The 72,089-nt window shown below is 38.5% G+C and overlaps 1 protein-coding gene across 1 annotated transcript; it reads left to right on the plus strand.

Annotated features, from left to right (window-relative positions):
* The first annotated feature begins 24,674 nt into the window (after window positions 1-24,674).
* Window positions 24,675-26,323, plus strand: LOC121980006. Its single transcript, XM_042531978.1, has 7 exons — window positions 24,675-24,827; window positions 24,895-24,981; window positions 25,079-25,270; window positions 25,358-25,519; window positions 25,586-25,639; window positions 25,713-25,859; window positions 25,958-26,323. The coding sequence occupies exons 1-7, from the start codon at window positions 24,675-24,677 to the stop codon at window positions 26,321-26,323; spliced, it is 1,161 nt and encodes a 386-aa protein (XP_042387912.1).
* The last annotated feature ends 45,766 nt before the right edge of the window (window positions 26,324-72,089 follow it).

The following is a 72,089-nucleotide window of genomic DNA, read 5'->3' on the forward strand; positions in this document are numbered from 1 at the left end:
TTTGGATCGATCGGCTGATCGATCCAGGTTGATCAATCGATCCAGTGATCGAGGCTTTAGATCGATCGGTGATCGATCCAAAGCATTGATCGGCGGTGCCCAATCGATCGGTGATCGATTGAAACCTCAATCGATCGATCGATTGATTCAATAGCTTACAGTTTCCTAGTCAGCACTGTTTCGTGCCTCAACCACATTACAAGTACCAAAATGACTAAGAAACACTCTAATGACAACAACTAACATTCTAACAACATAAAAGAGGTGTTCTAAGCATAATAAAGTGCATGGTTAACTAATTCGTAATGAATAACATACTAAAGTGCAAGATGATAAAAGAAACACTGAAAAGTTCTAATGTTTGAAATAAAGCTTGCTAAGGTTCGCTAAGATCTTCTTCCAGGTTCCATCCACACACATCCTTATCAATGCATTGACCTCCAGCCTCCGCTAGTCCATCTTTCCTTTACCTTTATCTGCAGTATAAGGAAAAATAGAATCTGTAAGCTTAAAGCTTAGTAAGAAACCATCTACCTCACAAAATCATGCATTCGATGCAGTATGCTTTTAAATCATGCTATTTGAAAATATGCACTGAACTTACTAAGACATGGTATACTGAAATCATAAGGCATAACATATAAGCATGGCATAAGCACTGAATCATGGCAAAGCAACCAAAAGAACACTGAACTGAATATAGGCTAAACTAACTGAAACTGAATCTGTAACTGGAAACAAACTCAACTAGCATAACTGATTTTGAGTTTTGAAATTTAATACGTAATAAGTGAAAATACTAAACATCTTGGTTGGGCCCCGCAACTGTCGTAGTTGTGCGCGCATCCCTACTAGACCCGGGGTTGCAAGTCCCGAATTTGCAGGTTGTCTAGGCTATCTGAACCTAGGGACGGTGGGAGTCAACCCAATGGATATCTAATCGATGCGGTGCCACTGAAAATAAAATATATCCATAGCTAACGATATAAATTGCTGTTTCTAGGTTATCCGAACCTAGAGCTAGGTTATCTGAACCTAGAGGCGTGTGGAGCCCACCCATTGGACCGTAGTCCCATAAAACTGAACTAAACTAATGTGCTGGTTTAAATGCCTCTAATGCCTTTAATTGAGCTATTAAACATAACCGAGGTGGTATTTAGCTACACTAACATTTTACCAACACTTGGTGTGCTTCAACTCTCTCCTCTAATAGGAGATCGCCTCTAGGCACCCGACAACGTCTAGAATCTCCAACTAAAGGAGAACGGCGTGTTCGGCCCGTCCAGAGGTGTTCAACTAAATCCTAAATCCTCGAGGAGGGTTTAATATACCCTATGTGTCGGAAAAACCTGCATATAGCTAAAACTAATGCATAGCAAACCAACCGGAGCTATTATACTGCGGTGAGGGGTTTCTTACCTCGACGCTAATTTTCTTACAATTCCTTTCGCTAGAATTCCGGTGGAGATGACCTTCTCGACGATCCGATCACGTCTTCGCGTTCCTCTCGCGGAGAAGAACCTCTTTCGTGTTGGAGTCGTCGCCGGAAGATGACCCGATGGTCCTTGGGCTTGGGCGCCGAGAGAGGAGGAAGAGGAGGTGTGGGCGGCGGTGAAGTTTTGGAAGAGGAATAGGTCACGGTGAAAATAAAACCCAATAACTCTTCACCCTATTAATCTTCCTATTTAAATCAAGTGATTAATTCAGCCAACCCAACTATAAATGTACCTGATTCCCTTTCCTTTCAGCACGGCCCTGCTGGGTTCAACCGGTTACTGACATTATCCCGAAACCATAGGTCTCGGGTTCGATTCCCGCCTAAGCTATTTTGCGGTTCTAATTATTTTTTGTTACTTCCGCTACTCGGAAAATTCCGGAAAAAATATCTAAAAATTCCAGAAAAATCATACTATATTTCTAAAACAGTTTTGAGAATTTTCGGGCTTTACAGAGTGCGGCACGACAGGACAAGGGGCATCAACTCCAGCTACCACTCTCTCGAGTGGCCGAGGATGCGGCATGCATGGAATGACATGATGCGAACAATGCAACAGTCATCATATATCTATAAGCAGAAACGAGTATGCTACATGAAGCCAGCATGCTCAATATCGTACATAAATAAGCAACAGTCAAAGCATACAAACATGGTATCTAGTATCTGCTACCGATCATGGACAACAAAAGAGACTGTATAGATATGGAAACAAATTTCTCAAAGATTGCGTGGAAGTATCAAGCGCAGGAAAAATAAGAGTGGAGTCAAGGTAAAAGCAGTTTCTATCCAAAAATAGCTCATGCACCAAGTTCAAAGAACTAAAGAGACAAAGTAAGAAGTACCCGCCTTTATACGTAGATCGCGTCAAGTAGTCTCACGTCGAGGCGCTCGTCCCAAGTCCTGTGATGACAATATGTATTTAGCTAATTACATATATAGCAAATAGCTAAATAAAATCCCCAATCTATTTAGGAAAATCTTAATCGAAATAATTAACCTAATTATTAATCCAATTAGGTCTAACCCAATCCACCATTTCTTCACTTCAATCTCACTCATGAGGTAATCAATTTAATCATGGTCATCTTCAAAGATCAATATACACCTAATTCATCCACAACAATTCAATGATCCCAATGTTGACCATGCAACTAAATAAATCAATCACTCACCAAATCAAATTAGGATAAAAGCCAACTATTGTACAACTAAATTCAATTGAGTTTATACAAGAATTATTTCCAAACATACCCTAATCTGTTTGCTCCTGAATCAGCCATCTGTCAGAAACCCCTTGTTGTTTGAACGTCATAACCAAAATTACAATGAAGTTACTGTCCCTTCATTTTCAGCATTCCAATTCACACATCCAATCTAATATCGAAATAGAATAATCACTCTAATATTCAAGCACTATTCAGATCTTACCTTAATCTAATCTTTTGCTAATTGGAGATGGAAATCTAGATAAAATCAATCGGCAGTGGCTCATGGTCGGGACCGTGGCAGATGAACAGCAACAACGCTAGGGCACCAGCTTGGAGAAAGTAGGATCGGCGGTGGTGGTATGTGAGATCTCGTGAGAGGGAGATCGGTTGGTGCCCGCATGAGGGAAAGAAGAAAATCGCCGACAACTACGGTGCTCGCGCGCGAGGAAGGGAGGAGACAGGCGGCTGGGGCTTGCCTCTGGTGCTGGCGTGAGGGGGAGAGGCTGGCGGTGGCTTGGGGAGAAGAGACTCGGCGAAGGAGGGGAGGCGGCGGCGCAAGCTGATGGCTCAGGGGAAGAAGAGATTGGGTGCGCGAGGGGTGAGGGGAGAAGAAGTTCGGCGTGCGTAGGGAGCTAGGGCACGAGCAAAATCCTCCTTTATTACTTAGGGATTTGTAATTTAAACCCTAGATCAATTACTCAATCAACTCCCACCTCCGGGTATTCCAAACGGACTTTACTCGAGCCCATATGTGCATCCCCTCTAAATAAGTCGTACGAGCTCCGATTAATTCCAGAAAAATTTCTAAAAATTCCTGAAAATTTCGTTAAGGTTATTCGTCCATTAAACCTTATTATTTAATTACATTTGTTGCCGTATTTTACATCTACAATATAAATTAAATGGACAACTGCATATATATAAATATAAGATGCAGACGTTTGATCAAAGTGATTCTCATTTCAAAATATTATAAAAACAGATGTTCATACAAACGCTAGGCTTATAGTATATATCCCAACACACATAACCTCCGCGATCATGAAGCGGTCCCTAGTTTGTCAAAGTTTATTAGAAGATGAGAGAAATAGAACTTATACTTTATGCAATAATCCTTCAAGGAATCTTTTTTTATCCCAGATGTACCTCCTTTATCACTTATAACTTATATCCTTGATGAAATATGCAAAGAAATGTGTCACTGTAACTGAAGAAACTTCAAGAGAATACTTCCCAACAAACTTACCAAGATGTCATATGGTTGTCCACTATTTGTTTGCTGCATATATATTTTGACCAGTCATTATACTGGTCATATTTTGAGAATACCTTTTACTAAATATATCTCAGCCGATCATTACCCTGGTTGCTTGCTTGAGCATATCTTCTGTTGAGAATGTATCCCTACTGTTCATAGGCTGATCATATTTTAAACATATCTCTTGTTGAGAATATATCTCGACCGGTCATTTAGCTGGTCATCAATTAAGAATATCTTTAGGTTCGACCGGGCTTTGCTCGATCGAATGCATACACACACCTGTGCTCGTTCGACCTTCGTTCGGCATAGGGCAGAACATCCTTAAACTCGCTCGGCCTTTGCATGGTTGAGCGTTTACTAGAAGCTTCATAAGGCTGAGTGCCTTTAAGCTTGGTTGGGCTTTACCCGATCGAGCGCATACATCACACCTATGCTCGTTTGGCCTTCACTTAGTCAAGCAATTACTTGAAGCTTCATAGGGCCAACCTTCCTTAAACTTGTTGGATCGAAAGCGGTAGAGGGGGGGGGGTGAATAGCGATCGTGGCTTTCACTGTTTCGAATTCGTAAAACTATTGAGTTATAAAGCAGCGGAAATAAAAATGCACAAACACACAAAAGACACGAGAGGTTACTTCGTTCGGAGCCTATCTCGACTCCTACTCGAAGGCCCACGGTCGTTGACCGCTTTCGGTGGGTAACAACTATAAGTTCGAAAATACTACATATTAAGTACAATAAACAGAAGTTAAAGTATACCGACAACACTTAAAAATAGCGAATTTGGAGTTCTGGGTCGTAGGGATGTTGCTACAGCACTTCGGGGTCGTTGAGTTTGCAGCTTGTCGTAGGAGAATCGCTTAGGAGCAGTTGTTGTGAGCTGCTGGTTGAGTGCTACTTATAAAGGGTGTTCAAGGCGACTTGAAAGCCATCCAAGGTGCCTCCAGGATGGCCGAGTCGCCCGCATGGATCAAGCCTGAACTGGTCGTGACTTATCCCTTCAAGGCGCCTTCTGTGCTCTCCAAGGCTCCTTCAAAGCCTGGTCCAAGGCGCCTCCGGTCTGGACCAAGGCGCCTCCACTGAGTTGCGCTGGCAGAAGCTGGCTCGCACCTGAGGCACCTCCAAGCCCCATGGAGGTGCCTCGGACACTGTACATCCGAGCTTAGTTTGTGTTTTTTGGTACCTGCAAAAATGCGTCAGTCTAGAGTACCTGCAATACAGAGTTAGTGCACAATAATAATAATGAATTAAAGTTTGACAGTCTCCCGACTGTCCGAGTCTGACTTCAGATTTCCGACCGGAAATCCTAGGTTGACCCGACGCCTACTGTTCCCTCTACAGGGAACACGCCCTCACTTACTCCACTCAATAGATTTACCTGTTGTCAGTGCAATCCTCCAAATTGACTAAACTTTTGCTCGGTGCTCGATGCTTTCGGACTTTCTGCTAGACTTCCGCTTCCCGGTTGGTCCAGTCTTTCACCTGGTCCGCGACACCAGGACTTTTCACCTAGGGTTACCCCCCTAGGACTTTTGCCTGAAGCACTCGACCCACCAAGACTTTCCGCATAGGGTTACCACCCCCTATGACCTAGGTGTTGGAGTGTATACTGAAAGCCTAAGCTTTTGTAAACATTTGTTTTGAATAAAGAATCACATTTGGTCAAATTGTCTACATTTGTTTGTAGTTGTTCATTTAATTTATATTGTAGATAACATAGTATGTGGTGTCACATGCAGAAGATGATGTTATCAGTACCTTATAAATTATAAACAGTAGCTCACGACCAAAATGGAAAGGAACAAACCATTAGAAGGTCGTAGTGTAATTAGGTATTAGTTTATCTTGACTATATAATTACACTAGTACACTCAGAGTATATTGAGTAGGACCATTTGAGGTCGTTTCTTTTATACTGACTTTATAAAGGAACAAAGACCTCGGTTATTATGGAAGTGTGTGCTCTTAATCCTAATATAATAACAAGCATATATATTTGATATTTATTTCTTTAATTTATCAATGGGTGAGATTTAGTTCGATGAATCAATAAATCCGATAAGTTGGGAAATGGTATCACTTATAGTGTGTGTTGTTGATTATAGAAGGAAATTGTGTCCTAGAGATACTAGGTTGATAATGTCCCCAAGAGGAGCTCATAAGGATTGTCATGTTAAACCCTGCAGGTGGACTTAGTCCGACATGATGATAAGGTTGAGTGGTACTACTCTTGGACTTAGATATTAATTAAATGAGTTGTCAGTAACTCACTTAATTAGTGGACATTCGATATCTTAAACACAGGGAGACTAACACGCTCATAATAAGAAGGAGCCCAAAAATGTAATTTGGGATTGGTGCGGTAGTTCAATAATAGTTCTCTAGTGGAATGAATTATTATTGATAAAATTAAGTTGTGTGTTAGGACGGGATGCTTAATTTTATCGGGAGACCAAAACCAATTCCTCCTCTCGGTCCCTATCGTAGCCTCTTATTTATAGAGTACTATACCCACCTATACCCACCTTCTATACCCACCCAAAGGGGGCCGGCCAAGCTAGCTTGGGAACCAAGCTAGGGCCGGCCTAGGTATAAATTGGGGTGGCCGGCCCTAGCTTGAACCCAAGCTAGAGGGGCCGGCCAAATTAAATTAAAAAGGGATTTTAATTTTAATTTTTATTATGTGGAAGAAATAATTTATTAAAGAGAATTAAAATTAAAATATCTCTCTTGTAAAAGATCTACAAAAGATTAAAGAAAGAGATTAGATCTCTTTGCTTATTTGTAGATTGGTGAGCTATTTTATTTTCTCTTTAAAATTATCCACATGTTGATAAAATTAAAATTATAGAAATTTCCTTTTATCAACCATAAAGAGATTTTTAAAGAGAAATTTTATTTTTAAAATTTCCGGAAACAAATTAGGAAGTTTTAATTGTTAATTAAAACTTGTCTAATTTTTTCCTTCATTGATGTGGCCGGCCATAAGATTTCAATTGGGGAAATTTTATTTTATTTTTCTCAATTAAATCATGTCAAGGAAATTGAGGAAATTTTATTGTAATTAAATTTCCTAATTTGCCTAGGCCAAGGAATATAAAAGAAGGGGTAGAGGTGCCTTCATGAGACACAACCTCTATTATTTCTCTCCCTCTTTTGTTCCTTGGTGTGGCCGGCCATCCTTTCCCTCTCTTCCTCTTGTGGTGGCCGAACATCTCTATTCCCTTGGAGCTCTTGTGGTGGCCGGATACTACTAGGAGAAGAAGAAGAAGAAGGAGAGGAAGCTAGCATCTCTTGGAGCTTGGTTAGTGTTTTGATTTTCCTCCTTGGTGAAGCTTCTTTCTTGGTGGCCGAACCTAGCTAGGAGGAGAAGAAGGTGGTTGGTGTTTTCTCATCTCGGAAGATCGTTGCCCACACAACGTCCGAGGTTAGAAGAGGAATACGGTAGAAGATCAAGAGGTTTTTCTACAAGGTATAACTAGTAATTTTTCTTTCCGCATCATACTAGTTATTTATGGAAATAATACCAAATACAAGAGGCTTACGTTCTAGAATTTCGAATATGTTTTTCGATGTTGTGTTCTTTTGTTTTTTCTTTTCCTTGTGATTTGATTGTTCTTTTTGGTTAACCTAAAGTTATTTTAGGAAATTAAATATTAGATTTCTATAAAAGGTTTTGTCTAGTCGGTGGTGGTTGCTCCCATATCCAAGAAGGCCATGTGCCTCGCCACGTCAGTACTGGGAACCAATTATGGAAATTAATATTTAATGGAATTAATAACTTAAGGTGATTTGGGTTGAACGTGTTAAGTTCCGCAGGAGATCCAAGTCAAAACCTAAAAGAACAAATAGATTAAGTTTTGGATCAAACGTGTTAAGTTCCGCAGGCGATCCAAAATTTAATTTAAAAGAACACATGGTAGCTAGGAAAAGGTTCAGATCTTTGTACAAAATTTTTGTACAGTGGAACCTCTAGATTTTCCGAGAAGCAACCAACAATTGGTATCAGAGCTAGGGTTTTGCCTCTGTGTATTTGGTATTAGGTTAATTATGCACATGTCATACATAATTTAGGCAGGTTAATAGTAGGATGTGCTAACTTTGTGGATGCAGGATCCAACTATTATGGCTTTTAGTTAATTATGTGTGTGATTGGACCCTTGGACATGTCAAGGGCATTTATATGTGTGTGCATGATTGTATTAAAATACAGCAGGAGCTGTATTTAGTTTTATCAGGATTTTATTTTTGATCTAGATACATGTACATTTCTTTTATGGAATATAGGATCAAAAATGTAAAATTCTATTTATGTCGCGGATCGAATCTTACAAAGCATGGAACCTTCTAAGGACCAGAGGCGCAGCGGAACTAGGAGCAAGATGGATGCGACAGCTAGATCCGGTGGCGGTGGCCAAATATGGCAGCAGCTTGGGATGACAACACACGGAGGACAACTAGAGATAAAAGCCATAATAGTTGAAAATTAGATTTTCTATTTATTGCTTTTATATTGTGCTGTGTGTGCATGTTAGTTTACAAGTTTAGTAGGCTAGCATAGTTAAAATTCCTCATTTATAAGTAACTAAGTGGGAGAGGGATTTTTAAATAAATCCCATGGTCTCCATTACTGGTTTGTAAGTGATGCAAACAAGCTTGCGCGTTGGCTCTGAGTGCCTTCCTCCATAACGGATGAGCTTGTTTGCGGATCACTAGAACAGACTTCCATTTTTGGATGACTATAGGAAGTTAATTAAGAGCGTGTGATCTTCCCCAACGGAAGGGGCATAATCTTATTAATGGACTTAGTGTCAAGTAATGGTATACACTTAAGACACATCTAATAGTATCCTCCCCATCGGAGTCACTGCTATTATTTGTGTGACCAAATGATACAAATTATTAATTTTATTTGTCAAAAGTTAGGTTGACAAGATAATAAAATTAATGGGTTAAAACCCTTCTTTTACATATGTTGAATTTGTATACGTCCACACTAACGTGGCATACAAAATTCACGGTGTTATGAGATGTTGGTTAATTTAAAATAGTATTATTTGAGGAATCAATATTATTCTAAATTTAGAGTTCTGACCAAAAGTTATTTGTGATTCTTAGGATGACTTTCAACCCACTGTCCATCATACTTCAACAGAATAGACTTACTGGACCTAATTACATAGATTGGAAAAGGAACCTGGACATTGTTCTGACTGCTGAAAGCTATAAATTTGTACTAACTGAACCTTGTCCGGATGCACCCACTGGTGAATCTACCCAAGAGGAGATTGAATATCATAAGAGATGGGTAAAGGCAGATGAGATGGCGCGGTGTTACATTTTGGCTTCAATGTCAAATGTATTGCAACATCAGCATCAAGATTTACCAACAACTTATGATATTATGAACAATCTCAAGGAACTCTTTGGTCATCAGGATAGAGCTTCTAGACAAGAAGCTATGAGAAAGATAATGACAGCCACCATGCAAGAGGGTACTCCTGTAAGGGATCATATCCTAAAGATGATGGCTTATCGAAATGATCCTTGGAGGAGAAATTGATGGGGAAACCCAGATCGATATGATCCTCCAAACGCTACCTAGAAGTTTTAAGCAGTTCCGCCTGAACTATAATATGAATAAGAGGATTTATTCATAAGGGGAACTACTGACAGAACTTCAAGCGACAGAAGGATTATTTCGTCACAATTCTCAAATTCACTATGTTGAAAATGGTTCTACTTCTAAACCGAGAGGAAAGAAGAAGAAGAAACAAGCTGGCTCAGCAAAGAAAGTGAATAAATCTCAGAGTACGGGATTTAAAGCTGGAGTGAAGAAGCCCAAGGGAAAGTGCTTCATCTGCAAGCAGGCAGGACATTGGAAGGCGGACTGTCCTCGTAGGAACCAAAACAAAGGTATATCTCATGCTTTAGTTGTTGAAACATGTTTAGCGGTGTTATCTACCAGGACCTGGTGTGTAGATACGGGAGCCACTGATCATGTCTGCAATTCCCTGCAGGGGTTCCAGGAAACCCGACGACTATCTGAAGGAGAGATTACCGTTTACATGGGCAATGCTACTAAAGTGGCAGCTGTTACAGTGGGAGACGTCTACTTATCTTTTAGTAGAAATAGAAATTTGATTTTAAGAAATTGTCTTTATGTACCCAGTTTTAGAAAGAATTTAATTTCAGTTTCTAAACTGTTTTTAGATGGATATTCAGTTTCCTTTAGTAACGATGTAGTTATTAAAAGAAATAAAGTGATTATCTGTTCTGGTGCATTAGTTGGCAATTTGTATACTTTAAATCCAATTTCTTCCACAAAGCAAAACATGGAAATTTATAACTCATCTTCTAATTCTAATAAGAGAAAAGAACCTTCGGAAATGAACCAAGCATATCTTTGGCATCTAAGGCTTGGTCATATTAACTTAAGTAGGATTCAGAGGCTTATAGCCGATGGACTTTTGAGTTCATTAGAGTTGGAAAATTTTCCAACTTGTGAATCCTGCTTAGAAGGAAAAATGACCAAGAGGCCGTTCAAGGCCAAGGGGTATAGAGTCAAAGAAGTGTTAGAATTGGTTCACTCTGATTTGTGTGGTCCTATGTCTGTCCAAGCAAGAGGAGGTTTTGAATATTTTGTCTCTTTCATAGACGATTATTCAAGATACGGATACATTTACCTAATGCGCAAGTCCGAGTGCTTTGATAAGTTCAAAGAATACAAGGTGATGTGGAGAAGCGATTAGGTAAAAGTATCAAGACACTACAATCGATCGTGGTGGCGAATACCTCTTAGGAGAGTTTAGGAATTACTTATCGAGGTGGGATTCAATCCCAATTTTCTGGAACACCCCAATAGAATGGTGTAGCGAGCGAAGGAATATGACTCTTATGGAGATGGTTAGATCGATGATGAGTTATTGAATTACAAATTCATTTTGGGGATATGCTCTGGAAACAGCAGTATACGTTCTGAACTTAGTACCTTCTAAATCAGTTTCTTCTACTCCCATAGAATTGTGGAATGGGCGAAAACCCAGTCTAAGACATATTCGGATTTGGGGTAGTCCAGCACATGTGCTGAAACCAGATGCTGATAAGTTAGAATCCCGTACAGAAGTTCGCGTGTTTGTAGGATATCCCAAAGGAATGAAAGGTGGTTTATTTTATAGTCCTAAAGACCAGAAGGTCATTGTTAGCACCAATGCCCAGTTTTTAGAAGAAGACTATATAATGGATCACAAGCCCAGTAGCAAAGTTGTTTTAGAAGAACTTAGAGAGGACACGTCTACTTCAGTACCAATAGTACAAGATGAAGTACCACAAGAGACTGCAACACGTGTCACACATGATACACAACCACAAACAATGTCTCGTCGTAGTGGGAGGGTTGTAAGGCAACCTGAGAGATTCATGTTTTTGGGAGAGTCTTCGGACTTGATCCCGGGTAAACATGAACCTGATCCACGAACATATGACGAAGCACTCCAAGATATAGATGCAACATCTTGGCAAAAGGCAATGAATTCTGAAATAGAGTCTATGTACTCTAATAAGGTCTGGGAGCTTGTAGAACCACCTGATGATGTAAAAGCCGTTGGATGCAAGTGGATCTACAAAAGGAAAAGAGGGACGGACGGGAAGGTAGAAACCTTCAAAGCTAGGCTTGTTGCGAAAGGGTACACTCAGAAAGAGGGAATCGATTATGAGGAAACCTTTTCACCGGTAGCCATGCTTAAGTCTATCCTGATACTCTTATCCATTGCTGCTCATATGGATTATGAGATTTGGCAAATGGATGTCAAGACAGCTTTCCTTAATGGAAGTCTTGAAGAGAACATCCATATGAAGCAACCAGAAGGGTTCATTGAAAAAGGCAAAGAGCATCTAGTGTGCAAGCTCAATCGGTCCATTTATGGACTAAAGCAAGCTTCAAGATCTTGGAACATCTGGTTTAATGAAGTAATCCAGTCATATGGATTTATTCAATTCCGGATGAGTCTTGTGTATATAAGAAGTGTAACGGAAACGTGGTGGTATTTCTTGTACTATACGTAGATGATATTTTGTTAATTGGCAACAATGTCAAGGTATTATCAGACGTAAGGGTATGGTTGTCCAAACAATTTGATATGAAGGACTTAGGAGATTGTGCACACATTCTTGGGATCAAAGTTATAAGGGATCGTAAGAAAAGAATGTTGTGTCTGTCCCAAGCTTCATATATAGATACAATCCTTGCTCGTTTTAGCATGCAGGATTCCAAGAAAGGTTTCTTACCTTTTAGACATGGAGTAGATCTATCTAAAGAGATGTCTCCAAAGACGTCGAAAGAGATAGAGGACATGAAAGCAGTTCCTTATGCTTCGGCTGTAGGAAGCCTAATGTATGCAATGCTATGTACAAGACCTGATATCTGTTTTTTCGTGGGCATGGTCAGCAGATATCAGAGTAACCGTGGACGAGGACATTGGAAAACATATATTAAAGTACACGAGAAGGACTAGAGATTATATGCTAGTTTACTAAGCAGACGATTTGCTCCCTGTGGGTTACACGGATTCGATTTCCAATCGGATAGGGATAATAGAAGTCTACATCGGGCTATGTGTTTACTTTAGGAGGTGGAGACATTTCATGGAGGAGTGTTAAGGAAATGCGTTTGGACTCAACCATGGAAGCTGAGTATGTGAAGCCTCTGAGGCGCTAAAGAAGCGATATGGCTTGGGAACTTTCTAATGGACTTAGATGTGATTCCTGGTTTGCCCAAAATCATCACAATTTATTGTGATAATAGCGGTGCAGTTGCAAACTCGAAGGAACCACGAGCTCATAAGGCAAGTAAACATATAGAGCGCAAGTACCACCTGATACGAGATATCGTGAAGCGAGGAGAAGTTGTCATCACCAAGATTGCATCAGCGGATAACCTGGCAGATCCTTTCACTAAGGCCCTTCCGGCGAAAGCTTTCGATCGGCATGTGGAGGGAATGGGAATCAGATGTATGGTAGAAGATATGGCAGCTTAGTCATTAGTATAAGTGGGAGATTGTTGGAGTGTATACTGAAAACCTAAGCTTTTGTAAACATTTGTTTTGAATAAAGAATCACATTTGGTCAAATTGTCTACATTTGTTTGTAGTTGTTCATTTAATTTATATTGTAGATAACATAGTATGTGGTGTCACATGCAGAAGATGATGTTATCAGTACCTTATAAATTATAAACAGTAGTTCACGACCAAAATGGAAAGGAACAAACCATTAGAAGGTCATAGTGTAATTAGGTATTAGTTTATCTTGACTATATAATTACACTAGTATACTCAGAGTGTATTGAGTAGGACCATTTGAGGTCATTTCTTTTATACTGACTTTATAAAGGAACAAAGACCTCGGTTATTATGGAAGTGTGTGCTCTTAATCCTAATATAATAACAAGCATATATATTTGATATTTATTTCTTTAATTTATCAATGGGTGAGATTTAGTTCGATGAATCAATAAATCCGATAAGTTGGGAAATGATATCACTTATAGTGTGTGTTGTTGATTATAAAAGGAAATTGTGTCCTAGAGATACTAGGTTGATAATGTCCCCAAGAGGAGCTCATAAGGATTGTCATGTTAAACCCTGCAGGTGGACTTAGTCCGACATGACGATAAGGTTGAGTGGTACTACTCTTGGACTTAGATATTAATTAAATGAGTTGTCAGTAACTCACTTAATTAGTGGACATTCGATATCTTAAACACAGGGAGACTAACACGCTCATAATAAGAAGGAGCCCAAAAATGTAATTTGGGATTGGTGCGGTAGTTCAATAATAGTTCTCTAGTGGAATGAATTATTATTGATAAAATTAAGTTGTGTGTTCAGGGCGAACACGGGATGCTTAATTTTATCGGGAGACCAAAACCAATTCCTCCTCTCGGTCCCTATCGTAGCCTCTTATTTATAGAGTACTATACCCACCTATACCCACCTTCTATACCCACCCAAAGGGGGCCGGCCAAGCTAGGGCCGGCCTAGGTATAAAATTGGGTGGCCGGCCCTAGCTTGAACCCAAGCTAGTGGGGGCCGGCCAAATTAAATTAAAAAGGGATTTTAATTTTAATTTTTATTATGTGGAAGAAATAATTTATTAAAGAGAATTAAAATTAAAATATCTCTCTTGTAAAAGATCTACAAAAGATTAAAGAAAGAGATTAGATCTCTTTCCTTATTTGTAGATTGGTGAGCTATTTTATTTTCTCTTTAAAATTATCCACATGTTGATAAAATTAAAATTATAGAAATTTCCTTTTATCAACCATGAAGAGATTTTTAAAGAGAAATTTTATTTTTAAAATTTCCGGAAACAAATTAGGAAGTTTTAATTGTTGATTAAAACTTGTCTAATTTTTTCCTTCATTGATGTGGCTGGCCATAAGATTTCAATTGGGGAAATTTTATTTTATTTTTCTCAATTAAATCATGTCAAGGAAATTGAGGAAATTTTATTGTAATTAAATTTCCTAATTTGCCTAGGCCAAGGAATATAAAAGAAGGGGTAGGGGTGCCTTCATGAGACACAACCTCTATTATTTCTCTCCCTCTTTTGTTCCTTGGTGTGGCCGGCCATCCTTTCCCTCTCTTCCTCTTGTGGTGGCCGAACATCTCTATTCCCTTGGAGCTCTTGTGGTGGCCGGATACTACTAGGAGAAGAAGAAGAAGAAGGAGAGGAAGCTAGCATCTCTTGGAGCTTGGTTAGTGTTTTGATTTTCCTCCTTGGTGAAGCTTCTTTCTTGGTGGCCGAACCTAGCTAGGAGGAGAAGAAGGTGGTTGGTGTTTTCTCATCTCGGAAGATCGTTGCCCACACAACGTCCGAGGTTAGAAGAGGAATACGGTAGAAGATCAAGAGGTTTTTCTACAAGGTATAACTAGTAATTTTTCTTTCCGCATTATACTAGTTATTTATGGAAATAATACCAAATACAAGAGGCTTACGTTCTAGAATTTCGAATATGTTTTTCGATGTTGTGTTCTTTTGTTTTTTCTTTTCCTTGTGATTTGATTGTTCTTTTTGGTTAACCTAAAGTTATTTTAGGAAATTAAATATTAGATTTCTATAAAAGGTTTTGTCTAGTCGGTGGTGGTTGCTCCCATATCCAAGAAGGCCGTGTGCCTCGCCACGTCAGTACTGGGAACCAATTATGGAAATTAATATTTAATGGAATTAATAACTTAAGGTGATTTGGGTTGAACGTGTTAAGTTCTGCAGGAGATCCAAGTCAAAACCTAAAAGAACAAATAGATTAAGTTTTGGATCAAACGTGTTAAGTTCCGCAGGCGATCCAAAATTTAATTTAAAAGAACACATGGTAGCTAGGAAAAGGTTCAGATCTTTGTACAAAATTTTTGTACAGTGAAACCTCTAGGTTTTCCGAGTAGCAACCAACACTAGGGTTACCACCCCCTAGGGTTTTCACTTTCCTAACCACAGCTAGGACTTTTCCTGAAACACTTAAACAGACTTGTTAAATCACAACATAACCTTAACTTTGAATCCTTTGCCATTATCAAAACTTAGGTTCGATCGTCGGATGATTCCCGCACCAACAATCTCCCCCTTTTTGATTATGGCAACCCAAATTCAAAGTTAAGTAAAACAAATGCATAAATATATTTAAAAGGTTTAAGTGAGCAAGCTTAAGTATATAAATTCAAATACAAGCATAACTTAAGCTAACACTTAAACTTTGTGAAGCTCCTCCTTAATCAGACTTTCTTTTACTTTTGAATTTCCCTACTCTCCCCCTTTGCCATTTATCAAAAATAAGCCAGTTTAAAACAAGTTTTAACAGATTAGCCTTTGAAAGAAGGGAAAAAAATGCTTGTGTAACACTTAGCTTATAATTAAATTTTACTAAAAAAACTGTTAGCTAAGGGATAAAGAGGACTTAAAAGGAATATTTTTCACCTAAGTTTAAAAGGCTAATATATGGTTGACTCCTTTTGAAACTTAGTTGTTTTTTGAAAGATACTTAGCTAAATTTTGAAAATCTGTTAGAAGAAAAACTTAGCTAGATTTTAAAGAATTTTTTTTTGAGCCAAAAAATTGAAGTCTCTTTTAGCTAGATTTTAGTAACGAATGAATTTGAGAGGTAACTTAGAACAATATTTTAGCAAAAAGTTATAAAGTTAGATTTCAAGGTTGGCTAAGTTTGAGAAAGTTAAAAAGTTGCTATATGAATCACTTAGCTAAGCCTTTTGCAAACATTGAGTTTTGAAAATGTAGCTTCAGTTTAAAAAGGTACTTAGCTTAATTTTTAAAAAACTTAATTTTGAAAAAATAGGAGTAAGAACTTGTTAATTTTAGGACGAAGAGGGAGTAACTATTTAATTTAGGTTATTTATTTAAATTTAGTTGGTCCTTAAGTCCAAGCATGAGTCAGGTTAAATAGATGTTAAGTTATCCAAATTGTTTTGATCAAGTATCAGAGCCCTAAAGCATGCTCAATCTTACAATCTCCATTTTCTTCACCAACTGTCTAATCTTTAGCTACTTGCTTATTGCCTAGAGGGCAATAGCTTTCACTTGGTTAGTCAAGTTAAGTCATTTGGTCCAGTTAGATTTGACTAAGGCTGGATGACTTAAACTGATTACTGTTAATAAGGTATTTAACGTCCAGACTCATAATGATGCACAGATATAAGCATACTGGAGTCCAGGCTGTACCCTATGCATCTCACGTTGTTCTATATTTTTCAAACACAAGCAAGGTATGCCTAGGTGTTTGTGAGATGCTCTGGCTGAAATCTAGGGGAGCATGATTTCTAAAGTAGAGCCTAGGCTAATTCCATATTTTGAAAGTCTAGTAAAGTTGGAATTTTAAAACCAATATTTTCCTAGAATTTAAAAGATAGAATTTTTTTTTTAGGAAACTGATTAAAAATAACTATTCTACCCAACACATTCCTATTTCAATAAACAACTAAAAACTAATAAACATGAGTAAGTAGATGTCAACCAAATACTAATACAGTCTGAGAAGACAAATAGGTGTTTGTCCAAAATACATCAAGTAATAGTCTCAAAAGGCAGGATCATCAAGAGCGGGATCATCAGCTGGAGGGTCGTCAGCTGGAGGTGGTGCAAGAGGCTGCTCGGGTGCCGGCTGAGGCTGTCCTTGGCGCCGTATCTCACCTCGGAGAGACGCGAACCCTGCAGCTATCTCAGATCGGAGAGATCGGAGGAAACGATGGATGTCTTGTACAGCCCGTCGCGTCTGAATGGACTGGATCTCAAGCCGAGTAAGTCTGTCCTCGACGGAGGGAGGAGTTGAAGTCAAAGGCCCGGCTGATGTGGAGAGTTCGGCAGAGGTGGAAGGATCTACGAAAAACTCCTCTGCCAGGAAGTCAGACCACTCCTCACCGTCACCTGGTACGTCCTCAGCCTCTGGAACACCAGGAGCAGCTACTGGTGGTGGCCGGCCTTTCCAGGCCAGAATCCCCTCGGCAGTGACCTCTGCACCCACTAATCTAAGACTATGCTGACCTAACTCATTATATATAGTAAGTGGTATGAGTGTCCCTCTGGTAGTGTCTATCCTAGAGGAGGAGAAAATCTGGGTAAGGATATGGTAATAGGGCATATGGATCACTCCAGACGTGACTGTACTAGATGCATGAATAATGTTATGAAACATATGCAGTGCGATGTCTATATCTAGGCGCTGGCTAAGAGCGTACAAAAAGAAGGAGTGAGATGATCGCATCTTCGAGACGTCTCGAGATGTGATGGGTAGGATGCATGCTGTCAGGACTCTGTACATAACATAGTCCTGAACTCGAAGAAGAGTAGACCTGAACTCAGTCAGGCCAAAGGGTCTCTCCTCCCCAAAAAAATGCATGTAGATGTCATCTAAGGTAATATGAGAATAGGGATCACCGAAAGGTAGTTCCCTACTCGGGTAACATAAAAATGTACACTGAGACTCCCTAAGCTCTAAGCTAGTGCGAAGCAGGGAGGGAGTAAACTGAAGATCAGTGCCACCAACTCTGGTGGAATAGGTGCTATCATCAACCTTTTCAAGGTTGCGATAGAACTGGGCACACAGGTCTTGATTCACTGTAGTGGTGCAGTCAACCAGTTTATCTAGGTGATAGTAGGCTATCATCTGGACTGCGGGGAGACAAAATTGGGCAAAATATTCCCTACCTATATACCTAGGCTTAATGGACTCAAAGGTAAACCTGGCAAAATCTATCCTATGTTGCTCTGAGGGGAATCTAGGGTCCGTGGAAGGGGCCCTAGCTGGTGTAGGATCAACAATGCGACGTTTCCTATTTTTGACATTATACAAGAAAAATAGCAAAACGAGCATGAAATTTATGTAATAGATGATTGAGAAGAGTTTAGAGTATACCTAGGAGGTATTTCTAGGATTAGAGGAGGAAGAGATGGGTTGAAGGCGCCTTGGTAGGGGAGAAATCGCACGAGAACCTCGTGTTGTGTTTCGGCAGAAAATGAACAGAAGAAGCCTTCTGTTCGTGGCAAAATCGTGGAATGAAGGCGCCTTAAAGGCTCCTTAAGGCGCCTTAAAGGCTCCTTAAGGCGCCTTAAAGGCTCCTTAAGGCGCCTTTGGAGGCGCCTTCAAGATGGTTCGAGGCGCCTTAATCAGGTCAGCGGGAGATTTCCCGCTGCTGTTGAGGGCGCCTCCCTTGTGTGGGAGGCGCCTTTGTTCAGGCGCCACGTGTTCCCCTTTGTTTTTTTAAATTTATTTATTTATTTTTTATCGTTGAAGAAGTTTATGATTAATTAAGTTTTGAGAGGTTATTAATTTCTATTAATTAAGTTTTTAGATTAAATATTAAAAGTTAATTTAATTTTGAGAAATAATTTATGTTAAGTTAATTTTGAAAGATAATTTAAGTTAATTAATTTTTGAAAGATAATTTAAGTTAATTATTTTTGAAAGATAATTTAAGTTAATTAATTTTTGAAAGATAATTTAAGTTAATTAATTTTTGATTACGAATTTAATTTTGAATTATAATTACGAATTTAATTTTGAATTAATTATAATTACGAATTTAATTTTGAATTAATTATAATTACAAATTTAATTTATAATTACGAATTTATTTTTATTTTTATTTTATAATCCTTAGTCATCTCACCCGATCTAAATTTTCAATCAGGGGATCCTATAAGTTTTGTGAGATGAATTAGTTTCAATTTAAGGGTTTTGTTTAACTTTGTGTTAGATTTATGTTTAGTTTTGGGTTCAACAAGCAGACGTTCTTTGGATAAACTTCTGGGCTATGGTGAGTCACAAGGACATCATTAAAGTAACCATGCTTTCGAGGTTTTCCAAATAGTCCTACCCATTGAACATAGTACAAAACCTTGGTCTAACTGGTTAGGATCCATAGAGGGTAGCTTCGGTCAGTTTCACTTAGCCAAATGCACCAGGTCGAAGCCATATCTTCCTAGACATGCTATGACTAAGTTTCTCCAACGTACTATCATCCAATATTTCACCAGTACCGTGGGTAAAGTTAAACCTAGCACATTTTAATCTAACACTATTTACTCTGCCGGGTAGGTAAAGTTCGATTATCCTGTCGGGTAGATTAAGTTCGGTTACCTAGTCGGGTAATTTTAGTTGGGGGTGCCAGCTATTCTGGATCCTCCTTCTATTTTTATTTGATTTAAGTTGAATTTTACTTTTAATTTTGAATTAATTTCGAATTGAGTTTCAAATTTTGATTTTTTTAATTTTAATTTTGAATTTTAAATTTTAAATTTAATTTTGAATTATTAATTGAATTTTTAATTTTTAATTATGTTCATTTTATTAATATCGTCTTTCTTTTTGCTCCTCCTGGATCATAGCCTCGATATGGTCTATCGAGGTAGTGTATTTGATCCTTCGGGATCCAATATTGACCAAGTCCAACTTAATTAATCAATTTGGACTTGGAAACCCATGCTTGGACTATTTTTCTATTTGCTCTTTGTACAAGAGATAAATAAGATTTATATTTTTTTTCTTTGGTTTAAATCCTAGACCAGTTCTATTGTAAACGGCTCTTTGTGTCCCAAGAATTAGGTCAAGATTCTTGGAACCTAAAGAAAACTGTTCTAGTGTTTTCTCCAGATCCTTGACTTGAATTTTCAGGCTGGAATTCTCTTCTACAAGTTTTTGGACTTGAGATGAGTTTCCAGTCTGAACTGGTTCAGTCAAAGATTTAGAGTTAGTCACTTCTTTAAGGACTTCTACTTCCTTTAGAAGTGACTTGACTCTAAGGTTTGATTTAGCTAACTTTCGTAACAAATAATTAACTAAATTATTGAGTCGAGAGATACTTACAGAGGGATTGAGCCCTTCGGAAACGGATACGGATCCGTGGCTTTTCTCGGACTCGGCCTCCGACTCGCTCTCACTCTCGGACAGGTTGATTTGGTCCCGGGCCATCAGCGCAAGTAAACTCGTCTGATCAAGTTCGTCGTCGTCGTCTTCTGAGGAAGATTCATCCCATGTCGCCTTCAGGGCTTTCTTCCTTCTCTGCTTCTTGGCTTCCTTTTGGTTGGGGCAGTTGACCTTGATGTGCCCCTTTTGGTTGCATCCGTAGCAGATCACTTCAAATTTTACCTTAGAATTTGGTTGGGCCTCCTTGGATTGGACTGCCTTCTTTAGGTCCCTCTTGTTAAAGCCTTTCTTCTTCTTGTAGAGTCTTTTCACAAGGTTCATGAGTTCAATGGTTAGTTCATTGTCTTCTTCATCTGAGTCGGTTTCTGCTTCCGACTCCTGTTCGGTTCTTCGTCGTGATCTTGATTCGCGAGCTCCACTGGTACCTGCAAGCAAAGCAATTCCTTTCTCGGAAGGTTGTGTATTAGTCTGCTCATGAAGTTCGAATTCTGAAAATAGCTCGTCTAATCTAATTGAAGATAAATCTTTGGAGACTTTGTAGGCATCTACCATTGATGCCCACAATGTCCTCCTAGGAAAAGAGTTGAGTGCATACCTTATGATGTCCCTATTCTCGACCTTTTGACCGATTGCGTGGAGGGAGTTGAGGATGTCTTATATACGTGCGTGGAGTTGACAGGCTGTCTCATCTTCCTGCATTTTTAGGTTATACAATTTATTAAGCAACAAGTCACGTTTACTTACTTTTGTGTCTGAGGTTCCCTCGTGGAGTTCGATCAGCTTCTCCCAAAGCTCTTTTGCGCTGGAGAATGGTCCAACTCTGTTGAGTTCCTCCTTGGTCAGTCCGCATTGGAGGGTGCAGGTTGCTCTGGCATCAGCTTCCACCTTCTTGATTAGGGACGGTTCCCATTTTTCGCAGGGTGTTGGCTTGCCGTCTTCGTCGGATGACAGTTGTAGTCCGGTCTTGATTATCATCCACGTGTCGAATTGTGTCTTGAGGAAGGTTTCCATTCACCCCTTCAAATATCCGAAGTCTTCTTCGGAAAAAAGTGGGGGGCGAACAGTGCTGAAACCTTCTTGTTGGGCCATTTAAAATCCTGAATGACAAAAACAATAAAATCGGTTCCAAGACTGGGTCTTTGATTAGTAGTGCAGGAGAAAGAAGGGAAAAACGAGCTCGAGTGGTATTGTACCAACCTCGAGCAAAACCGATTCGATAAAACAATTAGAATGTAACTATTAAGCTAATTTTAATTTGACTTCGAAAAATATGAAAATACCACGAAAAAAAATTGTTTTGAATAGTGGTTGCACTTATTCAAAATGACCCCGCTCTGATACCAATTGTTGGATCGAAAAGAATTTAGATATCTCCACAATTGCATGATATTGTCCACTTTGGGCCTAAGTCCTCATGGTTTTGCTCTTGGGCTCTCCCCAAAAGGCCTCATGCCAAATGGAGATATCTTTCTCTTATAAACTCATGATCTTTCCAATGTGGTTTCAATGTGGGACTATGTTTGCAACCTTGCAACACCAACAATCCCCCCCTCAAACAAAGGACCACAGGCTTCCCACGCCCGATCCTCGACCCACCAAGTCTTCCTGCCCCTCGGTCCACCTGACCTACTAGGACTTCCTTGCCTAACCGCAACTAGGACTTCCTGCCTGATGTCTGGTCCTCTTGATCCGAACATAGGAGCCCTCACTTTCTTTGTTCAAGGTCAATATTGTACCCACATGGCTCAATCAGATCATAGCTCTTGTGCACAGTCGGCGGTTAAACCTTCTGGCAATCCAGGCTCTGATACCAATTGTTGGATCGAAAGCGCTAGAGGAGGGGTGAATAGCGCTCGTGGCTTTCACTGTTTCGAATTCGTAAAACTATCGAGTTATAAAGCAGCGGAAATAAAAATGCACAAACACACAAAAGACACGAGAGGTTACTTCGTTCAGAGCCTATCTCGACTCCTACTCGAAGGCCCGCGGTCGTTGACCGCTTTCGGTGGGCAACAACTATAAGTTCGAAAATACTACAGATTAAGTACAATAAACAGAAGTTAAAGTATACCGACAACACTTAAAAATAGTGAATTTGGAGTTCCGGGTCATCGGGATGTTGCTACAGCACTTCGGGGTCGTTGAGTTTGCAGCTTGTCGTAAGAGAATCGCTTAGGAGTAGTTGTTGTGAGCTGCTGGTCGAGTGCTGCTTATAAAGGGTGTTCAAAGCGCCTTGAAAGCCATCCAAGGCGCCTCCAGGATGGTCGAGTCGCCCGTGTGGATCAAGCCTGAACTGGTCGTGACTTATCCCTTCAAGGCGCCTTCTGTGCTCTCCAAGGCGCCTTCAAAGCCTGGTCCAAGGCGCCTCCGGTCTGGACCAAGGCGCCTCCACTGAGCTGCGCTGGCAGAAGCTGGCTCGCACCCGAGGCGCCTCCAAGCCCCATGGAGGCGCCTCAGACACTGTACATCCGAGCTTAGCTTGTGTTTTTTGGTACCTACAAAAATGCGTTAGTCCAGAGTACCTGCAACACAGAGTTAGTGCACAATAATAATAATGAATTAAAGTTTGACAGTCTCCCGACTGTCCGAGTCTGACTTCAGATTTTCGACCGGAAACCCTAGGTCGACCCGACGCCTACTGTTCCCTCTACGGGGAACGCGTCCTCACATACTCCACTCAGGAGATTTACCTGTTGCTAGTGCAATCCTCCAGATCGACTGGACTTTTGCTCGATGCTTCCAGACTTTCTGTTGGACTTCCGCTTCCCGGCTAGTCCAGTCTTTCACCTGATCCGCGACACCAGGACTTTCCACCTAGGGTTACCCCCCCTTTAGGACTTTTGCCTGAAGTACTCGACCCACCAAGAGTTTTCGTATAGGGTTACCACCCCCTATGACCTAGGGTTACCACCCCCTAGGGTTTTCACTTGTCTAACCACAGCTAGGACTTTTCCTGAAACACTTAAACAAACTTGTTACATCACAACATAACCTTAACTTTGAATCCTTTGCCATTATCAAAACTTAGATTCGATCGTCGGATGTTTCCCGCACCAACAAAACTCACTCGGTCTTTACACGACTGAGCGTTTACTAGAAGCTTCATAATGCTAAGTGCCTTTAAGCTCGGTCGGGTTTTACTCGATCAAGCGCATACAGGCACACCTGTGCTCGTTCGGCCTTCGCTCGATTAAGCGCTTACTAGAAGCTTCATAGGGTGGAACATCCTTAAACTCGCTCGATCTTTGCATGGCTGAGCATTTACTAGAAGCTTTATAAGGTTTAGTGCCTTTAAGCTCGGTCAGGCTTTGCCTGATCGAGCGCATACAGACACCCTTGTGCTCGTTTGACCTCCACTCGACCAATTGCTTTTGAGCATCCTACTCCAGAGATGCTCGGGTATGCTTTCAAGATTTTGACCACCTCATCTTGTCTTTAACATTCATGTCGTCTTCTAAACCCGCTCGTTATAACTCATATCAACTGATGACCTAGAATTTACCCCACTATGTGTCTAACACTTATATATCTATATTTATCTCTTTTTATATTCGTGAGTTGATACTATGGATTATTAAGGTAACAGATCTATTTTTTTAATAGTTTTATGTGAATATGTTTGACTTAATTTCTAGCCCCAATAATCAAAATAAACATAACGAATTAAATGCTAAGTAATATGATGTGATATGAAAGTTTAATTTTTAAAATGTTGTAAATCTAGGCTCTTTCTCTGATGTATAAAGACACAAAGAAAAGTCAATAAATAAAATAATAAATAAAAAGTTATTTGCGTATTTTAAGTGTGTAATTTATATTTTCCATTTACTTTTAAATACAAATAAATGGAAGGGAATTTATTATTTTATTAAATTTTAAGAATATATTAATACAGAGATAATTGCTTAACTTTTGTATAAATTTAGATTTACTATCTTAACCTTAATAGATGCTTATATTTGGTATAAATTTTGAAATTTCTTATTTTACAATTAATATAGATAAGCTTAAATTAATTTTAACATTAATTTTATATAAATTAGATGATTACATTAATGATAAATTAAACATTTAAAAGATGGAAAATAATTTCTCTTTTATTTATTTATTTTATTTACCAATTATTATATCTTACTAATTATACATTTTAAGATTACATTAATAAAAAAAAATCTACAAATTTAAAGAATGAAAATAAGTTTCCTTTCATTCATTTTTTTATTTAATGATTCTTATATTTTACCAACTATAGACTTTTTTTTATGTATTTATAAGTGAGAATGGGTCAAGATATACCACATATTGAAATACTAAACTTTCATATCATTTACATCATGTTACTTCGTATTATATTTCTGGTGTTTATTTCAATTCAAAGGACACAAGCAAAATCATGGAACAAAAAGACTAAGCATTCTCTTAAAACCATCCAGGTCAGTATTATTATTTTTTGAGAAATTATAAATAATATTTACTTTTGAAATTATTTATTATTTTCAGACAATAACTGGAGATCTGTTTGACTGTGTTGATATGTATAAGCAACCAGCATTTGATCACCCTTTGTTGAAAAATCACACTCTTCAGGTATTGAGCATTAAGAACATAAGTGAAATTGATATGAAGTGTTTTATTGCATGGTATAGTTCATTCGGCCCTTTAACTCGCTTAATAATCTTTATAGTTAAAACCAAGTAGTCTTCCAAAAGGAATGAAGCTTACCAAATCTAAATCGACGTCTTTTTATGGATTCAATGATACTTGTCCTTCTGGCACTGTGCTCGTCCACCGTACTCAGACACAAGATTTAATTGAGTCTAAACTCTTGAGAACCCAATTTAGAGCACAAGCCGACAAAAATGTGCCAGGAAATCATGTGAGTTATTATTATTATTATTATTATTGCAATTTTAATTCATTATTTATATAGTTTAAAGATAAATAATATTTACATTGTACATAGTATGCAGTAATTGAAACTCCAAGTGCTCAATTTTATGGAGCTTATGCAAAAATGGCAACTTATAGACTTCCAGATCTACAAACTGATCAAGTATCATCCAGCAGTATATATCTTTCTGGAGATGCAAAATCTCCAACCAATATGTTGGCAGCTGGTTGGCATGTAAGTTAATATAAATTATTTACTAATAATATTATTTTATATCGTCACTAATATCCAATTTCATAGGTTTCAAACACCTATTACGGTACCAGCTATCCTCGATTTTATACTTTTTGGACTGTAAGTATAAATTTATATTTATATATATATATATATATATTCTCAAATAACATATTTAATTACATGTTTTCAGAGTGATGGTAGTCAAAAAATAGGATGTTTTAATTTGGAATGCCCTGGTTTTGTTAGCACCACTAATATTTATGGACCTGGAAGCTTTATTCCTCAATTTTCCACTTATGGCGGTGAACAGAAATATCTATCGATACTAATTGCTAAGGTAATTCCTTTTTTTTTTTTTTTTTTTCTAAATGTGCTTTTTAAATTCTTTTTGAAGCTTAATCCTTATTGATAAATTTTGTGTATTTTCATGTATAGGACTCTAAAACAAATAATTGGTGGGTTACATATAATGATGAGCTACCTCTTGGGTATTTCCCCAAGGAATTGGTTCCAAAGATGAATGATTATGCCGACTTCGTTCAACTGGGTGGGCAAGTTGTGACTCCCTTGAATGTGCCAAGCCCTCCGATGGGCAGTGGTCATCCAAGTAATGAAGGACCCAATAAAGCTGCTTATTTCATCGACATTCAGTTTGTTGATCAGTCGAATAATTGGTTTTATTTGAATCCTAAGTCTATTGCGCCTAATGTTGATATCGATGATTATTATAATATATCGGATAATAAGTATGTAAATAATAAATATGTTTTTGCTTATGGAGGAGCTGGAGGTTTCAAATAAGAGATATCAATCTTGTGTGTAATAAATTTTGATCGAATAACTGGTTTTATTTGAATCCTAAGTCTGTTGTGCCTAATGTTGATATTGATGATTATTATAATATATTGGATAATAAGTATGTAAATAATAAATATGTTTTTGCTTATGCAGGAGCTGGAGGTTTCAAATAAGAGATATCAATCTTGTGTGTAATAAAGTATCTAAATTTATTAAATTTAGATCTATGTTTTTAATGGAATTATTTTAGCCCAAAATAAACCACTAGCCAGATCCAAAATGGGCTCTTATCATGCCCAAACCCAACCTCCCATTGTCATATCAAAACTATATATTCTACATTTCTTTTCCAAATGTAGAGATTCTCTCTTTTATATAGAGGAATTATATATTCACATCTATGGATTATATTCAAATATGTGTTGGTGCTAAAAGTACTAGTTAATCAAATCTATATTTTGATATTGGCAAAAGTTTAAAGTTAAATTGTGTTGTCATTTAACGAGTTTGACTGAGTGTACAAGAAAGTCCTAAGTGATCTTAGGCAAGGTGAAAGTCCTAGTTGAGGCAAGGCAAAGAAGTCATAGTGGACACTAGGAAGGTCGAAAGTCCTAGTTGCGGCTAGACAATGAAGTCCTAGTCCGTGGGACTGGGCAAAGGCTTGGCAAGTCGAGGACGTTGAGCAAAATCCTAGGGTCGAGGATACTAGATGAAAGTCCTAGAGGTCATAGACATCAAGTGGGAAATTCTATGCTCGAGGACACTAGGTGAAAGTCCTGGTCTTGGATGCTAAGCAAAAGTCCAAAAGGTCTGGAGAAACGGTTTGGTAAAAAGGTAAACTCTCCTGAGATAAGTAGGTGACGACGCATTCCCAGTAGAGGGAATATCATAGTACTTCCCATACTATTAACCAAGTATGCCATCAAGTGAAGAAGTAACTTAGAGAGTCTGAGTTTTAGTAGAGCACCTCTTGTCACAAGGTCTCCCCCAGGTATACGTCTCTAAATTACGTTAGTCAATTGCGTAGCATATGATTAGGAGAAGCTAATTAGGTCAAGTGATAGACTTATCCATACATAGAATCATCCTCCCTTAGGAGGTTACGTTCCATAGAAGGATAGTTATGTAACACCCGAAAATTCTCAAAAAGACTTTTAAAAATATTCTATTATTTTTCTAGAATTTTAGGATATTTTTATATAATTTTTAGAGTAGCGGAAGTAGCAAAAATAAATAGAAAAATAAAATAGCCTAAGCGGGGATTGAACCCGAGACCTATAAGACCCTATGTCTTATAGACAACTCTAGTAACCAGGAGGCCCCAGCAGGGGTGTGCTGAAAGAAGAGAGAAGGAATCATATTTAAGTTTAAGTTGGCCGAATAAACCACTTAATATAAATAGGAAAATTATTAAGTGGGGAATGGTTTTAACGTAACTTTCTCTCCTCAAACCCTTACATGCCACCCTCTCTCCCCTTCTCTTCTTCTCTCGGCGCACCAAGCCAAAGAAGCCTAGGGTTTCATCCCAAGGGCTATAGGATCACCTTCCGGCGACAACTCCGGCACGAGGACGCTCCTCTCCGCGAGAAGAGCACGTAAACGTAGGAGGATCGTAGAGAAGATCGTCTTTCCGGAAAACTTAGCGACCAGATCGTAAGGAAATCTAGCACAGGATGTAAGAAACCCCTCACCTGCAGTATAAGTAGCGATTCGTATATTTTCATGCATTAGTTTAGGCGTATGCAGATTTTCAGTACGTAGGGTGTGTCCTGGTGCACACCAAGTGGTTGATAAAATGTTTAGCTCAGTAAAATGCTATAATAGGCATTTTAATAGCTCAGTAAATGCAGTAGAAACATTTGAAATAGCATATTTAGCCTTGCTTCAGCTTATATGGGACTACGGTCCAATGGGTGGGCTCCCACAATCGCCTCTAGGTTCAGATAACCTAGTACTAGGTTCAGATAACCTAATAAGAGCAAGGTAAGGTATATTAGCTACAAATCAGTATTTTACTTTTCAGTGGCACTGTACTGGACTTCAGTTGTCCTTGTGCTGGGCTCCCATAGTCGCCCCTAGGTTTAGATAACCTAATAACTCTACTAAATTCGGGACTTGCAACCCCGGGTCTAGTTAGGGATGCGCGCATAGCAAGTACAGTTGTCGGACCCATCAGCAGCATGATTAGTATTTTCATCTATTTATGATAAATAGTTTTTCAAAGCTTCACAATTTAGTTATGTGATTACAGTTCAGAATTTGTATCAGCTTAGCATTAGCTTGATTAGTTGTTGTATCAGTTTAGTTCTACCTTGTTGATACTAGAAGATATTGCCATGATCAGTTTTGATTTCTATGTTTGGATGATAGTAGGCCATGCCATGCTCTAACCGTTCAGTGTATATTTCAAATAACATGTTTTAAAAACATAAATTACATCGTATGCATGTTTTGTGAGGTAGATGGTTTCTTACTAAGCTCCCAAGCTTACAGATACTTCTTTTCCTTATACTGCAGATAAAGGTAAAGGAAAGATGGATTAGCGAAGGCTGGAGGACAATGCGATGAAGATGTGTGTGGATGGAACCTGGAATGAAGATCTTTGGAGAAATTAGAAACCTTTAGCATTTTCTTATGTTATTACTTTTCTGCACTTCTAGTTATTTTAACGTTTTGAATCATGAAAGACCTGCTTAGATTATTAGTGATCATATTTAGAATGCTAGTTAATTGTCATTAGTATGTTTTCAGCCACTTTAGAACTTATGTATGTGAATTTGGCACGAAACAGTGTTGAAGTCAGATTTCTGATACGAAATCAGAAACCCCCGATCGATCAGCCGATCGATTGGGGGTCCTCAATCGATCAGCTGATCGATTGGGGGGCTTGTTTCCATGAACAGTAAGCTTCTGGATCGATCCGTCGATCTATCCAGTCGCATTCTGTCGTGAACAGAAGGTTAAGGGATTGATCAACCGATCGATCGAGGAATTAGCTCTCGCGAACAGAGAGCTTCGGAATCGATCACTGGATCGATTGGCAAGTCTGGATCGATCAGTCGATCGATCCAGAATATTACCCCGTGCACAGTAGCGCGCTGAATCGATCAGTGAATCGATCCAATAGTTTCAATCGATCCACCGATCGATTGGAAGGCCTGATGTTGGCTAGGAAGCTCTGTTTACAGTGTCTAGCCCATTCGGAAGCTTAGGTTTCATCTCTTAGCGTATGTAGCATAACAAAAAGGCATTATGAACAGAAGCTACAGCTTGTAACAGTCATTAGCATGATAAGTTTTAAATTAGTTCACTTCTCCACAACTCATAGCCTAGCACAATATAATGTGACGGTCCGGCCTTACAGCCTGGTAAGTAGAAGGCGGGTCGTTACAAGTTACCTTAGATACTCAACTTCAAATAAGTATCCTAAGGCCATACCGAGCTATATCGGAACACACACTCAAAAGAGATGATAATTTATGCATCCGATCAATGAAAATTCAGGTTCACGCACAGTCCTAATTTAGACACACAGCAATGTATCTACTCAAAAGTGATATCTATGCATACAAAAAATATAATCTAGATAGATAAATTCATATTCATAAGGGAAAGCCTCTATGTAAGCATTTCATCAAATAGAACAAGTGTATACAAGCTTCATCAAACTAGGAAAATGGCAATTCCATAGAGTTTACATCATCCACACATTACAATTACTTCCCATGCCCTAGAACAATAAGAATCTACTCCATAATAGGAAGAAATACAACACAAGCAATAAAAAATGTAGAAATTTCCCAAAACCCCAAGAAGGGAAGTAGAAACTTATCCTTTGACGTTAAGTGAAGAGCTTGGATGTAGATCTTGTAATGCCAACGAGGATGGAGCAGTGGAACAGCCTTGAATCGTCCAAATGATCCCCGAATGTGAGAATTCAACCAAGATGGTCTTCTTCCGTCCCTGTATCCCCCCTTGCAAAGGAAAAGAGGTTCCCCTCTTATAGAGGTGAGGCACTGCCAATCCGCTTCCTGGGCATCTGGTTGTGCCTTTTGGCACGGCAGGAACCAAATTGGCTCTAGCAAGATATCTTGGTCGTGCCAATTGGCACGGCCAAAGCTATCTCTGGCTTCTTGACCGTGCCTTTTGGCACGGCCAGAGCAAAGACTACTCTATTTTCTCTTCTTTTCGTGCTATTTGGCATGGCCAACTCTTCAAAATTGTGCCTTCAAGTGTATAGTCATGCCTCAAGGCACGGCCAAACCCAATTTGATTCTAGAAAATGGCATGGACAGCATCTGGCCGTGCTATGAAGCATGACCTAGTCCTCCTTTGCGCTAAGTTCACTTCCTGGTCATGCCATTTGGCATGACCAGTATCATTTCCTTGTTCCTTGGCCATGGCTTACAGCATGGCCAAGTCCAATTGGGTTCTAAAATGACTTGGGTACTCTAATCCTTGCTTTATTTGATCTTCATTTGCGTCTTAAGCGCCCTTTTCTACTCCAAACTACTCCTGAAAGTTAAAACAAGCACCAAGTATATCTCTGAACACAAGATAGTAATTATGTCAAAATATGATAGAAAAGGGTGCAAAACACTTAGATCATAGGCATGTAATATACGTAGATGTGTGTCAAATAGTACAAAATAACATATATAATCTACGCGCCTAACACCCCCATACTTAAACCTTTGCTTATCCTCAAGCAAACTCTACAATCTAGATTCATGAGCTAATAATGAGTATCCCCAGTGATTCTATTTAGTTCTATCAAAGTAGTAAAACTAATGAGCATAATCAAGAATGATCTACAAGAAAGCACTCGATTGTTATCAAACAAAATTCTACAATCTAGAAACATGTGTAGGAGTAAGTGCATCATAATCTTTACTGAATCAATTTAACTCTATCAAATAATTTTAATAATGAGCATGATCATAAATGGATTTGACTTAGCCTAAGAATGAGTTCAACATGCTCAGTGCTAATCATAGCCTAAATTTCTCAAGTTTTAATTTCTAATCTTGGTGAAGTCATCATTGAATCATCTTTTCTTTTTATTCCCAACATCAACTATTGCTTGGTGTTACGATTCTGCAAGTGCACGGATTCGTCGTCAGTAATATAAAAGATTGTCAAACCCACAAGGACTGGTTATAAGCACTAGCGATGGTTGTAAGTAATCTAAAAGAGATCGGAAAGCGGGAACGAGAACTAGCTACGAGAAGAAATCAACTTGGTTAATGGAGAGTTCTAGGAGTTTGGTTTCATTGTGGTGGTATTGATGTGTCTCATACTATTATATACTCATTGTCTATCGGCATGCATTCGTCGGAAGCTAAAGCAACTATCTTTGAGCACCAGACAAAGTCAACTCCTACGAAATCCTGTCACAGTTAACCCCTGTCACTATGGTGCCTCGGAAGATCACAAGGACACGACTCATACTGATGTTATCAAGGATAGAATTAAGAAACTTAGTTTGGTCTCTTACTTCCTTGCAAAGGAGTCACCTCTCCTTTCAAGGAAGTACCCTAGATGTCCATGAATGGGTTACCCCTGTCACTAGGGCCCCTCGGGTGTATGATCTAAGGTATTCCCTCTATGAGATTGGAAATTCCTACACAATCAATCAACATGACAAAGAGATCGAGGAATTGAAACAAAGAAAGCGAAATCATCCAATGAATATAAACATAATGTGAGTTTTACATCAAACCCAATCCATAATTACTCCCTCGTCCTAGAACAAAGACTTTACTCCATAGACGCTAGAGAAGAACCCGAAGACATGGTGAATCTAAACATATAATTCTCAAAAACAAAGAGAGAAAGAAGAAGTATGCTTATCCAATGACGATGAGTGATCTTCGGATCCAATCCTTTACTTCTGGAGTTGAGGTGGTGATGGAAGGTCGTTGTGTTAGAGTATATACTAAAAGCCTAGTTTTTTGTATAAACATTTATTTAGTAATAAGAATCACATAGGTCAAGTGTCTATATTTATATATACTGAGTGTAGTCGTTCAATTAATTTATATTGTAGATAACACGGTGTGTGGTGTCACACACAGGAGATCGTGTTATCAGTTCTTTATAAATTATAAACAGTAGCTCATGACTAAGATGGAAAGGAACAAACTATTGGAATAGTCATAGTGTAATTAGGTATTTGTTTAACTTGACTAATAAATTACACTAGTACACTTTAAGTGTATTGAGCAGGACCATTTAAGGAAAGTTCTTTTTATACTGACTTAATAAAGAACAAGTCCTTAGTTATTATGGAAGTGTGTGCTCTTAATTCTAATATAATAACAAGCACATATATTTAATATTTATTTTTTTAACTTATCAAAGGGTGAGATTTAGCTTGATAAATCAATAATCCCGATAAGTTGGGAAATGATATTACTTATAGTGTGTGTTGTTAATTATAGAAGGAAACTGTGTCCTAGTAATCTAGGTTGATAATGTCCCCAAGAGGAGCTCATAAAGTTTGTCATGTTAAACCCTGCAGGTGGACTTAGTCCGACATGACGATAAGGTTGAGTGGTACTACTCTTTGACTGAGATATTAATTAAAATGAGTTGTCAGTAACTCAATTAATTAGGGGACATCCGACATCTTAAACACAGGGAGACTAACACACTCATGATAAGAAGGAGCCCATAATATAATTTGGGATTGGTGCAGTAGTTCAATAATAATTCTTTAGTGGTATGAATTATTATTGATGAAGTTAAGTTGTGTGTTCGGGGCAAACATGGGAAGCTTAATTTCATCGGGAGACCAAAACCAATTCCTCCTCTCGGTCCCTATCATAGCCTCTTGTATATAGAGATTTATACCCACCACATACCCACTTCTTACCCAACTCAAGGGGGCCGGCCAAGCTAGCTTGGAACCCAAGCTAGGGCCGGCCAAGACCAAGTGGTTGAGCTAAGTTGGTGGCCGGGCAATGCTTGGAATCCAAGTTGATGTGGCCGGCCACATCACATTAAAAGGGATTTTATTTATAAATTTTTCTTATGTGGATTTCATAGTTTTAAAAGAGAGTTTAAAATTTAAATCTTTCCTTTTATAGCTTTCTATAAAAAATTAAGAAAAGATTTGAAATCTTTCCTTATTTGTAGATTGAAAGGTAGATTTTAATTTTGAGAAAATTTTCCTTTTTTAACCCTGTTCATGATTTAAAAGAGAGTTTAAAAATTAAATATTCTCTTTTATAAGTTTCTACAAAAGATTAAGAAAAGATTTGATATCTTTCCTTATTTGTAGATTAAAAGGAGATTTTAATTTTTAAGAGATAACTTTCCTTTTTGAAAATTATCCACATGATTAAAAGAAATATTTTAATTTATAAAATTTCCTTTTTATAATCCACCATGAAGGGAAAAATTATTGGAGAAATTTTTTATAAAATTTTCAGAAACAAATAAGGAAGTTTTAATTTGTGTTTAAAATTTTCTTTGCTTGGAGATTTGGTTGTGGCTGGTCATTGAAATAATGAAAAGAAAATTTATTTTTAATTAAATAAATTTTCCTTTTCATGGCAAAAGAATTAAGGAAGTTTTTATTAAAATTTCCTTATTTGCCAAGACCAAGGATTATAAAAGAGAGGATAGAGGTGCCTTCAAGACAACGACTCTATTATTTTCTTCTTCTCTTTTCCTCCTTGGTGTGGCCGGCCCTAGGGTCTTCTCTTCTTCTTCTCTTCTCTTCCTTCTTTGTGGTCGGCGGCATCAACACAAGAGAAGTCCATGGTGGCCGGTTCTAGCTAGAAGAAGAAGGAGAGAAAGAAGATTTTGTTTCTAGCATCCCTTGGAGCTTGGTGGTGGTGGTCGGACCTCTACTTCTCTTGGAGAATTGTGGTGGCCGAATCTTGCTTGGAGAAGAAGGTGGCTTAGGTGGATTCTCATCTCGGTAGATCGTTGCCCACACAACGTCCAGGATAAGAAGAGGAATACGGTAGAAGATCAAGAGGTTATTTGCTTACAAAGAAAGGTATAACTAGTAATTATTTTTCGCATCATACTAGTTTTCTTTGTATAGTTATTTTTGGAAATACCAAACACAAGTGGCATATGATTCTAGAGTTTTCAGATTTATTTCGAAGTTGTGTTTCTTTTCTTTTCTTTTTCAAATTTGTGATTCGATTGTTCTTTTTGGTTAACCTAGAGTTATTTAAGGAAATTATATATTAGCTTTCCTTAAAAGGCTTTGTCTAGGCGGTGGTGGTTGCTCCCATATCCAAGAAGGTCATGTGCCTCACCATGCAGTCCTGGAAGCCAATTTTGGAAATTAATATTTAATGAAATTAATAACATAGGTGGATTTGATTCAATAGTGTTAAGTTCCGCTTGCGATTCAAATCTAAACCATTAAGAACTGATAAGTTAAATTTAGAATCAATGATGTTAAATTCCGTCTGTGATTCCTAATTTAACTTCTAAAGAACACAATAGGTTATTTAAGGAAAGGTTCGACACTTGTACAAAATTTTTATACAGTGGAACCGATATGATTTTCCTAGGACTAACCAACAATTGGTATCAGAGCTAGGGTTTGCCTCTGTGTGTTTGGTTTTCAAATAGATTATGCACATGTCATACATAATTTAGGCAGGATAATAGTAGGATGTGCTAACTCTTTGGTTGCAGGCTCCAACTATTATAACATAGAGATATTGTGTGTGATTGGACCCTTGGACATGTCAAGAGCATTATTTTGTGTGTGCATGATTGTATGTATCAAATATAGCAGAAGCTATATTAGTTTTAGAATTTTACTTTTTTGTTTGACCTAGAATACATGTACATTCCTTTGTAGAATATAGGATCGATATATGTAAAATTCTATATTTGTCGCGGATCGTATCCTTGCGAGGCGTGGTGCTATCGGAGGACTAGAAGCGCAACGGAAAAAGAAAGCTCGATGGACCCGACGACATGAACCTAGGGATAGCAGCACGCGAAGGATAGTGATGGAAGAAGCCATAATAGTTGGAAAATTAATTTCCATATTTATTGCTTTTATTTACTGTGATGTGTGTGATGTGTGATAGCTAGGTTAAAATTCCTCATTTTAAATAACTAAGTGGGAGAGGGATTAGTATATAATTCCCACGGTCTCCATTACTGGTTTGTAAGTGATGCAACAAGCTTGCATGTTGGCTCTGAGTGCCTCCCTCCAAAATGGATGAGTTTGTTTGCGGATCACTAGATCAAACTTCCATTATGAATGGTTATAGGAAGTTATTTAGGATGTGTGTGATCTTCTCCAACTGAAGGAGCACAATTCTATTTAATGAACTTAGTATCAAGTAATGATATACACTTAGACACATTTAATAGTATCCTCCCCAACGGAGTCACTGCTCTCACTTGTGTGACCAAAGGGAAACCAACTATTAATTTGTCATAAAACTAGGTTGACAAGATAATAAAATTAAAAACCCCTTTTACAAATTTTTGAATTTGTATACGTCCACACTAACGTGACATACAAAATTCACGGTGTTTGAGGTAGTTTTATTTTTCATATAGTTAGGTTGACAAGATAGTTAATGGGTAAAACCCTCCTCTTACAAATGTTCATTTTGTATACGTCCACACTAACGTGGCATGCAAAACAAACGGTGTTTTGAGGTGTTGGTAAATTTAAATAGTATTATTTGAGGAATCAATATTATTTTAAATTTAGAGTCTTGACCAAATATTTGATCAAAGAAAGACCAACTGTTGGTGCGGGAAGCATCCGATGATCGAACTTGTGTTTTGATAATGGAAAAGGATTCAAAGTTAAGGTGTATTGTATTCTAACAAGTCTACTTGAGGATTTCAGAAAAGTCCTAGCTGCGGTTAGGCAAAGGGAAAAACCCTAGGGGGTGGTAACCCTAGGTCATAGGGGGTGGTAACCCTATGCGGAAAGTCTTGGCAGGTCGATGACTTCAGGCAAAAAGTCCTAAGGGGTGGTAACCCTAGGTGGAAAGTCCTGGTGTCGCGAACCAGGTCAAAGACTGGACTAGCCGGGAAGCGGATGTCCAGCAGAAAGTCCGGAAGCGTCGAGTGTTGAGCAAAAGTCCAGTCGATCTGGAGGATCATACTGGCAACAGGTAAATCTCCTGAGTGGAGTAGATGAGGACGCGTTCCCCGTAGAGGGAACAGTAGGCGTCGGGTCGACCTAGGGTTTCCGGTTGGAAACCCGAAGTCAGACTCGGATAGTCCGGAGACTGTCAATACTTCATTTGTCATATTTATTGTATTATGTGCTAACTTTGTGCTGCAGGATAGTGTTTGGGACTAACGTATCTTGCAGGTGCAAAGAAGCAACCTAAAGCCTCGGATGAACAGTGTCCGAGGCGCCTTCATGGAGCTTGGAGGCGCCTCGGGTGCAAGGCTGGAGCTGGCTGCGAGAAGCTGTTCAAGGCGCCTTGATGAACAATGGAAGGCGCCTTGAACAGATGAAGGCGCCCTATGAACAGTGGAAGGCGCCTTGAATCTGTGATAAGATTCGACCAGTTCGCTCCTTATCTCCGCGGCTGACTCGGCCTATTCAAGGCGCCTTGGGTAGCATTCAAGGCGCCTTGAACACTATTTATAAAGGGGGTTCGACCAGCAACTTTGTTTAACGAATTCCAAGTCTTCTTTCTTCAACGTGCTGCTCCGAAAGACTCCCGGAAGTGCTGCTACCAATCTCCGACGACCCAGAGCTCCAAGATTTCTCTTTTCGTCGTCGGTATAGATTTCTTTTATCGCATTTCTTGTAATACTTAGTTTGTAATAATCGAGCTTATAGTTGTTGCCCACCGGAAGCGATCAAGGATCGTGGGCCTTCGAGTAGGAGTCGCCTTAGGCTCCGAACGAAGTAAAAATCTCTTGCGTCTTTGTGTGTTTGTTTTTATTCTGCTGCATTAACTCTTACGCTTTTTACGATTCCGATATGAACGAAATAGCCGCGAGCGCTATTCACCCCCCTCTAGCGCGGTCTCGATCCAACACCAACTATTAATTTTATTTAACAAGATAATAAAATTAATGGATAAAATCTCCTTTTAGAATTTTTATACGTCCACACTAACGTGGCATACAAAATTCACGGGGATTTTGAGATGTTGGTCTTAACCAAATATTTTTGTAATTCTTAGGATTTCAAATGTAGTCAATCCCCTAGTTGTTATACTATAGAATAGACTTAGCAGTCCCAGTTATAGTGAATGGAAATAAAACTTGGACATTAAGGTGGACTGCCCTCTTAGAACTGAGAACAATATAGGTGTATTTTATTCATTAGTTGATACATAATTAGAGGTGCTATCTACCGATACCTGGTGAGTAGATACGGGAGTCACTAATCATGTCTGTAATTTATTATAGGGGTTCTAGGAAACCCGACAACTATATGAAAGGAAAATCACCGTCTACATGGGCACTGCTACAAAAGTAGTAGTTATTGCAGTGGGAGATGTTTATCCTTCGATAGGAATAAAATATGGATTTTCAGAAATTGTCTTTACGTACTAAGTTTAGAAAGAACCCGATTTCGGTTTCTAAACTATTAAAGAATAGATATTCTGTCTATTTTGACAACAAACTTGTTATCAAGAAAAATAGGGAAATTATCTGTTCTGGTATGTTGGTTGACAATTTATAATCCAATAACTCCCACGATGCAATAAATGGAAATTAATAACACATTTTCTAACTTTAATAAGAGAAAGTAACCTTCGGAAATGAACCAATCATATTTTTTCCATCTAAGGCTAGGTTATATTAACTTGAGTAGGATTCAAAGGATAATAACCAATGAACTCTTGGGTTCATTGGTAGTGAAAATCTTTCCAACCCGCGAGTCTTACTTGGAAGGAAAAATAACCAAGAAGCTTTTAAGTCTAAGGGGTATAGAGCCAAAGATATGTTGGAATTGGTTCATTCTGATTTGTATAGACCTTTGACTATCCAGGCAAGAGGTTATTTCGAATATTTCATCTCTTTTATAGACGACTATTCGAGATAAGGATATATTTACTTGACGCGCCACAAGTCTAAGTGCTTTGATTAGTTCAAAGAGTACTAGGCTGATGTGGAGTAACGTCAAAGTAAAAGTATCTTGACACTACGGTGAAATCATAGTAACGAGTACCTCTTAGGAGAGTTTAGGAGTCACTTATCAGAAGTCGGGATTTAATCCCAACTAACTACACCTAGTACACCCCAACAGAATGGTGTAGTAGAAAGAAGGTATAAGGCGCTTATGGAATAATTAAATCGATGATAAGTTATTCAGAAAATTACCAAATTTGTTTTAAGGATATACACTGGAAATGGAAGTGAACATAGTACCTTCTAAGTCAGAACTCTCTACTCCCAAAGAATTACAGAATGGGCGTAAGCCTAGTCTGAAGCATATTCGGATTTAGGTGTGTTGGTTGCTACTCGGAAAACCTAATGGTTCCACTGTACAAAAATTTTGTACAAAGGTCTGATCCTTTTCCTAGCTACCATGTGTTCTTTTAAATTAAACTCGGATCGCCTGCGGAACTTAACACGTTTGATCCTAAGTTTATTTATTTGTTCTTTTAGGTTTAGACTTGGATCTCCTGCGGAACTTAACACGTTAGATCCAAATCACCTATGTTATTAATTCCATTAAATATTAATTCCCAAAATTGGCTTCCAGGACTGCATGGTGAGGCACATGACCTTCTTGGATATGAGAACAACCACCACCGCCTAGACAAAGTCTTTTAAAGAAAGCTAATATTTAATTTCCTTAAATAACCCTAGGTTAACCAAAAAGAACAATCAATTCACAAGGAAAAGAAAATTAAAAGAACACAACATCGAAAACTAATTCGAAAAATTAGAATCGCATGCCTCTTGTATTTGGTATTTTTTTACAAAGAAATAAAACTAGTATGATGCGGAAATTAAATACTAGTATACCTTTTCTTTTGCAAGCAAAAACCTCTAGGTCTTCTATCGTATTCCTCTTCTAACCTCGGATGTTGTGTGGGCAACGATCTTCCGAGATGAGAAACCACCAAAGCACCTTCTTCTCCTCCTTGCTAGGTTCAGCCACAACAAGAGCACCTCCAAGGATGAAGAGATTCAACCACCACCAATGCTCCAAGGGATGCAAGCTTTCTCTCCTTCTTCTCCAAGCTAGAATCCGGCCACCACTTGATCTCCAAGAGGGAAGAAAGTTTCGGCCACAAGGATGGAGAGAAGAGAAAAGGAAGAGCCGGCCACACCAAGGAAGAAAAGAGGGAGAAAATAATAGAGGTTGTTCACCTTGAAGGCTCCCAAAACCCCCTCTTTTATAATCCTTAGCTTTGACAAATAAGAAAATTTAATTATAATAAAATTTCCTTAACTTTCCTTGACACGAATTAATTAATAAAAATTAAACAAAATTTTATAATAGATCATGTCATGGTCGGCCACTCATGGAGAGCAAACAAGGTAATTTTCAATCAACAATTAAAATTCCTTATTTGTCTTCGAAAATTTTAAAAATAAAATTTCCCTTTAAAATCCCTTCATGGTTGATAAAAAGAAATTTTTATAATTTTACTTTTTCAACATGTGAATAATTTACAAAGAAGAAAAATAAAATATCTTCCAATCTACAAATAAGGAAAGAGATTTAATCTCTTTCTTTAATTATTTGTAGAAACTTATAAAAGAGATAATTTAATTTTTAATCTCTCCAATAAATTATATCTTCCACATGAGAAAATTTTAAAAGTAAAATTCTTTTCTAATTTAATAGGGCCGGCCATCTAAGCTTGGGTTCAAGCTAGGGTCGGCCACCCATGGACCAAGGTTTGGCCGGCCCTAGCTTGGTCCTCAAGTTAGCTTGGCCGACCCCTACAACATGGGTATGAAGGTGGGTATAGATGGGTATAGTACTCTATAAATAAGAGGCTACGATAGGGATCGAGAGGAGGAATTGGTTTTGGTCTCCCGATAAAATTAAGCATCCTGTGTTCGCCCCGAACACACAACTTAATTTTATCAACAATAATTCATTCCACTAAAGAACTATTATTGAACTACCGCACCAATCCCAAATTACATTTTTGAGCTCCTTCTTATTATGAGTGTGTTAGTCTCCCTGTGTTTAAGATGTCGAATGTCCACTAATTAAGTGAATTACTGACAACTCATTTAATTAATATCTTAGTCCAAGAATAGTACCACTCTACCTTATCATCATGTCGGACTAAGTCCACCTGCAGGGTTTAACATGACAATCCTTATGAGCTCCTCTCGGGGACATTATCAACCTAGATCACTAGGACACAGTTTCCTTCTATAATCAACAACACACACTATAAGTGATATCATTTCTCAACTTATCGGACTTATTGATTTATCGAACTAAATCTCACCCATTGATAAATTAAAGAAATAAATATCAAATATATGTTCTTGTTATTATATTAGGATTAAGAGCACACACTTCCATAATAACTGAGGTCTTGTTCCTTTATAAAGTCAGTATAAAAGAAACGACCTCTGATGGTCCTACTCAATACACTCTAAGTGCACTAGGGTAATTATATAGTTAAGATAAACTAATACCTAATTACACTACGACCTTTCAATGGTTTGTTCCTTTCCATTTTGGTCGTGAGCTACTGTTTATAATTTATAAGGTACTGATAACATTATCTTCTGTATGTGACACCACATACTATGTTATCTACAATATAAATTAATTGAACAACTAAAAACAAATGTAGATAATTTGACCAAATGTGATTCTTTATTCAAAATAAATGTTTACAAAAGCTTAGGTTTTCAGTATACACTCTAACAATCTCCCACTTATACTAATGACTAAGCTGCCATATCTGCTGCCATACATCTGATTCCCATCCCCTCCACATGCCGATCGAAAGCTTTTACTGGAAGGGCCTTAGTGAAAGGATCTGCCAGGTTATCTGATGATGCAATCTTGGCGATGGCAACTTCTCCTCGCTTCACGATATCTCGTATCAGGTGGTACTTGTGCTCTATATGTTTACTTGCCTTATGGGCTTGTGGTTCCTTCGAGTTTGTAACTGCACCGCTATTATCACAATAAATTGTGATGATTTTGGGTAAACCAGGAATCACATCTAAGTCCATTAGAAAGTTCCTGAGTCATACTGCTTCTTTAGCTGCCTCAGAGGTGCTACATACTCAGCTTCCATGATTGAGTCTGAAACGCATTTCTACTTAACACTCCTCCATGCAATGGCTCCACCTCCTAAAGTAAACACATAGCCTGATGTAGACTTACTGTTGTCCCTATCCGATTGGAAATTTGAATCCGTGTAACCCACAGGGAGCAAATCATCTGTTTGGTAAACTAGCATATAATCTCTAGTCCTTCTCAGGTACTTTAATATATGCTTTACCTCAGTCCAATGTCCTTGTCCAGGGTTACTCTGATATCTGCTAACCATGCTCACGGTAAAACAGATATCAGGTCTCGTACACAGCATTGTATACATAAGGCTTCCTACTGCCGAAGCATAAGGAACTGCTTTCATGTCCTCTATCTCCTTTGATGTCTTCGGAGACATCTCTTTAGATAGAGCTACTCTATGCCTAAAAGGTAAGAAACCTTTCTTGGAATTCTACTTACTAAAATGAGCAAGGATTGTATCTATATATGAAGCTTGGGATAGACACAACATTCTTTTCTTGTGATCCCTTATAACTTTGATCCCAAGAATGCGTGCACAATCTCCTAATTCCTTCATATCAAATTGTTTGGACAACCATACCCTTACATCTGATAATACCTTGACATTGTTACCAATTAACAAAATATCATCTACTTATAGTACAAGAAATACCACCACGTTTTCGTTACACTTCTTGTATACACAAGACTCATCCGGACACTGAATAAATCCATATGACTGGATTACTTCATTAAACCGACTGTTCCAAGACCTTGAAGCTTGCTTCAGTCCATAAATGGACCGATTGAGCTTGCACACTAGATGCTCTTTGCCTTTTTTAATGAACCCTTCTGGTTGCTTCATATGGATGTTTTCTTCAAGACTTCCATTAAGCAAAGCTGTCTTGACATCCATTTGTCAAATCTCATAATCCATATGAGCGGCAATGGATAAGAGTATCCGGATAGACTTAAGCATGGCTACCGGTGAAAAGGTCTTCTCATAATCGATTCCCTCTTTCTGAGTGTACCCTTTCGCAACAAGCCTAGGTTTGAAGGTTTCTACCTTCCCGTTTGTCCCTCTTTTCCTTTTGTAGATCCACTTGCATCTAACGGCTTTTACACCATCAGGTGGTTCTACAAGCTCCCAGACCTTATTAGAGTACATAGACTCTATTTCGGAATTCATTGCCTTTTACCAAGATACTGCATCTATATCTTGGAGTGCTTCGTCATATGTTCGGGGATCAGGTTCATGTTTACCCGGGATCAAGTCCGAAGACTCTCCCAAAATCATGAATCTCTCAGGTTCCCTCACAACTCTCCCACTACGACGAGGCACTGTCTGTGGTTGTGTATCATGTGTGACACGTGTTGCAATCTCTTGTAGTACTTCATCTTGTACTGTTGGTACTAAAGTAGACATATCCTCTCTAAGTTCTTCTAGAATAACTTTGCTACTAGGCTTGTGATCCATTATATAGTCTTCTTCTAAAAACTGGGTATTGGTGCTAACAATGACCTTCTGGTCTTTAGGACTATAAAATAAACCACCTTTCGTTCCTTTGGGATAACCCACAAACACGAAAACTTCTATACGAGATTCTAACTTATCAGCATCTGGTTTCAGCACATGTGCTGGACTACCCCAAATCCGAATATGTCTTAGACTGGGTTTTCGCCCATTTCACAATTCTGTGGGAGTAGAAGATACTGATTTAGAAGGTACTAAGTTCAGAATGTGCGATGCCGTTTCCAAAGCGTATCCCCAAAACGAATTTGGTAATTCTAAATAACTCATCATTGATCTAACCATCACCATAAGAGTCCTATTCCTTCGTTCTGTCACACCATTCTATTGGGGTGTACCAGGTGCGGACAATTGGGATTGAATCCCGGCCTCTGATAAGTAATTCCTAAACTCTCCTAAGAGGTATTCGCCACCACGATCAGATCGTAGTGTCTTGATACTTTTACCTAGTCGTTTCTCCACATCAACCTTGTACTCTTTGAACTTATCAAAACACTCGGACTTGCGGCGCATTAGGTAAATGTATCCGTATCTTGAATAATCATCTATAAAAGAGACAAAATATTCAAAACCACCTCTCGCCTTGATAGACATAGGACCACACAAATCAGAATGAACCAATTCTAACACTTCTTTGGCTCTATACCCCTTGGGCTTTAAAGGCCTCTTGGTCATTTTACCTTCCAAGCAAGATTCACAAGTTGGAAAATTTTCCAACTCTAATGAACCCAAGAGTCCATCGGCTATAAGCCTTTGAATCCTACTTAAGTTAATATGACCAAGCCTTAGATGCCAAAGATATGTTTGGTTCATTTCCGAAGGTTGTTTTCTCTTATTAGTGTTAGAAGATGTGTTATAAATTTCCATATTTTGCTTTGTGGGAGAAATTGGATTTAAAGTATATAAATTGTCAACTAATGCACCAGAACAGATAATCACTTTATTTCTCTTTATAACTACATTGTTATTAAAAGAAGCAGAATATCCATCAAAATACAGTTTAGAAACTGAAATTAAATTCTTTCTAAAACTAGGTACATAAAGACAATTTCTTAAAACCAATTTTCTATTTCAATCAAAAGATAAGTAGACGTCTCCCACTGCAACAGCCGCCGCCTTAGTAGCATTGCCCATGTAGACGGTTATCTCTCCTTCATATAGTCGTCGGGTTTCCTGGAACCCCTGCAAAGAATTGCAGACATGATTAGTGGCTCCTGTATCTACACACCAGGTGCTGGTAGATAACACCGCTAAACATGTTTCAACAACCAGAGCATGAGATATACCTTTGTTGTTTTGATTCCTACGAGGATAGTCCACCTTCCAATGCCCTGACTGCTTGCAGATGAAGCACTTTCCCTTCGGCTTCTTCACTCCAGCTTTAGCTCCTGTACTTTGAGATTTATTCACCTTCTTTACTGAGCTAACTTGTTTCTTCTTCTTCTTTCCTTTCTGTTTATAAGTAGAACCATTTTCAGCATAGTGAATTTGAGAATTATGACGAAACAAACCTTCTGCTGCCTGAAGTTCTGTCAGTAGTTTTGCCAATGAATATACCCTTTTATTCATATTGTAATTCAGGTGGAATTGCTCCAAACTTCTAGGTAGCGTTTAGAGGATCATATCGATCTGGGTTTCCCCATCAATTTCTCCTCCAAGGATTTGTATTTCATTCAGATAAGCCATCATCTTTAGGATATGATCCCTCACAGGAGTACCCTCTTACATGGTGGTCCTCATTATCTTTATCATGGCTTCTTGCCTAGAGGCCCGATCCTGGTGACCAAAGAGTTCCTTGAGATTGTTCATAATATCATAGGCTCTTGGTAAATCTTGATGTTGATGTTGCAATACATTTGACATTGAAGCCAAAATGTAACACCGCGCCATCTCATATGCTTTTACCCATTTCCTATGATACTCAATTTCCTCTTGGGTAGATTCAGCATTGGGTGTATCAGGGCAAGGCTCAGTCAGTACAAACTTATAACTTTCAACAGTAAGAACAATGTCCAAGTTCCTTTTCCAATCTATGTAGTTAGGACCAGTAAGTCTGTTATCTTTTAGTATGATGGCCAGTGGGTTGAAAGTCATCCTAAGAATCACAAATAACTTTTGGTCAGAACTCTAAATTTAGAATAATATTGATTCCTCAAACAATACTATTTTAAATTAACCAACACCTCAAAACACCGTGAATTTTGTATGCCACGATAATGTGGACGTATACAAATTCAACATTTGTAAAAGGAGGGTTTAACCCATTAATTTTATTATTTTGTCAACCTAACTTTTTGACAAATAAAATTAATAGTTGGTTTCCTTTGGTCACACGAATAATAGCAGTGACTCTGATGGGGAGGATACTATTAGACGTGCCTAAGTGTATACCATTACTTGACACTAAGTCCATTAATAAGATTGTGCCCCTTCCGATGGGGAAGATCACACGCTCTTAATTAACTTCCTATAGTTATCCAAAATGGAAGTTTGTTCTAGTGATCCACAAACAAACTCATACGATATGGAGGAAGACACTCAGAGCCAACGCGCAAGTTTGTTTGCATCACTTACAAACCAATAATGGAGACCAAGGGATTTATTTAAAATCCCTCTCCCACTTAGTTATTTAAAATGAGAAATTTTGACTATGCTAGCCTACTAAACATGTATACTAACATGCACATGTTGGTGCGGGTAGCACTAACGGTCTAACCTAGGTTTTGATGAATGACAAATAGGTTAAGTTAGTTTTGTTGTTGTATGACACTTTGATCGAGTGTGCAGGAGAAGTCCAGACAGGTCGACGGGCTGACCGGATGTCTGGCACGAAGTCCATCTAGGTCGACGGGCTGACTGGATAGCTGGCGAGAAGTCCAAGCGGGTCGACGGGCTGACCGGACGCTTGGCAAGAAGTCCAGCTAGGTCGACGGGCTGACCGGATAGTTGGGGAAAGGTCCAGACGGGTCGAAGGGCTGACCGGACGTCTGGCAGGTAAGTAAGGTAAGTTACTGGAGGGGAGTGATTGCGAGGACGCGTTCCCGGGAAGGGAACATTAGGCGTCGATCCGGCTTAGATCCATTTCGGATATCTAAGTCGAGATCGTGACTAGATTCCGGTCTCGGAAAGACGGAATCTAAGTCATACTTTTTCTGTTAATTCATTGTGCTAACAATCTGTGTTGCAGGGTATATTTTGCCTCGGACTAACCTTGTTTTGCAGGAGAAGGAATCTTTGGGAAAAGGTGGTCCGGACGCCCGGAGGCAAGTTTTATCCTCTGCGTCGCCTCGCCACGTGGAGCATCCTGACTGGACTTGCCACGTCGCACCAGGGCGCCCGGAAGGGATCCAGGCGCCCGGAGCAGCATATAAAAGAAGCCCCAGGGGTGGAGCTTCTCAACAACAAGAACATCTCTCAGAATTCCCAGATTGCTTTGCTGCTCTGTGCTCCAGTGACGCTAACAAAGCTCCGACAACGCGCCCTTGCTCCTTAAGTTTTCTTTTCTGTCGGTACAGCTTTGTGCTTTGTTTCATTAGCATTTCTTGTACTCTTTTTGTAATCACATTCGAATTGCTAGTGATTGCCCAACGAAAGTGGTCAAGGACCACGGGCCTTCGAGTAGGAGTCGTCACAGGCTCCGAACGAAGTAAAATCAATTGTGTTCATTTACTTTTCCGCTGCGTACTTTTACACTCGAGTTTTCGAATCGATATTCACCCCCCCCCCTCTATCGAACGATCACGGTCCTACAAGTGGTATCAGAGCAGGTACCGCTCTGATTTGGTGCAACCACCAATCAGACAGGGGGTGAAAAATTAATTTTTTTCAGTTTTCAGTTTTACGTTTAATTTCAAACTGGTATTATTACCTGTTTTGAATTTTTTTTTTTTGCAATTAAATCTAAATTGGTGCAACACCAATTTAGATACTTCTATTATTTTTTCTTCTGCACTACTAATCCAAGACCAAGTCTTGGGATTTTTTTTCTTTTCTTTCTTCTGTGCGCAGGACTAAAATGTCTCAGACAGAAGGATTCAACACGGTACGACCTCCACTCTTCAATGGGGACGATTTTCCGTACTGGAAGAAGCGCATGGAGGTTTACCTCAAAACAGACTTCGACCAGTGGATGAGCGTTACGAGACCCTATAAAATTCCAGCGGACAACTCCGGGAATATACTGGATCCTGAAGACTGGACAGCAGATTTGAAGAAAAAGGCGTCAACAGAAAATAAAGCGATCAACACTCTACAGTGCGGATTAACAAGAGAAGAACTGAACAGAGTCGGTTCACACAAAAACGCTAAAGAGCTGTGGGACAAATTGATCGAGCTGCACGAGGGAATGAGCGACGCCAAGGTAACAAAACGAGACCTACTTTTAAATAAAATTCTTAATATAAAAATGCAAGAAGGTGAAACGGCGAATCAGCTCCACGCGAGGATCAAGGACATCCTCAACGGGCTTCATGCGATAGGCCACCAGATGGAAAATAGAGACTTAATAAGGTACACATTAAATGCTTTTCCACGTAATAGTTTGTGGGCATCAATCGTAGATGCCTACAAAATTTCTAAAAATCTTTCTAAGCTAAAATTAGACGAGCTTTTCTGTGAATTAGAATTACATGAACAAACTAATGCTGGAGCCGAGAAAGGTATAGCTTTATTTGCAGGTTCCTCCAAAGAAAAGAAGAGCAAGCTTGAACATGAAGAAGATTCCGACCAAGACTCTGAAGACGAAGAACACCTAGTGAACTTGGTAAGAAAAATGTTCACCGGGAGAAAAAGGAACTTCAGCAAGAAGGACTTTCAAAAGATCAGTTCTCCCACGGAACAGAAGAACGTGACCTGTTTCGGATGCAACAAAAGGGGGCACTACAAGAACGAGTGTCCAAGACTGAAGATTGACAAACCGAAATAGACCAAAAAGAAGGCTCTCAAAGCAACGTGGGACGACTCCTCCTCGAGCGAATCAGAAGCAGAAGATCAGAAGCACCAGAGTCACCTCGTGCTGATGGCCCGCGAAGCTGAAACGGAAGACGAATCGGAAGACGGGTCCGAACCCGAATCGAGCCACGAGTCCGTACTCGTTTCCAAAGGTTTCGAAGAGGTATATCTGAACCTAAATCGTAAATTTTTTAAAATTATTTCTTGTTTGAATAATAAATTGATTAAACTAGAAAATGAAAACAAATCACTTCTTGAGGAAAATCAAGACCTCAAGGAACAAATAAAAAATTCAAATCCAACTCAAGATATAACACTTGAGGAGAAAAATTTATCATTAAAAAATGAAATAAATAATTTAAAAGGGATGTTAGAAAAATTCACAACAAGATCAAAAAATCTAGACTTAATCCTAAATAATCAAAAAGCATGCTATAATAAAACTGGACTAGGATATAAGTCGAATTCAAATAAAACCTTAAAATCATTAATAACCCAATACAAATCAACCAATCTAGCTTGGGTTCCGAAAGCGTGCTTAACCACGCAAATAGGACTTAATCAATATTATATACCTAAAGAAAAAATACATTATATAAAATCAAGTAAACCAAACCAAAATCCAAAATCCAAACCTAAATCAAATTCAAAATCTAAACACTTTAAAAATCAACAAAATTATCACCAAGTTAACTATAACTATAAAAGGAATCGACACAAACCTAAAACCAAAATTTAAATTAATGGCCAATAATTCAGGGGGAGGCTCCAGAATAGCTGACACCTCCAAAACTAAATTACCCGACAGGGTAACCTAAACAAACTAACCCGGCAGGGTAATTAGGACTAGTTAAAAGAGACCAAGTTTAACTTGAATCATGGTACTGGTGAAGTTTTTGGATGATAGTACGTTAGGGAAACTTGGGCATCGCATGTCTAGAAAGATATGGTTTCGATCTAGTGCATTTGGCCAAGTGGAACTGACCGAAGCTACCCTTAAATGAATCCTAACCAGTTAGACCAAGGTTTAGTACTAAGCTCCGTGGATAGGACTATTCGGAAAACCTCGAAAGGTTGGTTACTACTAATGACGTCCATGTGACTCACCAAGCTTAGAAGTTTATCCGAAGATTGCCTATTTGTGGAGACCAAAGCTAAATCTGAATCTAACACAAGTTAAACCAAAACTCCATAATTAAAAATCCAATTTCATCTCACAAAATCATAGGATTCCTTGATTGATAATATAGATCGGGTGAGATGAATAAGGCTTAAATTTGTTTAATTAAAATTAATTTCAAGATTTTAATCTTAAAAATTAATCTCAAAATTTTAATTTTAATCTTAAAAATTAATTTCAAAATTTTATTTTAAACTTAAAAATTAATTTCAAAATTTTAATTTTAAACTTAAAAATTAATTTCAACATTTTAATTTTAAACTTAAAAATTAATTTCAAAATTTTAATTTTAAACTTAAAAATTAATTTCAAAATTTTAATTTTAAACTTAAAAATTAATTTCAAAATTTTAATTTTAAACTTAAAAATTATTTTCAAAACTTAAAAATTAATTTCAAAATTTTAATTTTAAAACTTAAAAACTAATTTCAAAATTTTAATTTTAAAACTTAAAAATTAATTTCAAACCTAATCTCTAAACTTTAAAAAAAAAAAAAAAAGGCTGGCGCCCCTGGTATTCACTTCCGGGGCACCCGGGAGGGAATCCGGGCGCCCCGCCTCAAATCAACTCCGGGCGCCCGGAATGGCTCCAGGCGCCCGGAGCTCCCTATAAATAAGGGGCAGCGGGCGCCCCCAATCCTTGCCCCACAAAATCTTAACTTTTGCTAAGGTTCACTCCGAACCTCAGTGCGAGAGTAGTTTAAATCAAAATTTTCTTGCGGTCAAGACGTTGCTGCGATTCAACCGAGGTCGTCAGATCTATATTTGTCGATGGCTCCTCGGTAAATCTTCTTCCCCTATCTGAAAATTTATTAGAATTTGTCTTCTCAATTTTTTTTTAGAATATTTTTTTATATACAGTAGGAAATGAACAAATACTGGTGCTGGACCCTCCAATGCTAGTACTGACCCTAGGTTTCCCACAGACGAACTTAGACTTAGATTTGAGTCAACCATTTATATGGCCATTAGGACTAAATGCATAGATAGATCATTCTTTTTGGTTTCTTGTGCTCCTGTTATGGAGGTTATAAACTACTATAACCTACGAAACCTTGTTGAATGCACTAGTCCTGTAAACATAAGTCTGTGTGCTGAATTTTGCAATAACCTAGTGAAAGTAGACGATCTCACCTATACCACTAGGGCAGCGGGTACTGATATCACGTTTTCCCCTACGACTATCCGAGAGTTTTTAGAGTTACGTCCATCTACTTGTCCTTTCTTGTGCTATCCTCCCAGGGATCTACCATTCGGAGATCCCTACTCACATATTACTCTCGATACGATTTATTCGTATTTTTTTGGGGGAGAGCGAGATCCCACTGTGACCCAGTTTAGGTCGGTAGAACTTCGAGTCCAGGACTACGCTTTTTATAGGGTCTTAGTCTTTTGCATTTTACCACTGACTACTCGGAACATCGCTGTGATGCGCCCATTCCATTCATTTTTACTCTATGCCCTGAGTCATAGGTTAGATATTGACATCAACCTACATATCTTCTCCACCATTATCTACTCGGCTGGATACGTGACAGATAGACGAGTCCACATGCCGTTCTGTCACATTCTGACAGCATATATGTCCTCATTGCACATTGATGTCACCAGAGGAGACATTCGCTATATGACTGAGTTTGACGTCATAAAAGCCAGGAACTTTTCTCTGGCTGGTATCCACATAGATGAGGGCGATGGTACCATGTCTTGGCGGAGGGGGGCACAGCACCAGCACGACTCAGGCGCACAGGGGGAGGCCGAGCAGGATGAGTTCATGCTTGCACTGTTTCCGGAGGAGGCTGTTCCACCTCCACCACCAGCTCGAGCACCACGTCACGCACCACGCACTCTAACCGACCGCATGACTGGCCTAGAGAGGGCCATGGCCAGTCTCCAGCAGGAGAACTCTGACTTTCAGCGTGACATGCGACGAGAGGTCTCCGAGTTACGAGCTGACGGACAGACTCGACACACGGAGCTGATGACACTACTTCGTTCCTGGTGATCTGGACCACCCCCTTCCTCATCTCAGTAGCTCTAGTTGTGACACTTCAGACATTTACATCACTTGTAGTATACTTATTGATCTATCTAGTGTTGTTTCTGGTATGAATTGAGCATGTTCAATCTTAATAGACTAGAAGTTTCAAATTTCAAAAAAAACATTTTCAAAAATAATTGTTTTCAAATTATAAGTTAAACTTGTTTGTTTTCAAAACTTTCCATTTTTAGATTTTCAAAAACAGTTTTGGCCTTAGACTAGTTTTGAATCCTTAGAAAGCATGTACCCATAGGACTAGTTTTTGAGCATCTCACCAACATCTTAGGTTTACCTTGCTTGTGTTTGACAAACATAGAAAGGGGTGAGATGCATAGGCCAACTGTCTGGATTTAAGATGCTTATTTCAGTGCATCGACATAAGTCTGGACGTTAAATACAAATCAGACATTAATCATATTAAGTTCATCAGTCAAGTCAAACACTGACTGCTTATAATCAACTTAATCAGACTAACCAAGTGAAAGCTACTATCTTCTGATAGTTAGTTAGTACCTAATTGGTTAGACAGCTGTTTAATTTTAAGTGTCAAGTTCAGGGGGAGAAATTAATTAAAATTTTGTATATTTTTGTAGATCTATTTTAAAACTAACTTATTTTTGAACACCAGTTTTCAAAAAGTTAAAATTAACTGAGTGTTTGAAAAATTAGAAGTTTAAAAATCCCACCTAATTTTTAAACTTGAAAATTATTACAAATTTAAACTTATTCAGTTTTGTTTTATCAAATTAGCCTTAACAAATTTATTTTGGCTAAAATTTTACTTGTTTTTTAAAAAAATTAAAAATTTTGCTTTGTTTTAAAAAATCAAATTTGAAAACTAACTTAGTGTTTGAAAATTGAAATTTGAAAATTAGAGTTTACCTTTTGAAAAGTAAATGCTACTTAAAACCTAAATTTGAAAAACCTGATTTGAAAAATTTTACACGTTTGAAAAGTTAAACTTGATTAACTTTAAACTTATACTTTTTAAATTCAACTTGAATCCCCCAAGTCAACTTGACTATCTTTTTAACTTGGTTTTAAAAATTATACTTTTATCAGTATCTTTGAATTTTGAATCAAACTTAGATATTTTCCAAAATTAGCTGTTTCTTAAATTAACAAATTTTTATAGTAACTCTACACTATGCTTGTTTACCCTTGCCTATTTTTGCTGAATGCCACAGGGGGAGGGTTAGGTGGTTAAGTTAGCTAAACCAAATTGGCTAAACCAAATTGAAAACACTAAAACTAACTTTAAAAACCATGTACCTATTTTATTTATTTTTGCGTCTTTTCACTAACTTAACCAGGTTGTCATTCCATCAAAAAGGGGGAGATTGTTGGTGCGGGTAGCACTAACGGTCTAACCTAGGTTTTGATGAATGACAAATAGGTTAAGTTAGTTTTGTTGTTGTATGACACTTTGATCGAGTGTGCAGGAGAAGTCCAGGCAGGTCGACGGGCTGACCGGATGTCTGGCACGAAGTCCAGCTAGGTCGACGGGCTGACCGGATAGCTGGCGAGAAGTCCAAGCGGGTCGACGGGCTGACCAGATGCTTGGCAAGAAGTCCAGCTAGGTCGACGGGCTGACCGGATAGCTGGCGAAAGGTCCAGACGGGTCGAAGGGCTGACCAAACGTCTGGCAGGTAAGTAAGGTAAGTCACTGGAGGGGAGTGATTGCGAGGACTGTTCGCTCTCCGCAAGTGTACGGAAATGTCGCAAGTAATATAAAAGATTATCGTATCCACAGGGACTGGAATAAGCACTAGAAATGTCTCAATGCGAATTAGCTAAACGACTATCCAATCGTTTCAAAAGCAAAGTAAAGGTAAACAAACCTAATCTTAAAGATCAACAAACAAGAGTTTAGTGTTTTGGGTTATGATAAAAGGAGATTCTAGGAGTCTCGGTTTCTTTGTAAGATTTCTTGAATGTAAATGGTTCACCAATTCTTATCCCTCAATTGCCAAACATGTAGAAAGTTGCCGGTTCCCTCTTGCAATAGACAACCGGCTAAGGACTGAGAAATGTATCTAAATAGGATTAATTAGACATGAACTGTAACAACCACCCTTCTTACTACTACTACTCTCTAAGGATGACCGTTACTTAACTACTAACTCTACTTAACCGGTATGATTAAATATCACATGGAAACCCTACCAAAAAATTTCGGCAGAGTCTCCCCAGTACCGGTGACCAAATCTATAATACAAACATAGTATACGCTGCCACAGACGGCTGAAACATATTTTCCTCACAACCACGCAGTAATAAATCAACAGAAAGAAAGAAACTACTCTAGCAATAGCAACAACTATACTACTCCAACTCATAATAAAAGAAAACTAATTACAAATGCGGAATAAACTTAATTACAGTCTCAACCCATAATAACACTTAAAAGAGAACTAAAAGAACTAAACAGAAAAGTCTTGGCAATTTGCCAGCTCATTCTGGATCTCTCCATAGTCCAGTCACCACACACCTTCATCACCACCACCATCCTGTCGTCTCCCTTCATATCTTAGCTTTTCCTTAATCTGCGGTAGGAGGAAAGAAAACAAAAGATCTATAAGCGAAAACGCTTAGTAAGTACTAATCTATCTCACAAAAACTCGAAGTGCATAAAAAGAATGCAACAATACTAAAACTGGAATGCTAAAAGCAAAGCTGCATGTACTCATGGTATACAGAAATAAAACTGAATACTAAACATGCTCACTAACTGACAGGAAAGTAATGAAACTACTACTGTAGGCTTAGAATTAAAGAACTAAACTTTTATTGATTCTAAGCATAAACTTGTTTCATTTCCTTATATCTTTATACCAGAAATTAATCTTTTAATTTCTCTTTCACTTTCTTTTTCTTTTTCTTCTTACTTTTCTTATACTAGAAATTAATCTTTTAATTTCTCTTTCACTTTCTTCTTCTTCTTGTTCTTCTTACTTTACCTTTTCTTTTCTTTTCTTAACTTTTCTTTTCTTTGGGCCCAGGCTTAGTACCATCTCATGCGCGTTCCCTAATAGGTTGGGGTTGCGAGCCACCAATCCTAAAAGAGCAGACCTCGGTCTACCAGGGCCAAGACCTCGAAAATGGTCACCTGGATTTGTTTAACGACAAGCTCTTGGATGTCGGGTACTAGCCTCTTGCTTTACTTACTTGTTATCTTTCTTATTCTGATATTAAAAATGCCCTGGCATTTAATTAAGCTTTAGTGTTCTTTTAATCCTAAACTACTTCCAGAAAAATGGTTTCAGGAATTCTAAAACATGGTAGTAGCATGGGAGTAAACTAATTTCAATCATACTGTAAATATAGGCAAAGAATGCTACTTTAGTGATTCCAATCATGCTGTAAATATAGGCAAAGAATGCTACTTTAGTGATTCCAAACATGCTGTAATATAGGCAAAGAATGCTACTTTAGTGATTCCAATCATGCTGTAAATATAGGCAAAGAAAGCTAACTTAGACTTTCTAAACATGCTGTGATAAAAGCAAAAGAAAGCTGATCTAACCTTACTAATCATGCTACAAAATAAAGCAAAAAAGAAAACTAATTTGATCTTGCTAATCATGCTACAAAATGGAGCAAAAGGAAGTGACTTTAAACTTTCTATACATGGTGTAAAGTAGGGCAAAATAAACTAACTCTGAACTGTTATAACAAGGTTATTCTTGCCCTTAAAACAGTAACAAATAATCTATCCAAGCTTACTAGTATACTAAGTTGTGCATGCTCATTTAGTGGCAAGGGAAACTCAATCAGCATACTACTACATGCTATAATCCTTAACATAATTGGAAATAAGCACCTTTTATGGAAACCGAGATATAAGAAGGGATACTGCTGTTATCAAACATCTACGCATGATATACTAAAGCATGTATCACTAAAATCTACTCATGTTGATTTATCTCCAATTAAGCAAAGTATAAGGAAAGGTTGCTTCAAATGACAGTAAGGATGTATTCTGCACTTACTAACATAACAATAAAACTGCTCGAGTTTATAAACTAAACAAGCAACCAAATTTGCACTTGCTAATAGGAAAAACATAATCCGGTTCTGCATTCATTTTCTTTGTATAAGGTCAGATTCAACTTACTGTAAAGCTAAAACAAGCATAAACATCAAAATTCACAACTTAACTCCTTTCTTGTAAGGCAACTCTAAATTCCCCAATTCTATTGCATCCGATTGACACAAAACAAGAAGTGTTATGAACTTGTTCTAAGATCCCTAACCTCATCATCTCCCACAGCCCAAAATCTGTAGCCATCCAAAACATAGTCCTCTCGGAACTGAGGCACAGCAAAACCCGAAACAATCACCTCATGGCAGCAAACCCTAACATCATAATTCTCTACTAATAAAGTTCTGGAAAAAAACCAAATGAAGCAATTCTTCCCAGAATAGATGGCACGGTAGAAAACCAGAACTCATCCCTATGCTTTCTTTGAAGATCACGGCAAATTCAAAAACAAAGAGAAACAAAGCCGGAAACAACTCCTACCGCAGGTGAGTAGTACTTACAGACGGTTTCTTGGACTTAACAACCGAGAAGAGGAAGAAGGGGCGGCTAGGGTTTCGGGTGGAGCTCGAAATTTCGATCTCCTCTTGTGCTCGCGGGCTCTCTTCGACGGGAGGAACTCGGATCCGCAAGATTCGCCGGAAGAAGCCTTCGCCGGCCGCCGGAAGGAAGCTCCAAAGTGCTGCGTTTCCGCCCGAGACCAGCGACGCCGACGCACGAAGAGGAAGAAGGGAATTAGGGTTCGGGGAAAGAAATTAACCCTTTATAACCCTTGGTTTAATTCGATTCCAACTATGGCTTATATATACTTTATTCCCTACTTAGTTAACAAAGCCCGTGTAGCTCAGTTGGTTGGGCCGTGTCTAGTTGGGTCAGTCTGCCCCGAGGTCGTGGGTTCGAACCTCGCCTTCCACAGTTTTTGTCAAGCTTTCTTTCTTTTTGTAACCTACTAAACGACCTCCAAAAATTACGTAAAAATACTCTAAAAATTCCTAAAAATCTCTAGAATATTTTAAAAGTATTTCCAAATATTTTTATGGACTTTAAAAACTCGAAATAGGAAAAATTGGGTCGTTACAATCCCCCATACCTTATAAAAAGTTCGTCCTCGAACTTAGAATAGCTCTGAATACTTCTGTCTCATACTGTCCTCACGCTCCCTAGTGACTTCCTCGTGCTTCTGGTTCTACCAGATGACCTTCACTAGTGGTACTTCTTTATTTCTTAGTCTCTTGACTGCTCTGTCCACTATCTGTGTAGGTCTGCTCTCATAACTAAGATCCTCTTGGATCTGCACTGACTGAGGCTGAATCACTTGGCTCGGGTCGTGGAGACACTTCTTTAGCATGGAGACATGAAATACATTGTGTATTGCTGACATGTCTTGTGGCAAGTCTAGCCTGTAAGCTACTTTCCCAATCCTCTCTGTGATCAGGTAAGGTCCTACATAGCGAGGACTTAATTTTCCCTTCTTGTCAAATCTCATCACTCCCTTCATAGGAGCGACCTTGAGGAAAACTGAATCTCCTACTTGGAATTCCAATGGCCTATGGCATGTGTCATCATAACTCTTCTGTCTGCTCTGGGCAGTCTCAATTCTCTGTCTGATCTTCCAGATCGCCTGGGTGGTCTCGTCTATTAGCTCTGTCTGAATACCCAACTCTGCTTCCATCTCTTTTCTCTCTCTCCTGCTTCTCGACAGAATATGGGTGATCTGCATTTCCTGCCATATAGTGCTTCATAAGGTGCCATCTTGATGGTGGCCTGATAGCTATTGTTGTAAGTGAATTCAGCTAAGCACAAATACTTGCACCAACTTCCTTTGAAATCTAGCGCACAAGCTCTGAGCATGTCTTCTAAAATCTGATTCACTCGCTCTGTCTGTCCATCAGTCTGTGGATGAAAAGCTGTGCTGAACTTGAGTTTGGTGCCTAGTGCATTCTGAACGCACTTCCAAAAGTGTGAGGTGAAGCACCCATATCTATCAGAAATGATATATTTAGGAACTCCATGAAGTCTGACTACCTCTTTAACATATAGCTGGACCAACTGCTCTATAGAGTGGGACATCTTGATGGCTAGGAAGTGAGCAGACTTGGTCAATCGATCTACTATTACCCATATTGCATCATATCCATTGGTGGTTCTTGGAAGACCTGTTATGAAGTCCATGGATATATCTTCCCATTTCCATTCTGGTATCGGAAGAGGCTGAAGAACTCCTCCTGGTCTCTGGTGTTCTGCTTTGACTCTCTGGCATGTCAAGCAGGTACTGACATACTTAGCTACATCTCTTTTGAGTCCAGACCACCAGAACCTCTGTTTCAAATCTTGATACATCTTGGTAGAACCAGGATACATGGAATAAGGTGTACTATAAGTTTCTTCTAAAATCTTCTTTCTCAGCTCTTCATCATTGGGAACACTAAGGCGACTTCCCTGATAAAGAATTCCACTATCTGATACTCGAAATTTTGAATTTCCTTCTTCTTGTATCCCTTGCTTGATCTTTTGGATATCTGGATCTTCACTTTGCTTCTTCTGTATATCCTCCAGCAGGGTTAACTCTAGAGTCAATGCAGAGAGTTGCCCATAAATAATTTCAAGTCCGAAACCTGACAACTCCTTCTGCAGTGGTAGAGCTAATGATGACAAGGACATCAAGGATGCACTGGATTTTCTGCTTAGTGCATCTGCCACTTTATTAGCTTTACCTGGATGGTAGAGGATTTCACAGTCATAACCTTTGACCAACTCTAGCCACCTACGCTGTCTCATGTTTAAGTCCTTCTGAGTGAAGAAGTACTTAAGACTCTGATGGTCTGTGAAGATTCTGCACTGGACTCCATACAGGTAATATCGCCAGAGTTTCAGTGCAAAGACCATAGTTGCCAGCTCAAGATCATGAGTGGGGTAGTTCTTCTCGTAGTCTTTGAGTTGCCTGGAAGCATATGCTATAACTTTTCCTTCTTTCATGAGTACAGCTCCTAGGCCCATTTTGGAAGCATCACTGTAGATGTCAAAACTCTTGTCACTCTCTGGAACTGTCAGAATGGGAGCACTGGTCAGTCTCTTCTTTAGCTCTTGGAAACTCTGCTCACATTTATTTGACCATTCAAACTTCTTGTTCTTTCTGGTGAGGGCTGTTAGTGGAGAGGCTATCCTGGAAAAGTCCTCCACGAACTTCCTGTAGTACCCAGCTAAACCAAGGAAGCTTCTGATCTCTCTGACGTTCTTGGGTCTACTCCAGTTGTTGACCGCTTCCACTTTGGCTGGATCCACTTGAATACCTTCTTTAGAAATATTGTGACCTAAAAATGCCACCTGATTTAACCAGAACTCGCACTTTGAGAATTTAGCATAAAGTTGCTTTTGCTGCAGAGTCTGCAGTACCATTCTCAAGTGCGTGTCATGTTCCTCTGGGGTCCTTCAATAGACCAGAATGTCGTCGATGAATACGATGACAAATTTGTCAAGATATTCTCTGAACACTTTGTTCATTAAGTGCATGAAGACCGCAGGTGCATTGGTCACTCCAAAAGGCATAACTACAAACTCGTAATGTCCATATCTGGTTCTGAATGTCGTTCTGGGTATATCTATTTCTTTCACCTTTAGCTGATGGTACCCAGAGTGCAGGTCTATCTTTGAGAACACCGTTGCTCCTCTTAACTGATCAAATAAGTCATCGATCCTGGGAAGGGGGTACTTGTTCTTGATTGTCACTTGATTCAATGCTCTGTAGTCTATGCACATCCGCATTGTTCCATCTTTCTTCTTAACGAACAACTCTAGAGCTCCCCGGGATGAATGACTAGAACGAATGAAGCCTTTGTCAAGTAACTCCTGTAGTTGTTCTTGTAACTCCTTCAGCTCTGCTGGAGACATGCGATACGGAGCTTTTGAAATTGGACCGGTTCCAGGAACCAATTCAATCTCAAATCCACTCATTTATTGGGAGGTAGTCCAGGTAGATCTGCTGAGAATACTTCGGGATATTCACAGACCACCCGAACCCCCTCTTTCTTACCTTCTTTCTATTCCTCTGCACTTACTTGACTGGGGCTCCGGGCTCCCTACTGTCTTGTCTTCTATTTTGGCTGGCTTGAACTCTATAAACTCCTCATAGTGCTTGTTGGTGAAAGAACTCTTCATAGAACTCTAACTGAAAATCTGCCCAGCTCATCTGATCGGCTACTCTCTTGGTCTTTATCCTCTCCTACCACATACGAGCATCTCCAGACAGGCAGAAAGAGGCGCACTTGACCTTCTCGACTTCTGGCCAGTCAAGAAGCTCCATAGTGCTCTCCAGTGTTTTAAACCAAGCCTGAGCATCCCAGGGCTCAGTCGTGCCTGAGAATCTTCTTGGCTTTAGCTTCAGCCACTGTATCAGGGATACTTCCTATCTTCTAGGTGTTGTGACAACTTCCAGGGCAACTGATGGGACTTCAGTCACCACTGAGGTCTCCACATTAATGGTTGGGGGAGTGGGAGGAGCTGGTTTCTGATTGGCCATTAGATTGGCAATCACCTGTTGCAGTGCTCGCTACTTGTCTCTGAAGTTGAGTAACAATTTCAGAGAGAATAGGCCCAGGGGTTCTGGGCTCTTCGTTCTCCTGATCTTGGTTCTCAGTACGAACGGTACAGGAACATCCTTTTTCTTAACATCCAATTATACAAGGTAAAGGTTTGATATCTTACTTTAACCCTTCTAATCATACATAAATACGAATAGAGACAAGGGAAACTAAATCTTCTATCTTACTTTAGTACTCAAAAAAATAAGTACTCTATACTGCAATTAATAATAAGAAAAGCAGAATAAAGAAAGGATTTAAATACTTTCTTACTTGGAGACGGCGAGGATGATGCTGATGTGTGTGTGATGCTGGAGAATGGAACACTGCTCTGATACCAACTGTAACAACCACCCTTCTTACTACTACTACTCTCTAAGGATGACCGTTACTTAACTACTAACTCTACTTAACCGGTATGATTAAATATCACATGGAAACCCTACTGAAAAATTTCGGCAGAGTCTCCCCTGTACCGGTGACCAAATCTATAATACAAACATAGTATACGCAGCCACAGACTGCTGGAACATATTTTCCTCACAACCACGCAGTAATAAATCAACAGAAAGAAAGAAACTACTCTAGCAATAGCAACAACTATACTACTCCAACTCATAATAAAAGAAAACTAATTACAAATGCGGAATAAACTTAATTACAGTCTCAACCCATAATAACACTTAAAAGAGAACTAAAAGAACTAAACAGAAAAGTCTTGGCAATTTGCCAGCTCATTCTGGATCTCTCCATAGTCCAGTCACCACACACCTTCATCACCACCACCATCCTGTCGTCTCCCTTCATATCTTAGCTTTTCCTTTATCTGCGGTAGGAGGAAAGAAAACAAAAGATCTATAAGCGAAAACGCTTAGTAAGTACTAATCTATCTCACAAAAACTCGAAGTGCATAAAAAGAATGCAACAATACTAAAACTGGAATGCTAAAAGCAAAGCTGCATGTACTCATGGTATACAGAAATAAAACTGAATACTAAACATGCTCACTAACTGACAGGAAAGTAATGAAACTACTACTGTAGGCTTAGAATTAAAGAACTAAACTTTTATTGATTCTAAGCATAAACTTGTTTCATTTCCTTATATCTTTATACCAGAAATTAATCTTTTAATTTCTCTTTCACTTTCTTTTTCTTTTTCTTCTTACTTTTCTTATACTAGAAATTAATCTTTTAATTTCTCTTTCACTTTCTTCTTCTTCTTGTTCTTCTTACTTTACCTTTTCTTTTCTTTTCTTAACTTTTCTTTTCTTTGGGCCCAGGCTTAGTACCATCTCATGCGCGTTCCCTAATAGGTTGGGGTTGCGAGCCACCAATCCTAAAAGAGCAGACCTCGGTCTACCAGGGCCAAGACCTCGGAAATGGTCACCTGGATTTGTTTAACGACAAGCTCTTGGATGTCGGGTACTAGCCTCTTGCTTTACTTACTTGTTATCTTTCTTATTCTGATATTAAAAATACCCTGGCATTTAATTAAGCTTTAGTGTTCTTTTAATCCTAAACTACTTCCAGAAAAATGGTTTCAGGAATTCTAAAACATGGTAGTAGCGTGGGAGTAAACTAATTCCAATCATACTGTAAATATAGGCAAAGAATGCTACTTTAGTGATTCCAATCATGCTGTAAATATAGGCAAAGAATGCTACTTTAGTGATTCCAAACATGCTGTAATATAGGCAAAGAATGCTACTTTAGTGATTCCAATCATGCTGTAAATATAGGCAAAGAATGCTACTTTAGTGATTCCAATCATGCTGTAAATATAGGCAAAGAAAGCTAACTTAGACTTTCTAAACATGCTGTGATAAAAGCAAAAGAAAGCTGATCTAACCTTACTAATCATGCTACAAAATAAAGCAAAAAAGAAAACTAATTTGATCTTGCTAATCATGCTACAAAATGGAGCAAAAGGAAGTGACTTTAAACTTTCTATACATGGTGTAAAGTAGGGCAAAATAAACTAACTCTGAACTGTTATAACAAGGTTATTCTTGCCCTTAAAACAGTAACAAATAATCTATCCAAGCTTACTAGTATACTAAGTTGTGCATGCTCATTTAGTGGCAAGGGGAAACTCAATCAGCATACTACTACATGCTATAATCCTTAACATAATTGGAAATAAGCACCTTTTATGGAAACCGAGATATAAGAAGGGATACTGCTGTTATCAAACATCATAAGAAGGGATACTGCTGTTATCAAACATCTACGCATGATATACTAAAGCATGTATCACTAAAATCTACTCATGTTGATTTATCTCCAATTAAGCAAAGTATAAGGAAAGGTTGCTTCAAATGACAGTAAGGATGTATTCTGCACTTACTAACATAACAATAAAACTGCTCGAGTTTATAAACTAAACAAGCAACCAAATTTGCACTTGCTAATAGGAAAAACATAATCCGGTTCTGCATTCATTTTCTTTGCATAAGGTCAGATTCAACTTACTGTAAAGCTAAAACAAGCATAAACATCAAAATTCACAACTTAACTCCTTTCTTGTAAGGCAACTCTAAATTCCCCAATTCTATTGCATCTGATTGACACAAAACAAGAAGTGTTATGAACTTGTTCTAAGATCCCTAACCTCATCATCTCCCACAGCCCAAAATCTGTAGCCATCCAAAACATAGTCCTCTCGGAACTGAGGCACAGCAAAACCCGAAACAATCACCTCATGGCAGCAAACCCTAACATCATAATTCTCTACTAATAAAGTTCTGGAAAAAAACCAAATGAAGCAATTCTTCCCAGAATAGATGGCACGGTAGAAAACCAGAACTCATCCCTATGCTTTCTTTGAAGATCACGACAAATTCAAAAACAAAGAGAAACAAAGCCGGAAACAACTCCTACCGCAGGTGAGTAGTACTTACAGACGGTTTCTTGGACTTAACAACCGAGAAGAGGAAGAAGGGGCGGCTAGGGTTTTGGGTGGAGCTCGAAATTTCGATCTCCTCTTGTGCTCGCGGGCTCTCTTCGACGGGAGGAACTCGGATCCGCAAGATTCGCCGGAAGAATCCTTCGCCGGCCGCCGGAAGGAAGCTCCAAAGTGCTGCGTTTCCGCCCGAGACCAACGACGCCGACGCACGAAGAGGAAGAAGGGAATTAGGGTTCGGGGAAAGAAATTAACCCTTTATAACCCTTGGTTTAATTCGATTCCAACTATGGCTTATATATACTTTATTCCCTACTTAGTTAACAAAGCCCGTGTAGCTCAGTTGGTTGGGCCGTGTCTAGTTGGGTCAGTCTGCCCCGAGGTCGTGGGTTCGAACCTCGCCTTCCACAGTTTTTGTCAAGCTTTCTTTCTTTTTGTAACCTACTAAACGACCTCCAAAAATTACGTAAAAATACTCTAAAAATTCCTAAAAATCTCTAGAATATTTTAAAAGTATTTCCAAATATTTTTATGGACTTTTAAAACTCGAAATAGGAAAAATTGGGTCGTTACATGAACCTACGTTGTCCTTACACAGAAGCGCACCTATTACTATGCCTTCCTCGGATATCAACATAGAAGCCCACAACTTATTAATCTATCAAGATACAAGAATCTAATCATAAAATCCATCCTACTCTCTTGAATGTTCCTATTTCCTCTTCAAGATTATCTCTCAAACGTCCTTACACGGGCTTGCACCTGTCACGTGGATCCCTCGGATGATCGAGTGAGAGTTTATCTTTACAAAGTCCATAAGAAATCCAAACAATCAATCAAGAATGAGAATTAAGCACAAATCATCATTAATCATTCTAGATCTAATTGATACAAGCAAGATAATGTCATTGAAACAAGAAAATGACAAATCCATAAGAGATTACATCAATCCATCATACAAATACTCCCTTAATCCTAGAATACAAGATCTACTCCATGAATCGAGGAAGAAAACCCGAAGAAATAGAGATTACAAGCATTCCTTGAATCCCCAATCCAAGAAAACAAGAAAAGGGGGAAAGAGAAAACTTATCTACGAAGAAGCCTTGTCTTCGGATCCAATCCTCGCTCCGGAGTCGAAATCGTCGAGATCTCCCTTAGAATCGCCCAGAAATCCTCCCAAGAATGGGAGGAAACCACCAAATCTTGCTTTCTCCCAAAGGGGGAGAGATCCCCTTTCAATTCATGAAGGAGGGTTTAAATAGAGGAGGGAATCGGGCGCCACACGGCCCCGTGACACGGCCGTGTGAGATTCACACGGCCATGTCCAGTTCCTTCTCTGCCAAAGCTGCACGGCCGTGTGGTGCACATGGCCACCACCTGCTCGGTCTCTGGAAACCTCACACGGCCGTGTAGATCCACACAGCCACCACCTGTTTGGCCTCTGGAAACTTCATACGGCCGTGTGATGCACACGGCCACCACCTGCTTGGCCTCTGGAAACCTCACACGGCCGTGTAGATCCACACGGCCATGTAAGGCTTCTGCTCTGGTTGGCTTCAAATCTTGACACGGCCGTGTGAGGTTCACACGGCCATGTCATCTTCCTCTTCTGTTAGTGCCAAACTCCACACGGCCCGAGCTCCATACCAGTGCAGGGCCGTGTGAGGTACACGGCCTGGTGCTTTCTCCCTTTGTTTCCTCCAAGGTTTGCCCAAAGATGTAGATTCTTCACCAAATCGACTCCTGTGTACAAAAAATGCACAAAAAGCAGATCTCCGAACCAAAAGAGTAAATATGCTAAAAGGAAAGCTGGAAGTATAAAAATGCATAGATCAAGCATGCTCAAAGTATGTAAATGTGCGTAAAAACATGCATAAAAGAGTATATAATCTACGCACATCACACCCCCAGACTTAAACATTTGCTTGTCCTCAAGCAAAATGCTGCAGTCTAAATTCATATGTTCTACAACACATTCATAAAACCCAGTGCACTTTCCTAACTCTATCAAAAAGTTTCATTAACAAGCATGATCATGGAAACAATTAAAGTATGGTTCAAGCATAAGAATCTTGTGCACAGTGTAAAAGTAACTCAACACCCTTCAAGTTTCAATCCATGTCCTAGTCAAGTCGTCATCAAATTTGAATTCCTAGTGTTTCCAGTGAAAGACAAGTAACCAGTGATAGGCACTTACTCACCATTCACTTGGTTCATATTTCTCAACTAACCCAAGGTCTCAAAGGTGTGCTCAATCTCAAGAGAAGCTAAGCAGTCATTTCCCCAGTAACCTAACTCGGTCTCAAAGGGGTGACTTGCTAGATTCCACTCATGACAACTGTTTTTTATATCCCTTTTTTTTTTTTTTATAAGTGTTTGCATTGTGCAAAACTTATTCACAAATGTACTTTTAGCACACATGTTGGGATATTTTGATTTTTCCAAATGAGCTTTAATGATTTGACCCTCATCCAGTAACCAAAATGAAAGTTGAGAAATCACCATGAAAACCAAGTACTAAGCAAACAAGATGAATCATGACTATTTCAATGACATCAACTATTCAAGCATCAAGCACAAGTGTAGTGAAGATAAAATCCTTAAGGTCGAACCAAAACTAAAACTCATCACTATAAGATTCTTAGCTTATTAATGCTTCCCAAGATAGAAAAAAAAACTACACAAAGTTTACTACTAGCATCATTCGAACATTATGAATCAAGACAATAATCGTGCTAACATTTCACTTGAATCCAAGAAAGCATATAAGTGAAGATTTGATGTTCTCAAGATGTTTTGCCATGCATTTCAAAAACAAGCACAATCAAGCACAAGCAAAATAAAGCAACAAGCAATGAAAATAAGAACCAACATGAAAAACTAACAAAAACTAAAAACTGAAAACCAAACTAAACGATACATGACACCCCCCCAGACTTAAACTTTTCATCGTCCCGATGAAATCAGTACGGTGGAGGAAGTGGAAGATCAGGAAAATCAGGGAAGGAAGATGCAAAATCTTTAACAAACCATTTAACTTCGTTTCTGAAAAAATTATGATATTCAAACAATTTATCAATATCATCCTGCACAAATCTCATACAACCTCTAAGATCTTCATGAAATTCCATTTTAGCCCTATAAGCATTCATCATTTTAGAAATCTTATCACACAATTCTCTTTCACTCTTGAAACAATCTTGTAGCTTTTTAAACAGTTCCTCCTCCATAAGCTTCTTATCTTCAAGAAATTCATTAGTTGAATCTAAATCACTATGAATATTCTTTAAAGCAGAATTAAGTTCTTGAAACATAAAACTATGAATCTCTTGGTTACCCTTAGAAACATTTTTTTGAGTAAAAGTTGACAAAGCTCTAGATTGTTGCCTAGCTAACTTTAAACACCAATTCTCTTTATTATGAATTGTAGTAAAATCATGATTGGGCAATTTTAAAGGAAACCTTTTTAATGACCAAACTAAATCCATGCTCTTCATGCTTAATCATTTTCATTGCTAAACATGAATTGAAATCCAACGTACAAAAACTCTCCACCACCTCTAATTCACTCAAATCACATCCTAATACTAAGGCCAATTGAGTAAGTAATCCCCCCAAAATAATAGGTGTGGTAGAATTTGATTTCCCTAATTTTGCCAAATGTCTAAGAAAGAAATAACCAGAATTAATTGGAACATTTTCGACCATTGCCCACAAACAATACAAATCTACAAGTCTTACCGATCCCTCTTTGTCCTCCCTTCCAAATATAGTGTTTTTCATGACCAAATAAGCATATTTAAAAATAGGATTGATAATTTGGCAAACTCTGGAATTATGAGGATCAAATAACGGTTGTTCAGAAATTTGTTGCCAAAAATGTGAATTCTCAAATTGGGGCAAAATCACACACACATCATTCTTTGGCAACTCATAACAAGTATTAAAATCTCTCAACGTCCATTCATAATTTTCATTAAACAACCGAAATTTACACTTCCCCCCTCCTTGAACATTATCAACTTCTATTGAGCTTAAAAATTCAAAAACAATTCTAGGATAAGTAGGATATCTCATGTTCACTAAACCACTCCATCCTATCCTTTCAAATAGCCAAACTAAATCATCCTTAAACCCCAAAGTTTCTAAAGTTTCAACATCAAGAAACCTAGTGCCTAAAAGAGGTCGTTTACATAAGGACGAATATCTATACCGTTGCTCATCACTAGAGAAAACAATACCAAAGTCATTAGAAACACCTTTAAAGCAAACATTCCTCTCCTTTCTTGCAACCACCTTCTCCTTCCCTTTTCTTGTGGCCGAAGTCTCCTCAATCACGTTTTCCATGGAAGAAAATCAAATCTCCTGAAAAAGAATGAGAAGGAAAAATTGGAAGAAGTAATTCAATCCTTTAGAAATGGGGAGATAGGGAAAAGGAGCAAGCGGCGGTACACGGCCGTGTGCCGCCCCCACCCCGTGCCCTAATTCCTTAAGAAGATGTGGATCAGGCTGTTAGAGTGTATACTAAAAGCCTAGCTTTTGGTATAAACATTTATCTAGAAATAAGAATCACATTGGTCAAATGTCTACATTTATGATAAATGTAGTTGTTCAATTAATTGATATTGTAGATAACATGGTGTGTGGTGTCACACACAGAGGATCATGTTATCAGTATCTTATAAATTATAAACAGTAGCTCACAACCATAATGGAAAGGAACAAACCATTGGAAGGTCGTAGTGTAATTAGGTATCAGTTTATCTTGACTGTATAATTACACTAGTACACTCAGAGTGTATTGAGTAGGACCATTTGAGGTCGTTTCTTTTATACTGACTTTATAAAGAAACAAAGACCTCGATTATTATGGAAGTGTGTGCTCTTAATCCTAATATAATAACAAGCACATATATTTGATATTTATTTCTTTAATTTATCAATGGGTGAGATTTAGTTCGATAAATCAATAAGCCCGATAAGTTGGGAAATAGTATCACTTATAGTGTGTGTTGTTGATTATAGAAGGAAACTGTGTCCTAGAGATACTAGGTTGATAATGTCCTCAAGAGGAGCTCATAAGGATTGTCATGTTAAACCCTGCAGGTGGACTTAGTCCGACATGATAATAAGGTTGAGTGGTACTACTCTTGGACTAAGATATTAATTAAATGAGTTGTCAGTAACTCACTTAATTAGTGGACATTCGATATCTTAAACACAGGGAGACTAACATGCTCATAATAAGAAGGAGCCCAAAAATGTAATTTGGGATTGGTGTGGTAGTTCAATAATAGTTCTCTAGTGGAATGAATTATTATTGATAAAATTAAGTTGTGTGTTCGGGGCGAACACGGGATGCTTAATTTTATCGGGAGACCAAAACCAATTCCTCCTCTCGGTCCCTATCGTAGCCTCTTATTTATAGAGTTCTATACCCACCTATACCCACCTTCTATACCCACCAATAAGGGGCCGGCCAAGCTAGCTTGGGAACCAAGCTAGGGCCGGCCTAGGTATAAAATTGGGTGGCCGGCCCTAGCTTGAACCCAAGCTAGTGGGGGCCGGCCAAATTAAATTAAAAAGGGATTTTAATTTTAATTTTTATTATGTGGAAGAAATAATTTATTAAAGAGAATTAAAATAAAAATATCTCTCTTGTAAAAGATCTACAAAAGATTAAAGAAAGAGATTAAATCTCTTTCCTTATTTGTAGATTGGTGAGATATTTTATTTTCTCTTTAAAATTATCCACATGTTGATAAAATTAAAATTATAGAAATTTCCTTTTATCAACCATGAAGAGATTTTTAAAGAGAAATTTTATTTTTAAAATTTCCGGAAACAAATTAGGAAGTTTTAATTTGTTGATTAAAACTTGTCTAATTTATTTCCTCTTGATGTGGCCGGCCATTAGAGATTAATTGGGGAAATATTATTTTATTTTTCTCAATTAAATCATGTCAAGGGAATTAAGGAAATTTTATTGTAATTAAATTTCCTAATTTGCCTAGGCCAAGGAATATAAAAGAAGGGGTGAGGGTGCCTTCACAAGATACAACCTCTATTATTCTCCCTCTCCTATTCTTTGGTGTGGCCAGCCAATATCTTCTCCCTTTCTTCCTCTTTGTGGTGGCCGAAATTCTCTATTGCTTGGAGCTCTTGTGGAGGTCGGATACTACTTGGAGAAGAAGAAGAAGAAGGAGAGAAAGCTTGCATCTCTTGGAGCTTGGTTGGTGTTTTCTTCTTCCTTGGTGAAGCTTTATTTTTGTGGGCGAACCTAGCTAGGAGGAGAAGAAGGTGGTTGGTGGTTTCTCATCTCAGAAGATCGTTGCCCACACAACGTCCGAGGTTAGAAGAGGAATACGGTAGAAGATCAAGAGGTTTTTCTACAAGGTATAACTAGTAATTTTTCTTTCCGCATCATACTAGTTATTTATGGAAATAATACCAAATACAAGAGGCTTACGATTCTAGAATTTCGAATATGTTTTTCGATGTTGTGTTCTTTTGTTTTTTCTTTTCCTTGTGATTTGATTGTTCTTTTCGGTTAACCTAAAGTTATTTTAGGAAATTAAATATTAGCTTTCTATAAAAGGTTTTGTCTAGTCGGTGGTGGTTGCTCCCATATCCAAGAAGGCCATGTGCCTCGCCACGTCAGTACTGGGAACTGATTATGGAAATTAATATTTAATGGAGTTAATAACTTAAGGTGATTTGGGTCGAACGTGTTAAGTTCTGCAGGAGATCCAAGTCAAAACCTAAAAGAACAAATAGATTAAGTTTTGGATCAAATGTGTTAAGTTCCGCAGGCGATCCAAAATTTAATTTAAAAGAACACATGGTAGCTAGGAAAAGGTTCAGACCTTTGTACAAAATTTTTGTACAGTGGAACCTCTAGGCTTTCCGAGTAGCAACCAACACAGGCCGTGTGATATCACACGGCCATGATCATTTCTCATCGCACGGCCGTGTCTGTGACACGGCCCCCTTCCCTTTCTTCTCTGGATTCCAGACATGGGCCGTGTCTGAGACATGGCCCAAACCTCTTCTTTCAGGGGGTTTCTTCGCACGGCCGTGTCTGGGACACGGCCTATTCATCTTTCTCCTCGGGATTCCTTACACGGCCGTGTTCGGGTGGCACGGCCCCAGCACTTCCCTTCGCTGCAACCTTTGCCAGGCCGTGTGTTTTGCATCTAATCCTGAAAACAAAAATCAAAAACAAGTAAAAACCAACAAAATGAATTTATACTAGCTAAAAGAATTCAATCTGGAGGGCGAGGTTCAGAAAAATACAACCTTTGTACCTCTTCTATTTTCGTGCCATGAATATATTTTTTCAGTCGTTGACCATTTACCTTAATTATCGCAAAATCTTTGTTCCAAATATCTACAGCTCCAAAAGGATAAACCTTCTTTACCTCATATGGACCCGTCCACCTTGACTTAAGCTTCCCAGGAAAAAGTTTTAATTTTGAATTGAACAACAAAACCAAATCTCCCACATTAAAGTCTTTACGAAGAATGTGTTGATCGTGCCATTTCTTTGTCCTTTCTTTGTAAGATTTAGCATCCTTAATTCATCAAGTTCGTTCAACTGAAGCTTCCTTTTCTCCCCTGCTTCTTTAAAATCCATATTCAAATTTGCAATTGCCCAATAAGCCTTATGTTCTAGTTCAACTGGAAGATGGCAAGGCTTACCATAAACTAATCGAAATGGGGTCATCCCAATAGGAGTTTTATAAGTAGTTCGATATGCCCATAAAGCATCATCTAGTTTCAACGCCCAATCCTTCCTTGAAGTAGATACTGTCTTTTCCAATATGGACTTAATTTCCCGGTTAGATATCTCAGCTTGCCCATTAGTTTGAGGATGATAAGGTGTTGCTACTTTATGCTTCACTCCATATCTTCTAAGTAAGTTTTCAAACTGTTTCTCAATAAAATGTGATCCTCCATCACTAATGACTGCCTTTGGCACCCCAAATCTTGGAAAGATAATACTCCTAAATAATTTGATAACTGTTCTCGCATCGCACGTAGGAGATGCCACAGCTTCTACCCATTTGGACACATAATCTACCGCCACAAGAATATACCTATTCCCATATGAAAGAGGGAAAGGTCCCATGAAATCAATTCCCCAAACATCAAATAACTCAACCTCAAGAATGTAATTTAACATCGTTTCATTTCTTCTAGTTATATTCCCAGTTCTCTGACATTGGTCACAAGATTGAACAAACAACTTAGCATCCTTGAATAAGGTTGGCCAATAAAATCCTGCTTGAAGAATTTTCGTAATCGTTTTTGAGCTACCCAAATGTCCTCCATAAGACGAAGAATGGCAATGAAACAAAATATCTCTAACCTCTTCTTCAGGTATACATCTTCGATAAATCACATCATTGCATTTCTTGTACAGGAGAGGTTCATCCCAAACATAATTCTTAACTTCTGAAAAAAACTTTTTCCTTTGTTGATGAGAAAAATCCGGAGGTAACACTCCACTAGCAAGGAAATTCACAAAATCTGCGTACCAAGGAGTTTTCACACTTGATACGGCTAGTAAGTGTTCATCCGGGAATATGTCATCAATAGGCAAATCAACATCCACCTCATTTTCTGACTTTTGAGATATTCTAGACAAATGATCCGCTACTACATTTTCAGCTCCTTTCTTATCCCTAATCTCAAGGTTGAACTCTTGCAAAAGTAAAATCCACCTGATTAACCTAGGTTTAGCGTCCTTCTTTCCAAGTAGATACCGGATAGCTGCATGATCAGTATATACTATTACTCTTGATCCCACTAGATAAGATCTAAATTTATCAATAGCAAACACCACTGCCAATAACTCTTTTTCTGTAGTAGAATAGTTTACTTGGGCTGCATCAAGTGTTTTACTTGCATAATGGATCGCATGCAAAATCTTATTTCTTCGCTGTCCCAAAACTGCTCCTACAGCAAAATCACTAGCATCACACATTATTTCAAAAGGAAGATCCCAATCAGGTGCTTGAATGACTGGAGCTGTTGTAAGAGCACTCTTAATTTTATTGAAAGCTTCAATACATTCGCTATCAAAACAAAACTCAACATCTTTAATCAACAGATTAGTTAATGGCTTGGAAATCTTTGAAAAGCCCTTAATAAAGTGTCTATAGAAGCCAGCATGTCCTAAAAAACTCCTAACTCCTTTTATATTGATGGGTGGGGGTAATCTGTCTATTACTTCCACTTTTGCTGGATCTACCTCAATACCACGCTCTGAAATTTTATGCCCCAAAACTATTCCTTCCTTAACCATAAAATGACATTTTTCCCAGTTCAACACTAGGTTTGTATCTTCAC

Source organism: Zingiber officinale, chromosome 5A (assembly GCF_018446385.1).
Source record: "Zingiber officinale cultivar Zhangliang chromosome 5A, Zo_v1.1, whole genome shotgun sequence".
NCBI lineage: Eukaryota > Viridiplantae > Streptophyta > Magnoliopsida > Zingiberales > Zingiberaceae > Zingiber > Zingiber officinale.

What these genes read in the sequence shown, in the direction of transcription:
- LOC121980006 (XM_042531978.1), top strand. Translation starts at nt 24,675, where the DNA reads ATGGGTCAAGATATACCACATATTGAAATACTAAACTTTCATATCATT. An exon ending in ATTCTCTTAAAACCATCCAG is followed by an intron (nt 24,828 to 24,894) that starts GTCAGTATTATT and finishes TATTATTTTCAG; the next exon opens with ACAATAACTGGAGATCTGTT. An exon ending in AAAATGTGCCAGGAAATCAT is followed by an intron (nt 25,271 to 25,357) that starts GTGAGTTATTAT and finishes CATTGTACATAG; the next exon opens with TATGCAGTAATTGAAACTCC.